Consider the following 72089-nt stretch of genomic DNA (forward strand, 5'->3'; position numbering starts at 1 on the left):
TGTTGTGGCACCACCTCTATCTAGTTCCCATTTCCATCACCCCAAGGGTCATCTGTTAAGCAATTATTCCCCATTACACCCTCCCTCAGGCCCTGTCAACCACCAATCTGCATTTTGTCTCTATGGATTCACCTGTTCACAATATTTTGTATAAATGGGAGGGATCCACAACCTGTGACCTTTTCTGTCTGGCTTCTTTCACCTTTTTGCATGTTTTCAAGGCTTGTCTGCTTCGAACTTAAATATTCGAACTTTATTTCTTTTGCCAAGTGATTTTCCATTATATGTTGTAGAGGCCAAGGGAAACCTTCCCCTTTGCCCTCTGAAGATTCACTGAAAGATCAACTGACAAAAGACAGACGAGGCTGGGCCTGGTGGCTCACTCCTATAATCCCAGCACTTTGCATCTGTAGAGAACTCTGCTCTGATACAGCCAGGTTCTCTCCAAAGGCCCTCCTTGGTCCAATTTAGGAGAGGATCACCCTGAGGCCAGGAGTTTGAGGTCAGCCTGGGCAACTTATTACGACCCTATCTGTACAATATATAAGAAAAATTAGCTGGGTGTGGTGGCAGGTGCCAATAGTCCAGCTACTCAGGAGGCTGAGGCAGGAGGATCCCTTGAGCCCATAGCAGAACTATGTTTCTGCTACTGCAGTCCCGCCTGAGCCATAGCACGAGACTGTTTCAGAAATAAACAAACCAAATACAAGGCAGTTTGGTAAGAGAAAAAGGCATGCAAATTTATTAATGTGCACATAGGGGACAACCATAGAGTGTTTACTTCCCAATAGGGTTCAGAAGCTGATATACCATCTTGAGGTTACAGAAAGAATGGGGGCTTGGATGGTGTCAAAACAGGTTATGGGAGAGGGAGATGAGGAGGCCTGGGCTTGTTATATATGTATGTAGATGAAACCTCATAGGTAGCAGCCCTTAGAAAGAATAGAATGGGGAATGTTTCTTTAAGACCTTTAAAAGTATCAGATTCTCAGTTAATCTTTCCTAAATTGGACCAAGGAAGGTCTTTGGAGAGAGCCTGGCTGTATCAATGCAAAGTTTCTCTACAGATGCAAATCTTCCCCACAGAAGACTGCTTTGCCGGGCTACTTCTATTTGCTGGCCCTCTGAACAGCCATCTTAAAATATGTCAAGGAACTAGATTTTGGGGTGAAATCTTTTGATTTCCTTCAGTGTACAGACCACAATTTGTCTATCCATTATCTGCTAATGACATTTGGGTTGTTTCTGCCTTTCGCTTATTGGGAGTATTGTTCCTAGGAACGTGCATGCATATGGATTCGTGTTGTCAGCAGAAAAGAAACCATGTTCTATAAAATAATTTAAAGGGGTTTAGACTTAGCCAAATTTGAGAACCATGACCTGAGGCCATGCCCAAGAAGTCTTGAGTAAGTGGACTCACTAGGTGGGGTTACTACTTGTTTTTATACATTTCAGGGAGACAGGAATTACAGGGAAAGTCATAAACGAAATATGTGGAAGGCACACATTGGTTTGGCGTGAAAAGGTGGAAAATCTCAAAGCAGGGGCTTAGAGGTTATAGGTTGGTTTAAAAAGTCTTCAGTAGACAATTGGCTGAAAGAGTTAGGCTCTGTCTAATAGAACAGGAGTCAGTGAAAAGGAAAGCTTGAATTAAGATAAGGGTCTGTTAATCGGAGACCAACTACTTGACAAAAGCCCAGATTCAAGTGGTTTGTTGTGTATACTGAGGACTTGCAGGTGTATCTTGCATAGCCTTAAGCCTCTTGCAGAGTCACAGAGGACATCTCTAAGAAGGGAGAGAGACATGATGAGGCATGTCTGATCTCCTTTCTCATGGCTGGCACCTCAGTTTTAGGGGACCTCCCTTGGCCAAAATTGGGTCTAGTCAGTCAGTCGCTGTGGGGGCTTTTGATTTTACTTTAGTTCACAGTTTTAGTATCTATTTTTAATTCTTTCAGCTATATACCTAGAGGTGGGATTGCTGGATCACATGGTAATTTTATGTTTAATTTCTTGAGGATCTGCCAAATTATTTCCCACAGGGGCTGGACCATTGTGCATTTGCATCTTCCTTTTTAAAAATAATCACATTTTTTGAGATATAAATCTGCATACCTTAAATGGGACAAATTGTACAACTCAGTTTTGTCAAGTAAACACGTTTGTGTAATCACAATTACAATCAAGCAAGAAAACATTTTTATCTTCTTAGAAAGCTTCCTCATGTCTATTTAGAGCCAGTTCTTCCTGTAGTAACCATTACAGGAAATGTAGATTAGTTCTGTTTGGTGTAGAACTTCATATAAATGGAATATATACTCTTTTTTTTTTTTTTGCTTTTTTTGTCTGGGGCTGGGTTTGAATCCACCACCTCTGGCATATGGGGGCTGGCACCCTATTCCTTTGTGCCACAGGCGCCGCCTGGAATATATACTCTTCTGGATCTTACTTCTTTTGTTCAGCATAAGGAATTTTTCAGATTCATCCATGTGGATGTGTGTATCATAGCATATCCTTTTCTCTGATGCGTAAAATACTATTTTTGATATACCACAATTTATGTATTCATTTGTTGCATGTGTAGGTCAGCTGTTTTCAGTTTGGGAGTATTTTAAATGAGGCCGTTATAAGCATTTATATACAAGTCTTTTTGTGGTCATGTTTTCATTTACCTTGGGTTAATACCTATGAGCACAACAGCTAGGCCAGAAGGTAGATGCACGTGTAACTTTATAAGAAATTGCTGGCATGTTTTAAAATCTTGGTTGTCCAGTTGGTTGATGATGTTGTCTATCTTCTGTGTCCTTAATGACTCTTTTTGTCTCCCTCTTCTATCACATTTTGAAAGAAGAGTGTTAAAATAGCTAACAGATATTTAAAATCGTGAATTTGCCTATTTTTTTCTATAGTTCTTTCACTGTTGCCTCATGATTTTTGAAGCTCTGTTATTAGCTTCATATACAATTAAGATCATTATATCCTCCTAAAGAATAGTCCCTTACAAATGATTTCTTTTGTAGTGAAACCATCCTTAAAAAGTTAATTGAAACCACAAGGTTAGAGCTTTGATAGAAGCCTACAGTTTGCAAGGAATAGCTTTTGCTAAGAATTAAGCAGCTATTGCCACACAGCCTGCTTCCCTATAATTGCTTCCTGCTTAGGAAGTCACGTAGCCAGTGGTCACAGATTTATAGCTTCCCTCAATTGATTCTATAGATAACACCTCTACTGTGAAACCTAGGACTGTCTTTTAAGATATTTTCCAGACTCAGCATTTCCCTGGGTCCACTGATGCCAACCGGGCCAGTCACTCATTTTGTGGCAATGACTCCACTGATTCTGTGACCTCTGCTGAGAAACCGACTCAGCACAAGAATGCAGTTCCTACAACCCCCGGATTTTATGCCTCTCCACCCAACCAATCAGCAATGCCAGTTCCCTAGCCCCTGCCCACGGAATTTCCCTTAAATCCCTCCCTGCCTGGAACTTTCCGGAGAGATGAACTTGAGGGGTTACTCTTATCTCCTCACTGAGCTGCCCAGTGATTATTAAACTCTTTCTCTGCTACAACCGCTGCTGTCTCAGTGTATTGGTCTTTTCTGCACGGTGGGCTAAATGAGCCCTGTCGGGCAGTCACAGTAGTCCTCTGTCTTGAAGTCTGCTTTGTGTGATAGTAATGTAGCCTCTCTAGAGTTCTGCTATTTGCATGGTAAGTCTTTTTCCATCCTTTTATTCTTAATCTGTTTGTGTCTTCATAACACGTATTTCTTATAGATAGCATATATTAGAGTCTTTCTTTTCTTTCTTCCTTTTTTTTTGGACACAAAATCTCATTCTGTCACCCTGGGTAGAGTGCTGTGGTGCCATAGGTCACAGCAACCTCAAACTCTTGGGCTCAAGAGATCTTCTTGCTTCAGGCTCCCAAGTAGCTGGGACTATAGGTACTTGCCACAATACCCAGCTAGTTTGTCTATTTTTAGTAGAGATGAGGTCTCACTCTTACTCAGGTTGGTCTCCTAAACTCTGACAATCCACCTACCTTGGCCTCCCAGAGTGCTAGGATTATGGAGGTGAGCCATCAAGACCAGCCTCAAGTCTTAACTTTTTTATTTTTTCTTCTTGTTAAAAATTTATTTATTTATTTATTTTTATTGTTAGAGATTCATTGAAGGTACAAAGAACCAGGTTACATTGATTACATGGGTCTTAACTTTGTAATCCACTTGAACAGTCTCTACTTTTTAATTGGGGTTTTTATATTTAAAGTAATTATCAATATGGCTGTGTTTTAAATGTACTATTTTGCTACTTGCTTTTAACTTGTTTATTCACTTTTTTCCCCCTTGTCTGCCTTCTTTTGGGTAAATCAAATACTTTTTTTTTTTTTTGCACAGTTTTTGACCAGGGCTGGGTTTGAACCCGCCACCTCCGGCATATGGGGCTGGCACCCTACTCGTTTGAGCCACAGGCCCTGCCCCTGTATTTTGATATTTTAAATTTCCTCTATTTGTTTTTTGCTGTTCATTTAAAATTTTAACTGGTTTCTCTAAGGGCTTACAGCATCCATCTTTAACTTATTAAAATCTGTTCAGAGTTCATTTTACCACTTCACACTTCATCCCTGATACTTCAGACTTCTGAGTTCCCACTTCACAAATATAACAACCTTACTACAGTATAATTCCCTCCATAGAAAAAGCTTTTTATTTTGTAGAAAAAGAATATATTAAGACATGTTGCCTTCCCTCTAGGAGCCCTGTTTAGAGAGGAAGATAGATATGTAAAGAAAGTTGTGCCATTGGTGGTAAAGAGAGAGAGAAGCCCTCAAGGAGGCAGAAGTCAACTCTAGAAGGGACTTACGAAATCTGATCAAGGAATCCAGGAGGGCTTCAGAGAAGAGGTGCTAGAAATGGAAGTGTAAAAATAAGTGTGACTTGCCAAATGCAAAAAGAGAAAGAAGACGCCATAGGCAGAAGGAATGGAAAGCACACATAGCTCAGTGTGACTGGAGCAGGCAATGGGCAGTGCAAGAAGAGTAAATAATTGAGACTGAAGTTCAGGGCATTGTCGCTGGATCATGGAAAGTGTCCTTCCAAGTTCTAACTTCAAGGCAAGGGTGATATAAAGCCACCAAACAGGGAGCTTTAATACATTCAGATATCTTTTAGGTAGTGGAGGCTGGATTGGAGTGGTCAAGGCAGGAAGGCAGAGAAAGGAGAAGTTGGTGGGAAAATTTGGTTGTCCCTGTGAGAAACAATGGAGAGGAGGACTGCAGAAGTGGGCACTGCTGGGGAGTGGAGCCATGGGACCCCAGGACCAACTGGAGGTGCAGAATGTGAGGGGAGCAGGTGTGGAGGAGGGAACAATCACCAGGATAGAGAATGCAGGTGACGGTCAGTGTTAGGAGAAGGAGGAAGGCGAAGAATTCAAGATGGGACATACTGAGCTGGGTGCCGTGGCTCATGCCTGCGATCCTAGCACTCTAGCACTCTGGGAGGCCGAGGTGGGTAGGCTGTCTGAGCTCAGAAGTGTGAGACCAGCCTGAGCAAGAGCAAGACTTCATCTCTAAAAGATAGCTGGGCATTGTGGCGGGCATCTGTAGTCCCAGCTACCAGGAAGGCTGAGGCAAGAAAATCACTTGGAGCCTGAGAGTTTGAGGTTGCTGTGAGCTATGATGCCATGGCACTCTACCGAGGGTGACAAAGTGAGACTATCTCAAAAAAAAAAAAAGAAGGACATAATGAGTGAGAGGGTGTCTGTTGAAAGCTCTGTTGGGAATGTTCAAAAGACAGCTGTAGATAAAATCTGGTTCTCAAAGCAGAGAAGAATGGAGTTGTTTTCATCAATGGATGGGATGGGGAAGTGTGTGGCAGTTGTGGTTATGGATGAAACTGACCAGGCTAAACATAGAACAACAGGCAAGAAGGGAGGCTTAGAAATGGACTAAGAAGAACCATCAGGAAGACAGCTCTGAGGGATCCCTACTGCTTTATCCCCTTATTAAATATTATGTTGGTCTTTTTTGCTTAAACTAAGAGTACATTTTGTGTTAACTGAGCATGTGGGCTTTTTACCCATGAATACACCAGCATCTGCTTCTCAAAGTCCTGAAGGAGGGGTCATGTGGCCCAACCCAATGGACCACAATCCCTGCTGCTATGCAAGGAGAGGAGGATGAGGCAGCCATTTCTGGTGTTCTCCCCCTCTGACCCTGGCACTGCTGGGCAGAGCCTCGACAAGGGTATAGGAAGCCACCACTGGCTGAAGACCTACTATGTGTTAAGCACGGTATAGGCTCTTTACTGACATTACTTGTCTTTTGAACCTCAATAGGGAAGCGTGAGAAAACTAACAGCTAATGCTAAAAACAAGCACCCCGAAACTCAGAATTCTGGAATGTGGCCTTGGCCTGAATTTTTTTCCATATTGACCTTTTCTCTTTCCTAGTATTTCTCTCCTCCTCTTTCTCTCATTCAGAGAGTTGCCTTGTGCTTCTGAGCTCAAGGTAAGTATGAGACAGACCTTCCCAGCTTTTTGTTTCCGAAAGCTTACAAACATTAACAATAGTATTAGAGGAGGGTGAAGAGGGAAGGATTTCATTCACACTAAAAAAAAAGCTTCCAGGGCTAGAGCCAGATGGTGAGGAAAGTAGAGAGAGCTCTCTTTCCCTCCAGAGTTGCAAAGGAAGGGCTTTGCGCCCACTGTCCAGTGTGTGTCCATGCTCCACGTAAAGGGGCAGAGAGAGGGGTTCCACAGCTGCTTCCCCAAGTGTCATCTAGGGGGTGATCTCTGTGGAGTCCCAGAAGAAGACTGGCGATCTGGGTCTCCAAAAAGCAAAACCAAAAATTTCTGATTTGTAGATTTGCTTACCTCCTCTTAGTGTGGCTGACTTCAACCTACCAACATGCGCTCACTGAGTACAGAACTGGGAAGGGAGCACACGGCACGCCCCTGTGAGCCACACCAGCTGGCTCTGGTACACCATCAAAATCCTCCTTGGAACCCCCTTAGAACAGACTATAATCGTCATTTCTTATCAGCAACATAGAAATGAAATGGAATTTTAAAGAACATACAAAATTTATCTTTCATGACCACTTAATTTATGGGCAGAGACTGTACACTATTTAATTCCAAACACCAAGAAAGTGGCCAACCTGGGATTTGAACCCATGGTTACCTGACTCCAAAGGCTTGCCAGCTTTCCAACTATTTTCTAGGCCAAGTCCCTAGGGGAGTGCTTGGCCTTGCTGCTGCCGGAGATTCTGTCCCCACTCCCCACTCTGACCTTCCACGGTCCTATGAGAAGAATGTCAGGCGGGGCACAGTGGTTCACACCCGTAATTCTAGTGCTTTGAAGGTGGGGGGTGGAGGAGAGAGGGCATTGCTCCTTCCCTGTGGTCCCCCTGGGTGTCACATGCTTGTCCATTTTCCCGCCCACCAATAGCAGTTTCCTCCTGTAGCAAAAGCTGAATCAGTTTGTAGTTTTCCCCAATTCATAAAACCAGCCTCCGTGTTTCCTCACAGAGACAGCAGCAGCAGCCTGCCAGCTCCTCCCCCAGAGAGCTGAGCTTTGCCCCTGTGGCCCCTCACCCAACATTCTGTGTTTTAATAATTCCCTTTGGGCCCCAGCTGGATGGGTGTAGGTACTGCCTGTAGTCATTGCCTTCTGGATACCCTAGAGTTCTCTGTTACCCTTGTGGATATCTAGTTAACAATTCTTTATATTAAATTCTGTCTGTTAAGATATCTGCTGTGATTCCGAACCCCTGACTGATGAAACTACAGCCGAGATAAAACCTATTTGCTGTCCCTGGACTAGGCTAAGATGATGGTGTCTATGCAGAAACTTCAGGTAGATAAAACTTGAGGCTCCTCTGGGATCTGAAGATAGCACAAACCTAACTCTACAAACTTGGGGAGTCAAGATTAAGCATAAAGGGTTTAAATAACATAGCCCTCTAGGTAAGACTCCTCCAGGAAAACTCTGTTTTGTGATACTCAGGCTGAGGTGTCCAGGTGGCAGGCTGCCCTTCCAGTGCACTTAAGCTTTAGAGCTGGGAGATGGAACCTGAGAAATCAGCCTCCTCATCTCAGAAGATGAACCCAAGGGCCAGGAAAGAGAAGGGACTTGACTGAGGTAATACAGCAAATGCGTATTAGGGTGGGGGTGAGCTCCAGGGCCCCTGAACCACTGGGCCTTTTGGGGTCATGGGCTGTTTCTCAATCAACTCTCCCTGCTTTAGAAACATCCAGGCTTGAGAAGGCAGTTTTGCCATTGGTTTCTCTACTACATCCAATAAAATAAAGATTTTCCCCAAATACATAAAAATAGATAAAACAGTTGTTCTTTATGCTTAAAATTACCAAGTCACTAAGTGTAAACCACCCTCAATTCTAAATTTAAACTATAAATTAAATGTACCAATGTAATATAAAAGGGCGGCATACTCTTGGGTATAACTAGCTGTGAAATTGTGGGCCAGTTTCGTAACCTTCGATTCCTATAAAATGGCAGTTATCATGGTATTTCCCACTTAAGGCAAATAATGGGGCAAAGTGTTCCCTTCATAAAGGGAAGCTGTTGTCAGTGAATGACTTTGATACTTATTTCAAATATCCTACTTCTTTTTCTCATTCGTCTTTTTGGTTCTGAAACAAAATCTATTCTTTTAATTTTTTTTTAGTAGCACTATTCTTGGCATAAAGCACACACTCAATAAATGTTAGAGATTACTGAGATCATTGAGTGGCCAGTATAGAGAAGATTGAGTAGGTCAGTTTTAGCATGTGGCATTTTCCTCTCATTCCCACCCAAAGAGAGGAGTGAGGCCATTTTGTTGGGGGAATTGAGGACTCCTCCCTTCACCTCTTTATAACCCTGAAGAGGTCTCTTCTGCCGACTGAGCAGGCCTGATGACCCATTGATGGGGTCACTGAGTGTGGGGCCTTCTGGGCTTGGCCTCTAGGAGAAAGGGCCCCCTAAGTCTGTCACCCAGCCCAGCTGGTTCACACCCAGTGATTTACTGAGCACTGGGGCCACTGACACCTTTTATGCCCCTTCCTCTAGGCCAAAGGGACAAAGCTAGGGGAGAGGTGGCCGGGAACCCATCCCTGGGTCACCTCCACAGAACTCTCCCATCATTGACGGTGTCCCTTTGCCCTGGAAAACAAAACCTAGGCCCCTTGACTTTGGGTTACCAACACTTTGGCACCACCTTTGAAGCAGTGATCTGAATTTACGACACCAGCATGAAAGACCGTTTAAGGCTCTGCCCTCTTTCCCGGCTGCTGAACTTCATGTGGTCCAGAGTAAATCACCGTAATAGCCACTGGGCCGGCATTGTTGAGGGATGTTTTATACCCGTGCTGTCAGTTATTTGGGGTGGTTAAGTTGAATTGCTGAGTGTCGAGTTACAGTGGTTGCTTTCCCTTGCCTTGTGCATAATTATGAAGAGACCTAAGAGCCAAAGGTAGGTTCAACACAGGACCTTTCAAGCCACTACATTCATAAAAGGAGAGGGAAGAAAAGGACAAGGCAACCTGGGTTTTAGCCCTACGTAGGGATTTCCTTTCTCCAATACTGGACAAAGAAGCTGCTTTCCCCAGGGAGGAGAGGTGTCTCTGATTGCCGTGTGGTCCCTAGACTTACCCCCCCTGATGAGAGCACAGTGTATTCTGGATCCTTCTGGTACCTAGAACTGAGCCTTTCTGGCTCTGGGTCCTTGGTGGGCCAAGGTAGGCCAAGTGCTGTTGTGGTCAGGATGAAAAATGCCTTTGCCTCTTCTCTGTTCTCATCTGTACACAGTAAGTCTGTTTATTATGGAAGAATTGCACTGGACGTGGATAGCTGTGAGGCCCATAAAGGCACATACTGCTCTCTTCACAGATAGATCCCAGGGATGGGGCCGGTCGCCAGAATCAAGTCCCCAGTACATGTTATTTATCGGCAAGTAAAAATGTTGGGAAGAATTGTGATTTGCCTCCAAGTCCTAGGCTGGCCAAATCAGCAGCCAGCTCCATGTCCAAGAGCAGAAGAGCTGCTGGTGTGAAAGCCCTTGAGAGGTAGGGGCGGAGCTTCCAGAAGGAAGTGGAGGGAGGGGTGTGACACCTGGAACAGTGTATTATTATTTCAGAAACCTGAAGAGGTATGGCGGTCCAGAGTAGAGGGATGGAGTCTCTCTCAAGTCTAGTAAGGGAGCTGTGCAGAGAATTTAAATTTACAGTGACGTACAGGTCCAGTAATATCACAGTTTAGAGGAAAGGGGGAGGATGACATGGTTGGGTTGGTAGAGGAGAGGCTTCCTGAAAGTAGTGATGTCTGAGCTGGGTTTTGAAGGATCAATAGGAGTCGACTGAGCTGACAGGATGGGCTGTATGCGGACCCAAGTGTGTGTAGGTTGCGTATCTGGGTAAGGATGAGGTTGGAGATGAAGCTTGAGTAGGACATAATGAAGGAACTGCTCTGACGGATGACTAGGGACAAAGTGTGCCTCCTTCACTTATTACTCATTGCACAAATATTTATTGAGCACCAGGGTGTGTCAGACATAGTGCTAGATGTTTGGAAGATGATGGACAATAAGACATCAGGGTCCTTGCCCTCATGGACTGATAGTTAAAGTGTACGTGTAGAGGGGGGAGGAGGCAGACAAAAAATAAGCAAATATGTGTTAATTGTCAGTGACAGAGAGAATAACAGGGGAGCTTGGGGAAGTCTGCTTGGAGGAGGCGATGTTTCAGCAGAGATCTAAAGGCCAGAAGGCTCTAGGCAGAGGGACAGCGGGAAGGCATGTTGAGCAGAGGGGAGCGTGACAGGCTGGCTATGCGGATGAGCAAGGCAGGTGGGGAGCCATGATGTCCCCAGGTGAGCAGAGGAGACCAAGCCAATGATGAGCTGGGAGTCAGAGGGAACCAGTTTAGGATGGGATCTAGGGAAGCAGAATATGGCTGCCAAGTCAAGGGTACATGAGAGCAGAGGAGGATGCAGAGAGGAAGACCAGCTTGAAGGCACCATAGGATTCAGACACAAGAGGCCAGTGCCTGGGACAGGGCCATGGCTCTGCTGCCCCGCTCTCTGGTCTGGCTCACTGTCCCTCCTAACATCTCATGAGTCCTTCCGTTTCCTTCCACAACCACTTCCCACTGGCATTCTGGATCAGGCCTCCCGACCGGACTGGTCTCTGTGGCTCCATTTTTACCCCCATGCAGTGCAGTCTGCACTTAGCAGCCTGAGCGAAGCTTTAAAATGGAAATAGGGGCTTAGCGCCTATAGCTCAGCAGCTAGGGTTCCAGCCACATACACCGGGGCTGGTGGGTCGGAACCCAGCCCGGGCCCGCCAAACAACGAGGATTGCAACCAAAAAACAGCCAGTTGTTATGGTGGGTGCCTGTAGTCCTAGCTACTTGGGAGGCTGAGACAAGAGAATTGCTTAAGCCCAGGAGTTTGAGATTGCTGAGGTGTGACACCATGCCACTCTACCAAGTGTGACATAGTGAAACTCTCTCTCAAAAATAAAATAAAATAAAATGGAAATAGGATCTCATTACTCCCCTGCACACTACCCGACCATTCGAGTGTTGCCTATTGTCCTCAGACTCCCTAACAGGATGCAGCCTTGCTGGGCTCCACACCCTCATCTTTCAGGACTTTTTGCCCCCTCCCCCCCGCAACTCCTTTTCCAGTCATAATAAGCTCTTTTGAATTCTCGGAGCTGGTCTTGCCATCTCTCTTCTTTGGGAGGTGAAGTAGGCAGCTTTATTCTTTTGGCAGACCCTCTCGGTCATTGTACTGCTGCAGCGTCAGTGCAGACTATATGCTTCTCTGCAAGCATTAAACAAAAATTCCAAGGATGAGACAGCTGAGGCCTCTGCTCCAGTATCTCCACATACATTGTCGTCCACTCCCTGACCTTTCTTGTGTTATTTCTTGGTTGTTTGTCCAGATCAAGCCATTCTCTGTTTGTGAGCTCCTGTGGTATAAGCTTTTTTGAGGGTCAGATTTCTTCAGAGCCAAATCCTGGGACCCACGTGTTCCACTGGCACTCTAAATGCTGCTGGGCAGTTTTTACCTCCAAGGTGCTGGGCTTGCGACCCAAAGCAAGCTGGCAGGCTGCTGTCACTACACTCTCGATAAAATCACCAGCAATTGCAGAAGCATTGCTTCCACATCTTCAGCCGGCTGCCGATGAGGACCCACTTCTCTTACTAAGTCCTGTAATTTCTTCTTGGTCAATACCTGGTGGTTTTCAGGACTAGGAGGACCTCCTGTCCCTGGAGTGCCTGGTAACCTCACCACTGTAGAGCCCTGAGGAGGGGTGCTGGCTGGCTCATCATTATGGATGAGAAGTTGGAGAGGTTGATTAGGGCAGAGGGGCCAAACTGGTTCACAACCTGCTGAGCTTTAGACTTCAGCTCATAGAACTTACCGAGATCCTGTTTCTTTGTGGAGCTGTGAGGACTGAGGCCAATCAAAGGCGATCGCCATATGGCCTCATGCTATGCGGAGACTGTGCCAATGAGGTGTTGTCTCAGCAGCTGGTCCAGCTGCGTCTCCCTTCCTGCGTCCTCGACATCGCTCTTGCCTCTGGGCCTTTCTATGTGCTCATCCCGGAATTTTCTTCATCCTTTTTCTCCTGCTGCCTTACTTCTGTTCACCTTCGGGTCTCTCTGCTCAGGAAGGCCCCTCTGGCCCCCACGCGGGGGTCAGGCGCCCCCTGCAGCTACGTCCTAACTCGCACACGGGGTTGGAACAGCCTCGGTTCCTGTCTGTCCCTTGTACTGGATTCCAGGAAGAAAGAACAAACGGTGTCCTGGGCTCTTAGCGCAGTGCCTGGCGCGAGGCTGCTGCTTCATAAGTCTGTGTTGTTGAATAACCAAAATCTGAAATGTGAGAAGGGAGTAGAGCAGGAGCCACAGTGGGGCAGGGGACAGAGGTGACGCGGTAAGGAAAGGAAGAGCAACCTCAGTGAATATCACTGGTCCCTGCCATGTGTGAGACACCACTGCAAGTGTTTTACACATATTAACATCAGCTCATCAAGGCTTCTAAACACAAGATGGGGTAGACACCATTAGGTCCATGCTTACAGATGAGGAGACTGAGGCACAGTGAGGTTAAGTAACGGACCCGGAGTCCTAGGAGAAAAGGGGAGGCTGGGAGTCAACCCCTGGTAGGTTGGTTCCTAAAAATACAGAGGGTACCAAAAAGTGTATACACATTTTAAGAAAGGGAAACGCTAAGTTAAATTGTCATCATCAACTCATGTTTGACTTCTGCCATTACAAGAGTTACAAAACTCTTGCAGAAAGGTTGGCCCGTCTGACAAGAGATGCAAGATGCAATAAACAGGATAATAAACATTATCAAGATACACAGTGGATTACAATTTAACACAGTTTTTTCCTGTCTCAAAATGCATATAATATTTTTGCACCCTCTGTGTATTATTTAATTTGGTCACTTCAAACTTAAAATGACTGAAAACCATTCTCTTGGTAGTTTGCCCTAGCTTCCTGGGGCTGTGACTAGCCCAGCAGGTCGAGATTGGACAGGCTAGTAGCCCATTAGAATCGGAATCCCAGAGGTGTCTCTGGGCCAAGGTGAGAGCCCTAAGCCGACTCTGAGTTCCAGACCAAGAGGACACTCGGTAGACAGCAGAGGAGCTGTTGCCTCGGACTGTGGGGCTCCTTACAGCAACTTTCTAAACAGGGAAGTTTGTGAATAACAGTGAATTTTGTTGACAAAATAGACTCTGCCAGTTAAGAAACTTCCTCTTGTGTGATGCCTGGGCATATTGTAAGTCACTTTTAAAAATTTACATCTGTTTATGGGACTCCAAAACAACTCTTGTACACTTGGGGGGCAGGTGCAGTCTAGGAAGATTTTGGAAGGACAGAGATGAATCATTCAATTATTCAACGAATATTTGCCAAGCACCTGCTCTGTGCGAGGCAGAGAGCCAGGGTTACAGTGAGGAATGAGGCAACGTGTCCCTCAGAAACTGCATCACTGTGGGGGAAACAGCCGAGAGGCAGCAAGGAAAAAGTGATCATTTGTGATTAATGTTATGAAGGTAACTCATGAGGGCTGAGTTAGGATTTCAGGGTGCTATGGTGCCTTTGGAATTTCAATGAAAAGATGGTGAAGAAATTTAGGGTAATGTCAACCCACAGGAGTTATGTGAGGTGTGGATGCCTCTGTAATTCCCCTGAGATTCTCTTGAAGAAAGCAAACAGCAGGAAGCAATGTCTATCCCTCTCAAGCGCTGGGGTAAGCAGCCCTTCACAACCTCTATTCAGAAACTGGAGGGGCTATGTCTCCAGACTAAAAGTGGACGTGTGGGGGTCTCTCAGACTTTGCTGATGAGATTGGAAAGTGGGCCAACCTTTCTGCAAGAGTTTTGTAACACGTATAAAACGTTTTAAGTCAAATACTCCTTTCTGACCCCAGCAGTACTCCTCCTGAAATTAATCCTGAAGAAGTACTCAGAATTGAGGACAAAAGATGTTGGACAAAAATATTTGTTTTAGAGTTGCTTCAGTTGGAAATGCTAGAAGAATATGGAAATAATTATGCATGGATGATGGTGCAATCAATTTTGGTGAATATTGAATGCTGGGAAATATTCACCATATAAGTTAAGTGAAAAAAGAAAAACATAAAAGTATAACAAAATCAAAACATGACAGCACTCTTTTTTTCAAAGCATAGAGATCCACGTATATGAAAAGGCTGTAAAATGTTATTGGTGGTTATCACTGAGATGAGGGATTTTAGACGAAAGTCGTCTTTGAACTTTCTGTGTTTTTCCAAATTCTCTGTAATAATCTTATCCTATTTATAATCAGAAGAAAGATATTTTCAAATGTACCTTTAGGTAAAAAATAAAAGTATGTTCAAAGGTGAAACTGTTTCTGCTAGTTCCTGAACTTAAGGAGTTGTCGAGGCTTAGAAAATAGGAAAGAAGAAAAGTAACTCTCCTTTAGGAAAAATCCCACAGCCTCCTTCACTCCATGAAGGCTGTTCACCCCTTCACTGCTGCTACTTTAACACCTTTTCTGGCAAGAGTGAAAATGAGTCTGGCAGGTGAGAACCAAGGAAGGAGTATTCATCCTAGTTTGCTGGGAAGTCTGTGCTAGCAAAGTGTGAGACGCATAGGAACTAAAAAAACAAAGGCTGACATTTATTGAGCACCTACTCTGTGCCAGCCATGATGCTAAGTACTGTGCACATACACATCAGACACACACGCCCACAGACACCTGTTCTTTCTTAAGGCTTTTGATCCTCACAGTGACGTTATGAAATTGATACTATCACTACTTCCATTTTAAAGATGGGAGTGCTGAGGCCTAGAAGGGCATCATGCCCCATATTGTATACCTAGTAAATGGTGCTGCCCGTGATGCCATGTTGGGGAAGTAGGAAAAGCAATGAATGTGGAGAGAGACAGACAAGAGAGGAGAAGAACCCAGCATGGCTATGAACCGGAGATCAGTAACCACTGAGTCCTCTGGGCACTGCAGAGCACAGCAGAGTAGAAGAGAAGATGCCAATTTGGAAAAGGGGGATTTGGCAGCCTTCACATATATGAAGTTCCAGCACTATGTCTTACAAAGGCCACTTCTATGACCTGGGCAAGGGTTTCTCCCCTTCCAGCAATCCAAAGACTAAAAAAGAACTTACTTGTATGTGATTACTGCTGGTATTTGAGAAAAAAGCTTTTCTTAAAGGTTAAGAAAGAGACACAAAGTTCTGAAGGGCTTCTGAAGAGAACTTCTGAATACCTTCCAGGACTCCCCAGGTTGGTAGTAATGCTTTTAATTCGAATCTCACTTTTGAACATGCGACTTTTCTGTTCTGTGCTACAGATAGGAGAGCCCCTCGAGCTCCCCTATGTCCATCAGCTTCCATTGAGGTTGCTTTTGGCACCTGGATGGAGAGTGAAATTGGGGGCAGGTAGGAGAAAGAGTTTTCAGAGATTTCTGAGCAAGAAAGAAAAAGAACAGAGGGGTTTTACTGTGAAAAACAAAGCCTGTTATCAGCCATGGAAGAGGAAGTGCAGCTTGGGCAGGAGCCTTTCCAGGAGAAAGGAGTGAAGGGAGGCTCAGTTCTTCATATCTGTCACCAGGGGGCAGCACTGGAAAAATACAGCTCGGTTGTGTCTAGCACTCCCAACAATTGGCGGGTTGCTTAGGGACTACATCACCTAATAATAGACAAGTTACAAAATTAGTATACCTTTGTCCCCCTCTACTCAGCCTGATGTCAACATCCACCTAAACAAATAACACATTAAAAAAAATCATAATAACTTTCAAAGATGTAGCATTTTATAAAATGTTCTGAAGTGTATGGAAATATCCTATAGTTTCTGACAAAGCTATTAACAGATATGGATCTGACTGAATTAGTCTGCCTAACAACTGAAGAGAGAAAATTGGCAGGATGCTTTAAAAGAGAATTATTTGAATATGAAATTAAGAAGGCCTTCAGGAAATGGATAAAGCCTGCTAATATTTTTGTAAGAATTACTATGTTTGTGATTATGCTGCAAAATAAAATCTGAAGTAAAGGATATTACTATTATACCATCACGTAATGTTGGAAGAGAATTTGCCCTGAAAAACCCCAAAACTAATTCATTTATTGTTTGTTCTAAGAATTAGAGCACATTTACCATTATTTCCCAAATTTTGTTCAATATAAGATTAAATGAACTTATTTTTATTTAGTTTCATTTTTAAAAGATTATTTCTAGACATTTTAATCATTTATTGTGTCACTTTTTACTACCAATTTTAAACTTTTAAGAGATTTCTCTGTGAGTATGAAGATTAAATAAGTTATTATACGTAAAGCACCTAGAATAGTTCTAGTCATATACTAAGCACTGTGCAATTTTAGTTAATATTGGTGTTAAAATGTAATTTTTCAGGAGCCAATTTTAGTTGGATGTGAGGGTAGCGTGTTTAACATTTGGTCATAATAATAACAATTACCAGAGTTGGGCATGGTGCTTATGCCTATAATCCTAGCACTCTGAGAGGCCGAGGCAGGTAGATTGTCTGAGATCACAGGTTCGAGACCAGCCTGAGCCAAAGCGAGACCTCATCTCCAAAAATAGCTGGGCATTGTGGCAGGTGCCTGTACTCTCAGCTACTCAGGAGGCTGAGGCAATAGGATCACTTGAGCCCAAGAGTTTAAGGTTGCTGTGAGCTAGAAGTCCATGGTATTCTACCAAGGGTGACAAAGTGAGACTCTGTTTCCAGAAGAAAAAAATTCTCACATACTATTTACCAGACACACTTTACATGTATGAGTTCATTTGATTCTCACAACCTCTCTAGAAGACAGGTGCTACTTTTGGTACCACCATAGTGAAAGAAATTAAAACTCTGTTTCATAGCTGATAAATGGAAGAACAAAGATCTGAATCCAAGTTTGACTCCAAATCCTGGTATCATCCTTTCTTTCCTTTCTTTTTCTTGTCCTCCTTCCCTTATTACAGAAAATCTCAAACATATACAAAAATAGCAAAATAGTAACATGAACTCCCACATAGTGTCTCCCCAGCTTCAAATAATAATCAACTTGAGGCCAATCTTCTTATCTCTACCTGCAGCTTTCCCTGTCACCCCCAGCTTATTTGCATACAATTCCCAACATCATATCATGTCAGCCATAATATTCATCATGTATATTATGGCTGACATGATATCTAGATCTAGATATCTAGAGATGGGGATTCTTCTCTTTTAAACATAACCACAATATCATTATTACACTTGTAAGAAAGCAATGATAATAGTATTACTCAACATTGATATGGTCTTTGAGGCCAGGCACAGTGGCTCACACCTGTAATCTTAGCACTCTAGGAGGATGAGGTGGGTGGATTGCCTGAGCTCAAGCATTGGAGACCAGCCGGAGGGAGGGTCAGACACTGTCTTTAGTAAAAATAGAAAAACCGAGGCAAGACAATTGCTTGAGCCCAAGAATTGGAAGTTGCTGTGAGCTATGACATCATGGCCCTCTACTCAGGGTGCCAAAGTGAGACTCTATCCCAAAAAAAGAAAAAATAGTCTTTGGAATTTTCTGAATTATCTCCGAAATTTAACAATTAGTTTGTTTGACTCAGATCCCCACATTGCATATGATGGATACATTCCTCAGATCTCTCTTCATCTGTAGATTTATTTTCCATTTTTACCCCTTGAGATTTTTTTTTAAAAGAAACTGGTGTTTGTCCTATGTTTTCTGTAATCTGGATTTTGATGCTTTCTCTCTCTCTCTCTTTGTCACACATACACACAGAGCTCCAACCCCACTTGGGAGACTGGGGTGTTACTCACCCAGGACTTTCATGGTGTGGTGATGCTCAGAAAAACATCAAACATTGTTTAATCCAGTGGTTTTCTGACTGTTCCATGGAGACCTAGGTTCTGAGGATGTGTCTCAGTGGTCAAGGGGTGGGCATGAAAGGTAGGGGCAGAGAGTGAGAGCAGGCCTGGCCCAAGAGTTGTTGCCTGCTCACCCAGGGCAGCTCCCTGTTACCTGTTTTATATTTTAGAATTCAGGACAAGAGTTCATGTAGGGGAGAACAAGGGTCCCATTGGATTGGAAAAGCACTCATTTGGTCAACAGCTGTCATTAAAGATAAGGATAGTCCAGAGACAGGAACATTCCCTCCTGCATGGTCACACGTAGCTGATATGACAGGGAAGACCTGAACCTTTCTGATTCTCTTTTATATGCCAGTGGCTTTTTTGGTATAATTTAAAAGAAGAAAAAAAAAACACTTTTACTTTACATGTTATGAGGACCAAATAGAGTTATCCTTACATCATAAGCAATAGATGTTTATGTAACAGTATAATATAAATACAATTTTATATGTTTATTTATTGCTTGGTGCCTGTGTCCTCCTTCATTTGCAAGTGACAGAACCCAACTCAAACTGGCTTGTTCATAACAGGTAAATTATTGATTGGTATGCTTAACTGGGAAGTCTATGAAGCAATCATTGTTCATTGTTTCTTAAAAAGTAGATAAATATTAATGAAAAGAAGAAAATAATCTGTAATCCTACCACTCTGAGATTACCACTGTCCACATTTTGATGAATTATAATTACAAATGTTTTGAAGCTTTTCACTTAATTACATATCAGATGTCTTTTCACATCATTAACTAGTCTTCAATATCATGTTTAATGGCAGCAGAGAATTCTATCCATGGTTGTCTCATTTATTTAAGTAATCCTTTATTATGGGCATCTAGGCCATTTCCAATTTTTCTACTATCAAATAACATCATTGCTCTAGGCTTACATCTGACCAGTCCAGAACCCTCACTGGAAAAAGAGGGCTTTTTTTTTTTTAATGGTTCCTACAAAAGTCCTGCACACCCACCTCATTGGCCATCTATGGACCACATGTTCATCTCTGAACCATTCATCATGCCTGGGGGAAGTCAGAATGTTAATTGGCCATCTTGAACACTCAGACAGTGTGGGGCAGGAGGATTCCCTAAAGAAGATCAAGTTGCCAATATCAAAAGAAGGAGAGAGATCCTCAGAAGGTGAACAGTGTACTTAAAATGACCATAGAACTTCTTGTCCAGACTGGAGCGCATTAGAGGATACAAGGGGTAGGTGCACCATTAACCATTACAGTGGACAACAGGTGTAAACTGGTACACTTCTGGCCAAATGGAACATATGGACAGAAGTACTCAGGGAGTTCTCCAGCTAAAGTGAGAACTGAGTATAGAACCCATTCTAATATTTTCTAGCAAAAGGTCATGACCAGTCACCAGAATATCTTCATGGTAGAGTTGTCCCTATAGAATAGGGTATAGTAGAGCCTGGCATGGTGGCTCATATCTGTAATTCCAACACTTTGAGAGTCCAAGGCAGGTGGATCACTTGAGCTTAGAAGTTTGAGACCAGCCTGAGCAAGACAGAGACCCCCGTGTCTCTCCTAAAAATAGAAAAATTAACCAGGTGTTGTGGTAGGCACCTCTAATCCCAGCTACTCAGGAGACTGAGGCAAGAGGATCACTTGAACCCAAGAGTTTGAGTTTAGATGATGCCATGACACTCTATCCAGGGTGATAGAGTGAGACTCTGTCTCCAAAAAAAAAAAATTAATAATAGGATAAATAGAGTAGATAGAAAAAATTACTGGAAAATGGACTTTTGGTGAAATTAGGCCAAATGAGAATCATGTGTAGGGTCACGCCAGTTGTTACCATCTGTAACAACTTCCGATCTTTGACATGTTCAGATAAGCTTCATTACATAATTTGAGTGCAAAGACATATACATCTCAAAATGGTATAGTGTAGTCAGTGGTTAAAGAATATGGGTCTGGATTCAGTTGTATTTGAGTTCAATTTTACCACTTTACGAGCTGTGTGACTTTGGGTAAATTACTCAACCTGTCTATCTATAAAACGGACTAAACATAGTGCCTACCTTAGGAGTTTATTACCAGGCTAAAATGAGAGATTGTTAAGTGCAGGGCTTGAATATGGTCAATTCTTGACAAGTGTGAGTCACTTTTGTCAATTCTATTGTTGGCATGCTTGCAGAGCCATGGGCAGCCCCTGGCTTGGCTCTGCACCAATCATTGCTAAACTTGGGACTTTGGTTGCTCTTTAGCAACGCGGTGGGAGGGTCATGGGACAGTGTGAGTGGTGTAAAGACCTGCTCTGTCTCCAGCTGCACACCTGCCCGGACATTTCCCAGTGACCCGCCCTTCTGTGGCCTGATCAGGTAGTTGCTGCCCTGACCCTACATCCAGTCAACTGGTGAGGGGTCAATTGGTATGTGTGGCCTCAGCACTATATTGAAAAGTGTTGGTAAGTAAACTGTGGGGATTTTATAATATCTCTAGGGAATGCTAAACTGTGGGGAGGAAAAGAACTGTGTGAAGGACAGTAAAAAATGTAATAAAAAAATCAAGTCACACCATCACCAAGTCTCAGTAGTCCACGGTGCTAAATTCCAAGCTGAAAAGAAAAAAAAATGAGCCAAATATTTTAGTGGATGTTTCTAGCCTCAGACACCTGGTTTGGAAACACACCACCACCTGTGCTGCATTAAACCTGTGAAAAACCCAGGAAGGAAATACAGTGTATGAGGCCAGAAAAGGGTGGGCTCCTGGATCCCTTAGGTCAAACAGCAGGCTGTAAATGACTCTTTTCAAAACAGACACATTACTCCCCAAGATTGCGGCCTGCCACAAAAGAAGGTACACACAGCGGTTGTTCCCAGCAAGGGTTATACTATATGGCTATTAGGGGAATAGAAGCAGCTTGATTCTCGCCAATGACAGGAAATAAGGTCACGTAAAGATAACAGGGCTTTGAATTAAAGAGGCTTTAAACACACATCCTGGCCTCATGGCTGGAGCCCCAAGTAAGAATTATGGAATGAAGCCTTGGGTTTTCCTTCTGCCTTTGAGCTGAACTCCTGAAACGCACTCTCTCCCTGGCTAACGTGAAGGAGTCCTGCATGCAGCAGGCACTGGCTTTCTCACGCGTTTGGTTTGTTTTAGGTTCTTTCTAAACAAGCCTCACTGTCGTGTTGCTAGAGAGATCTGGGCTGGGCAGTATATTTGCTAGTCTTGGTGGTAAATAGATTTAGAGGTCAAGATTGAATTACTTTTGCCTAGGTGATGGGAAAGGGAGCTCGCAGACCCCAGCAGTCACGGACCAGCATGTTTCTCTTTTGCCTTATTTTTCAAAGACAAGGTCTCCAAACAGGCTTGACTTAATTCAACAAAATAGAATATTAGCTCAGGGAGGAGGAAAACACAAACATCAAAAGGTTGTTTGTCATGTGTAGAAACACGTGGCTGTGAGTCTGGATTCCCTGCCCTTCCGTACGGATTGTATTTATTATATACTTATCTTGATTTCCCCCTCCTGGACTGGGGGGTACAGGATGGGAGTAGAAAGCAGAGGGGGCCACTTAAGTCAAGCAACCCATTACAACATCTAAAAGACTGGTCAATTCAGTTAGCCAGCTGGCTCTTCTACAAATAACCAACTGGTTGAGCAAATTCAACCTTTGTGAGATGCTTGCTGGCATTGATTCTGGTGCCCCTCACCGTAGACCTGGCTTAGCCAATTTCTCTCATAATCACGGAAGAAAGGGCACAGATTCTTCGTGCTTTTCAAGTTTTTCTTTTCTGATATTTAAAAGAGAAAAAAAAGACCTTGATTTTAATGCGAAGCCAGGTACAACCCCACTTCCTAGGGGTTGTTAAAAGATTATCCCTGTAAAGTACTTAGGTTGAAGTCCCGCAGAGTCAGAAAGAGCTCTGGGGCTACTGGCTCTTCATTTCATTGCCATATGTTCCCTTTAGCTCACATATGCCCTCACTGCATTCATGGTGAGTCTAGAAACTGTTAAATTTCAAAAACATGAATAATATTTCTATTATGTAGAGAATGATTAGAAGCCTTGCTGTGGTTTAGTTTTAAATAGACCTTTGGTTCCTTGGTGTTAACCCAAATTAAAAGCATAATTGTAGGTTTTTATGGTTCTGGAGTGTTTAAAGATGTTTAACATGTATAGAATAACGTTTTCTATGAAGCAATCTATGTTCATTGTTTTCTAAAAAGTAGATAAACATTAATGACAAGAAGGAAATCAGTAATCCTACCGTTCTAAGATTAGCACTGTCCACTTTGATGAATTATTATTATACATGTTTTGCAACTTTTCACCTAATTACATATCAGATGTCTTTTCACATCATTAACTAGTCTTCAATATCATGTTTAATGGCAGCAAAGCGTTCTATCCAGGGTTGTCTCATTTATTTAAGTAATCCTTTATTATGGGCAACTAGGCCATTTCCAATTTTTCTACTATCAAATAACATCATTGTTAAATAAACTCTAATCGCCGAATTCCAAGATGTGATTTCCAGTTTCCGGGTCTTCATGTCATATGGGCTGAAATTTGTAGGTTTTTCTGAAAATTAGAAATTTCCCTACATCCAAAACTAGCATTGAGAATACCCCTTGCAAAGGTTGGGATATTAAATTCCTCTCTCAGTCCCAGCAAGAAGAGGCAAAATTGGAGTCATTTTTATGACAGCTATTACCATGTGTGAGATGCTCTGATGAGGTACTCCCACCCTTTCACATGTTCCCCTAATTGTCAGCCATTTCCTCTCTGCAGTGACAACTCACCTTTCATGGGGATTTCAAAATGTGGCATCCAAATAGATTGTCCCTAAGACAAATGGAAATTCACACACATGTGTTCCAAGACACGCTCCAATGCCTTCAGATAATGTCTGACCTTCTGTTCTGGGGAAGAATCAACTGGGGAAGACCTTTTCCTGTTTAACTGGAACTCGGACTCATTTGGAAAATGTAGACATAACTTCAGTGGCAGTTGAAGACAGGTTATTTATCCAGAAGTGGTGTTTCAAAGGGATTTGAGAGTATGAGATGAACCATTCAAAAAAGAGAAATGGCTCAGGGGATCATGGGAGGGTTCCATGGGAGGTCTTACTTGGCTTCCCAGGGCTAGGCTAGCCCTAGACAAAATTGTCAGGTGGATCCTTCCTAACGAGTATCCCTTTTAATATTTAGCAGGCCTGGTTCGAACCTGCCACCCCTGGTGCACAGAGCTGGTAATGTAACCATTGAGCTACAAGCACACAGCCCTTGATAATTTTCTTCTCGGCCCCTCTTTCTCTTTTTGCTGCCCTCACACAATTAGGAGCATTGTGACCTCACAGGGACCTCTAGCTCCCATTGAACCAGCTGCTCAGGACAACTTTTAGGGATGCCCCCCAGGATAAGCTAGAAGTAGGCCCATCCCTTGTCCTAGAGGAGGAGAATGCTTTGCTTTCTGTTGGCAGAGGGAGGTCTGTAGGGATACAAAGGTCACTGTAGTGATAAAACACTTTCCTATGGGTGAAGCTGGTATCTGAGAGAGCTTTGGATAGGGAGTATCTGGAAGGGTCACCAGGAGGCTAGCCAGATGAAATACAGGACACCTAGTTAAATTTAAACTTCAGATAAATAACAGGTAACTTTTTAGTGTAAGTATATCCCATGTAAACAAAATGCCCTGGGTACACGATGTCTTGTATTTATGATTTCCTCTGATCTATTGAAGTTGCTTTTTACACATTAGGAACAAGCCCACCTTGCTTTTGAAGGACACAGAGCTTACTTATAAGGACAGGAGAATCAGTCTACTAGGGAGAAGCCAAGGAGGTGGGAGTGTTTGGCTCACTGTTGCCATTAGGTAGCACACTTTACGGAATGAATAATCAATGGTCGACCAGTGAGTTAGTTAAGTGGAGTCTATCAAGAGAATGGCTGTTTTGCCAAGTTCATGGTCAATGAACATTGGTGTGTTCATTCATACAAGTGTTCAATTAACATTAGTGTGGTTATTATTATTATTGACTAATCTATTGCTCCATGCTTAATTTATTTACAATAAATTGATTTAATGTGATAAATACACTTGTAGTTTAATCTTAGCACAAATCCTCAGTTATTTCTTTATAGGAAGGCCTAAAATTTTATAGATGACAAAAATGAGGTCCCTAGTGGCAGCGTTGTGCAGGAACTGGTTTGTGAGAGCTGATTGTTATGTATTCAGGAATCTTGCAATCATCTGGCTGTTCAACACTATTATTAAAAATTAAATTTTATGCATTTATTAAATAAGTTATATATGAATTAATTAACTGATTAAAGGTCATAAATACTCAAAACGCATCACTTCCTAATTATTTTACTACATTTTGCTCTTACCTAAGCTCTGGAAGTTATCTGTGTCTGTTGTGAGTGCTGGTGGCGATATTGGGAAGGACAGGCTACTGTGTTCTTCTAACCAGCGCTGTGTTCAGAGTGATGTTGATACGGGCGTCAGTGACAGAACAATGCATATCATTACCTGGAAATCGGCCTCGGTTGGGAGCACTTACGCCGTGGAAATCAGCAAGTGGTGCACGTGAGGGCTGTATTTTCCACGGCAGAGAGGTGAAACAGCTAAGGAGTAGGGACAGAACTGGAGTGGAAGCCATTCTTCCTGACTCCACCAGTGCTTTGGGGATCATGTTTTGGAAAGTTTTTTTTTTCAAAATCCTATCTTATTCAAATACTCCAATGCCTATTAAATATCTCCCACCAATCCTCACCCCAAAGTGTGAAACTGTTTATAGGCTATTGAGAAAATCACAGAACTTCACTCAACAACCATCTATTGAGGCCAGGCATGGTGATGCGCACTGATAGTCCCAGCTACTTGGGAGGCTGAGGAGGGAGGATTGCTTGAGCCCAGGCTGGGCAACATAGTGAGATCCTGTCTCTAAAAATAAATTCATTAATTTCAAAGCAAAAAGAAAACCCCAAACATCTATTGAGCATCCACTATGTGCTAAATACAAGGAAGACAAAGGTGACTAAGACATACAGTGGTCTCAGGTGGCAGAGACCCAAACTGTGTGTAGCAGAATTAATCAAAGTTCATAAAAGTCATTGCCTTACATGAAATTATTTATATTACACATATGTATACAGACACATAAATACTTTATGTTATTTATAAATTATATTTAAAAAATTATAGGGTTGTGCCTATGGCTCAAAGGAGTAGGGCGCTGGCCCCATATGCTGGAGGTGTCAGGTTCAAACCCAGCCCTGGCCAAAAACTGCAAAAAAAATTGTATAAGCTCTAAGGATAGTATAACTTAAATATATAAGCACAGTTGCTGCTTTACTATCACGTGATGATCTACACTTAAAAATATCTAAATAGGATCCTACAGTAGAAAAGATTAAAGGAGGCAAAAAAAAGTGTAGTAATTCAGAGGATGAGCTTTGAAGTCAAACTAACTTGGATTTAAGTCCTGACTTGATCCCTTGCTAGGACTGTAATCTTGGTCAAATTACTTAGCCTCTCTAAACTTTGATTCTTTTGTGAGAATAAAAATAATAATCCCCTCATAGGGTTTATGTGAGGATTAAATACAATGATCTACCCTGAGTGCTCTAATGTAGAGACAATACCCAGTAAATATAAACCTTGAAGAAATAAGCCCTACAAGGGAGAGATATTAATTTTTTGGAATTACAAACAACACATGTATTCCTGGAGTTTGTAATTCTGTTAAGTGGATCTTAATTTACTTTGGGAATGATACCTCTGAACTGCTGGGGGGGCTTTTACTGCCTCTTTGCAAACACAAGATGCTCTTAAACCTTAAACCGCTGTGCTCTTCTGCCCTGGTCCTCGGTGAACTGACCCTGCACCCCACATCTCACTTGCTCCTCTCTGGAATCTCGCTTCCAACCTGAGCAATCCACTGAAAGTGCTCTTACTCGGGTCAACAAAGATTTTCTGATTGATCTTTTAGGGCTTTTGATGGTGATGACTCCTCCCCTCGTTAGATAAGCTGTGACTCATTTAGTTTTTAACTTCAGGTACCCAAAGGTACGGTGGCAATCAGTTAATGGAGAAAGTGAAGGCTGGAAGGCTTCAGGAAGGAAATTGGGTGGGGAAAAACATTTCTGAAAGCTGTATTTTGATTTGAGTTTCTTTTAAGAATAAATATCATTCAGAGAAATTTTAGAATGAAGCATTGATAGATTTTTTTAGACAGTGAAGTGCTTCTTTGTCACAGCGTGTTGACTTACACAGTTGGAATTTATTTAGAGTTATTTACGAGTTTAGCATTTTCTTCATTCTCTCTTTTCATATCTCAGCTATTCCTTTGGGGTAATTTTCCTTCTTGACATATATTCTGTTTTTTGGTTTTTTTTTTTTTGCAGTTTTTTTGCTGGGGCTGGGTTTGAACCCACCACCCCCAGCATATGGGGCCAGCGCCCTATTCCTTGAGCAACAGGCACCACCCCTGGACACATACTCTTTAAGAAACACTGTTAGTGAGAGTCTGTTGATGGTAAATGTTCTCAGTTTTGTTTATATAAAAATATTTTTACCCTAATTCTTAAAAGATGGTTTATTTGGCTGTGCATGGTGGCTCATGCCAGTAACCCCTAGGACTTTGAGAGGTTGAGGTGGGAAGATTGCTTAAGGCCAGGACTTTGAGACCAGCCTAGGCAACATAGCAAGACTCTATTTCTTTTTTCTTTTTGAGACAGAGTCTCACTACATCACTCTCAGTAGAGTGCTGTAGCATCATAGCTCACAGCAAACTTAAACTCTTGGGCTTACGCGATTCTCTTGCCTCAGCCTCTAGCTGGGACTACAGGCACCCGCCAGGATGCCTGGCTATTTTTTTGTTGCAGTTGTTTAGCTGTCCCAGGCTGGGTTTGAACCTGCCACCCTTGGTGTATGTAGCTGGCACCATAACCACTGTGCTATGGGCACCAAGCCCAAGACCCTGTGAAAAGGTCAATGAAAAATGTAAAGAAAATTACCCAAGTGCTGTGGTGCACACCTCTAGTCCCAGCTACTCAGGAGGCTGAGGCAGGAGGATCACTGGAGCCCAGGAGTTTGAGATTGTAGTGAGCTATGATCACATCATTGTGCTCCAGCTTGGGTGACAGAGCAAGAATCTGCCTCAATAAAGATAGTTTCTCTGAGTGTATAATTTTAGGTTGAAAGTTATTTTTTATCAGCACTTTGATGATTGTATTCAGCTGTCTATTGATTTCTATCACTATTGCTGAGAAGTCTTCTATTAACCTAATTTCCATTCCTTTGAAGAATTCTGTCTTTGCTTTCTGACTACTTTTAAGATCTTTTCTTTGTCTAGAATGTGCTCTGCTTTGAATTTATTGAAACTCTTGAATAAACCATTGGAAATCTTTTATCAGTCTTTGAAAATTCTTAGCATTCTCTCATTTATGTCCTTCTGGAAGATCAATTAGATGCCTATGAGACCTTCTCACTATCCTCTTGTTTACTTGCCCTCTTTTTCATATTTCTGGTCTTCTTTCTGGGTTGTCCTCCGTGAAATTTCTTCAGATATGTTTGGTTTCTTTAGTTGTGATTTCCAGCCCTCCACACCCTGAGCTTTAGCCTTTTCTGTTGAATTTTTAATTTTAATTATTATGTTTTTAGTCTAGAAATGATAGTTGATTTGTTTTCAGCTCTGCTTTTTATGTGGTTTTGATTCTTTATTTTAAAAATATTAAACATTAAACATTTTAAACATGTAAAATGTATTAGATATTCTTATTGTATATTTCATAGCCATAATTCTAATGTCTGAAATCTTTGTGAATCAGGTTCTGTTTGTCGCTTCTGCTGACTTTCACTCTTGGTGGGTGTTTTATTGCATGTAATTTTTTTGTGTGAAGTCATTTGCTCAAACTATTTTGAATAAAATTTTCCTTGTGCTTTAAAAAAAAATCTATCTGGGTATTATAATTTGGGGCCCCAAATCTCTTTGTGTGGCAAAATTTGTGGTTATAAAATCTCAGGGAAATTTTATTGTTTTTGCTATTTTTACCTCTGTAATTTTCTTTGTTGTCTGCAATGACTGGGTGAGTTCACCTTCTAGTTCACCTTCTTCTCAGGGCAGAGAATCAACCTACATGAATCTTGGCTTTATACAGAGTGGGCTGGCTCTCCACCCTATGAGTTACCTGAAGATCCATTTATGTCCCGGGGTAGGCAGTGGTGGCAAAACTTAACTCTGGTCTCCTACTTCAATCCTGGTCTCAGGAGGTGAAGTATTCTTATTTTCTTGGAAGCTTGCCTGTTATTTTAAAGAAGGCTTTCTACATTTTGTCTAGCATTTTTAACTTTCCTTGTAGCCATGGGATGTGGGCTAGGTAGGATTAGCTGAGCTCAGGGCTTTTACTCTGGCCCCATTTCCCAAGAAAGGAAACAAATCAATGAAAATCAGACATTGGAATGTATTGGAGTCTGAACATTGCCACACGCTAGCTTTTAGGCTAGATTTGAGCCTCAGTTTCCTCTTCTGTAGAATCAGAGTTACTACTACTGAGTGCTAATTACTCGAGAGACACTGTTCTTACTTTTAAGAACATACATGAAAAAAGAGCAAAAATAGGGATTTCCACGGTGCGTAAGTAACAAGAAAACATTTATCCTTAATCCATAACGTGAGTCCATGTGGATCTGTTTACTAAAGTGTGTGTTTCTATAGCCTGGCTTATACTAGGAAAGATGGACCAGACCTTCCTGCGAGTCCACTTCTACTTTTCTTTTTTTTAAAAGGAAAGTTTTAGCAGGGAATAGTAATGGACGCTTGCAGTCCCAGCTACTTGGGAGGCTGAGGGAAGAAGATTGCTTCAGTTCAAGAGTTTGAGTTTGCAGTGATAACACACCTAGACTCTAGCCTGGGCAACAGAACAAGACCTTGTCACTGTCTCAAAAAAAAGAAAAGAAAGGAAAGAAAACTTGCTAAGTTTTCTCTTTAGCTTTCATTGCTCAAAGGGACGCTGCCGTCATGTAGATCTATGGTCCCCAACCTTTCTGGCTCCAGGGACTGATTTTATAGAAGACAACTTTTCCACAGACTTTGGAGGAGGGATGGTTTGGGGTTGATTCAACCATATTACACTTACTGTGCATTTTATTTCTATTATTATTACATTGTGATACATAATAAAATAATGATACAACTCCTCACAATGCAGAATCAGTGGGAGACCTGAGTTTGTTTGCTTGCAGCTAGATGGTCCCATGTGGGATGATGGGAGGATGGTCCCATGTGGGATGATGGGAGGCAGTGCCAGATGGACTTTGCTCCCTTGCCTGCAGCTCATCTGCTCCGTGCAGCCCAGTTCCTCACAGGCTGTGGACCAGTACTGATCCAGGCTGGGACCTGGGGGGTTGAGGATGGCAGACAGAGATTACTCAGCTATCAGGAGGCCAGATTCATTCATAAAAGGCTTCACTTTGGCATAAAATCATAAACATCTTAAAATATATTAAAAGCAGTTAGGGAAACTGCTTTTTTGAAATCCAAATCTATTTGAATGCAGAAGCCAAAAAACCCCCAAAAAACAAAAAAGGAAAACAAAGGAAACATTTTGACACCCCAGGAAAAAGCCATCGCTCGTTGTTTGATGAACAAATGGACCCAACTCTGCTCCCAAAGACAACTCTTACTCACTTAAAAACTGTCCAGAGTAATTTTTCATGACTTCAAAGTTAAGTTCCAAACTCCTTTCCAATTCCCACCATGGCAGCTGGATTCCTGGATAGGTCAATCTGAAATAGCCCGTGCATGAAGTTAGCCGCTGATGCGGGTGGGGAGCTGGCCGGCTGGGAGGAGCACATGGTAGGAATTTGGACACCCATGGGCGATATGAGAATATGGAAAATGCTGCTGAGCAGAGGGGAATGGTTCTCTTGCAATGAGAATTTGTTCTCATGTATGGAAGGTGGCACCCCAGAAGGACCTCTGCTGGGTCAGAGCCTATGAAAGGGCTCTGTCTCACCCTGCCCCTCTCTGAGGGTAAGAAGTTTTGCTTACTTAGGAGAGTGAATTGGACACGATGCTGAAGGCCGCGGGCTTGCCCTGGCTTGCCTGTCTTCCTGGCAAGACAAGTAGTTATTAGAGGCTGGTGATGACTCCCTGTGTCTGGGGACAAGCTGTCTGCATTTCTAGCAGACAGCTCCTTCCTAAGGGGGAAGAAAAAGTGCCAGGGTGGAAGGGTCCAATTATTGGAGGCTCTGTTTTGCAGAATGATTGTCTTTGAGTGAAGTATGTGCTACAGAATCAAAGTTGGCATTTTTAATTAACACAAAAGAATGTCAATTCTTACATGCTGTGTATATGTATTAAAAAGGAAAATTCTTTACACACGTCTCAGGAAATGGTTTCAGAGCAGTTCTGCCACTCTAAGAATCTCCTTGGACATTGAAAATATCTTTCAGTAAATTGGTTTTTCTATTTCACTTGTCTTTTGAACAATACCTTTCTTCAACTATCTCAAGTTTTTTTTAAAAAAGCTCTAGATACTATCAAAGGTAGCCATTTCTGCTAACACCATTGTAATCAGATTTTAGGGGTTGAAAGGGCTGTGGGCATCTTACTAGGACTAAGTAACTATGACAAAAGAATTTTCCAAGAGGTTTTGAGATATATGTGACCCAGCATTACAAGCTGGAAGACTGGCAACCACATATATTCTGGGGTTTGTGAGTGGGTCTGTGTTTGGCAGCTAATGATTCAGAGGACCTTTCTAACCTTGACCTTAGAGCTTATGTCAATGCCCTGCACTGCACCTGCAACAGCAAGTGACTCTGGATTTTGGAATGCCATTTGACTTATAATCCTAATTCTGCTAGGTAAATATTGTGTGACCTTATGAAATCTAATCAAACTCTTTGAGCCTTAGAAAATGAGAAAGAACTCCTTCCTCACAAGACTGTGGGGGAGAGAATAAAATGAGATAATGCATTTGAAGTGCCAAATTCAAAATCTGTCAGATGGATTGATAGTGTTCCAGACACTTCCATCCCAGTTTGTAAAGTCTATCCCACTTTTAAAAAAAGTCACAGATCTGGGCATGGTTGCTCACCCCTTAATCCTAACACTCTGGGATGCTGAGGCAGGAGGATAACTTGAGGTCAGGAGTTCAAGACCAGCCTGAGCATGAGCAAGATCCTGTCTCTACTGAAAAATAAGAAAAAATTAGCTGGGTGTGGTGGCACATACCTGTAGACCCAGCTACTCAGGAGGCTGAAGCAGGAGGGTCTCTTGAACCCAGGGGTTTGAGGTTACAGTGAACTGTGATGATGCCACTGCACTCTTGCTCAGGCAACAAAGCAAGAACTTGTCTCTATAAAACAAACAAAAAAAAAAAAAAAGAAAGAAAAAGAAAGAAAGAAAGAAAAGAAAATAAAGAAAAAGTCATAACCAGAAATGCTTTAGGTTCTGTCTTTTTTCCTTTTTCCTTAGGCATAGAGAACCACTTGATCCTCTTGAAGTAAATGATTCCCAAACATACATTCTTAAGTTGGTAGATCTTCCAAACTTCAGGCTTATGTGGAATACTCACAAATGGTAGTTTTATCTTTTTAAACTTAAAGCATCCAAGAACAAAACACTCTCTCTGTCACCCTACTCCAAGGAACACTCACAAACCTGGTCTTCCTATCTGAGTTCTGTTCCGTTAACGACGCCATTGTTCACCATGCCCAGACTTAGAGTCAGTTATCTCAGTCTCCTCTTTGACTCCCATCCTCATCCAATCAGCCTCCAAATCCAGCTATAGTCTCCTTCTTTCCTCCTCTTTCCTCAGCCCTCTTTGCTCACTCGCCTCCCCTCTGCCCAGGTCACTCATTCAGATGCAGTGGGAAATGTCTGTGGATACTGTTTAGATCTCATCACCCAATTCCACATTTTAAATTCAAACTCTCCTCTGACTCTGGAATTGGCATTGGCCTCTCCATTCACCCTACCATTGTGCTGCCTGCACGATTTCTTATATGCCTCTACTCAACCTCCTGCATGATTTCTTGTATGCCATTTTGGGCTCAGGCTCTACATGAATTATGAGAAAGATTCCTTAGCTCAGTCTGATACAATCTCTCCTTTCTTTGTCCCAGGCTTATGTGCCCATTTAGCCTAACTGTCTTGCCCTTCCCCAGCCAGGCTCTTCTGTCTACCCATCTACTTACTTCATCCTGTACTTCCCACATTGCCCTTGAGGCCTTCTAAGCCCTGTTCTACTCGATTAGTTGTAACCACAATAATTTTTTGACAATCTAATACTTTCATCAAATTGCATTTTCTCATGCCATTATTGGAGCTACAATACTAGAATCAAATGAGACATGATTTGTGAGATGCCCCCAGTAACCACTATCCTGCCCTGAGAGGTGATAGCTTAGCAGTTAATTTACTGCTTTGATGTCAGATGAATTGGGGTCCAAATTCCCATTCTACCATTTACTGGTTGCATGTTCTGAATTTGGCTTCTCACACCCTCTGTTCCCTTGTCTGTACAGCAGAGTGACAGTAGTCCCTACTTTGGATGGCAGTTGTGCACTAAGGGGATAATATGTGGTAAAGACCTTAGCATAGCACAGGTACCCAGTCAGTGTTCAATACTACTATCTTTTAATTCTTGTTTTGTTTAAATATTTATAACTAGCTCATCAGTAATAAAGATTGGCTGTGATACCAAACTTTCCTGTTCGAAGGCTGTGTGACCTCTCAGATGTGAGTGCATTTGTTAAATGACTACAAATGGAAGTCAGAAGAAAGGAAGTGATAGGTGCCTGGGACGTAAGGCTGAGAGTAAAGTTACTTTCATCTCTGTATCTCCAGTCCTGATCTGTGAAATAGTAAGCACTTAAAACTTTATGTTGAAGTCAACTAAGTGTTGAGTTGCAAAAACTTCATTGCAATGACTTCTGGTTAATTTTCATTTCTGTCTGTGTATTTCTTATAGTTGTCTAAGCAAAATTCCAGAATGCTGGGATTCACTCACTCCTTGGCTTTAAAAAAGCATGTAAGCCTGTATGTGTGTGAGTGCGTGCGTATGTTTGTATGTATATGTATAGGTACACAAACATTTACATTAACCCTGTTCTAGTCTAGCTTCACTGGATTCAGAATGTGTTCCCTTCCCTCTTTTCCCACCATAGGCTTTGAGGTTTGGGTCTGTCCCTAGGTTTGTCCTTGGATTACGACCATACCACAAAAGCCTTCTTGGAAGGAGAGCTAGCCATATCTGACATATCTGGGTTTGGCCGTGGGGTTAAATTCTTAGGAATCCAGCTTTCAAGGTGAGCTAGAAGAGATCATGAAGGAGAGGCCCATTAGCTCTTCAGATTTCTGATGAGTTTTGCCATTTTCTTGAGAAATCTACTGCCTTTATTTCTGGGCCATTATATAAGTTTTATCACAATACCGTGCATGCAGTATATAACTTCCTAGTGTGGATGTTTAGATGGGCATTCAGAGTGGGGACTCCTAAGACTCTGAGAGCTTTAAAGATAGAAATTTAATTTTAATTCAATTCAACACATTGAGTGTTTATTTTGTGTCAGGTACTGTGTTAGGCACCTTTCCTAGGAGGACTGAGACATTTAACACATAATTACAAGTGAGTTGAATGAATGGCAGGCTGGGGTTTTCTTTCCCTTTATCTCTTTCTTTTCTTTACCTCTCCACTCTTTCTAGTATAGAAAAAGAGACTTTCTGGAAAAAAAAATGATGCATAAGTTATGGCCACTCTGAGCAATGTCAATGTGGCCTCTATTGTAGATATCTACTGTAGGAGCAGGAATGATCTGGTGCCCTCTAGGGGTCTGGAGGACCTCAAGGATCTGTCCTGCCCCTCCTATGGAACTGAGACCCTGAGGGGAGGATGGGGCTAGAAAAAAATCCAGGTGTTCATGAGGTGGAGAGAAAAGAGAGGAAGCAAAGGAATCCAGGTAGGACCTTCAAGGCTCCCTCAGTCATCCTGGTTGGAGGGCTGGTCTTTTTGAGAGCTTGGGAAGGGGTGGAGAGGTATTTGTTGGCCTCTGTACAACATGGCTGGTGTACTGTGCTCACAGTGGGTTGGAAGGTAGCCCTACTTTGTGACTTCAGATAATACTTCACCAAAGTCTGACCATGTTATTCCTTCCTGAGCCTTTGGCATCCCTCCAGTGGTGAGTTAACATCACTCTGGCTCTGTGGCTTTGGCTTATCTGATATGGGCAGGTCCCATGAAGCTCTTTGTACTCCCACATTCAAATCTGGAATCTGCAGATTGGCTGCTGACCTGGATTGTGGGGTCCTTAAAAGTTGCCTTTCACTGCTCCAGCCTTGGTGACTATTTCTGTCCCGCAGAGAGGGCAAGGGGAATGTGGTGAACCCACAGCCTCTCCTGGCTCTATCTATGGAAAGCAGAACCATCTTTCCTGAGACATCTCTGGTGGGGATCATACTTTCTTGCTTTTATGTATGTGTGTGTGTGTGTGTGTTGAGACATAGTCTCGCTCTGTCACCCTTGGTAGGGTGCCATGGTGTCACAGCTCACAGCAACCTCAAACTCTTGGGCTTAAGAGATTCTCTTGCCTGAGCCTCATGAGTAGCTAGGACTACAGGCGCCCACCACAACACCTGTCTATTTTTTGTTGCAGTTGTCATTATTGTTTTTAGCTGGCCCAGGGCGGGCCTGAACCTGCCACCATCCATGTATATGGCTGGCATTATAACCACTGTGCTACGGGTGCCGAGGTGATACTTTCTTTCTTGGTGGTGAGCTTTGCAGTGAGAGTGCTCTGGGCCCTTATTCAGGCTCTGCCAGTCATTGGCTTTATGGTTTGAAACCTCTGCTGTAGGGAAGTTTCTGGTGGTGCAATTTGAAACAAATGATTTGCTCTTTCTAAGCCTTTAATTTGCTCATTGAAAAGTGGATAAAATAGGGTGGCACCTGTGGCTCAAGGAGTAGGGTGCCAGCCCCATATACCAGAGGTGGCAAGTTCAAACCCAGCCCTGGCCAAAAAAACTGCAAAGAAAAAGTGGATAAAATAATAGCACCAACCTATTTTTGTTGTTAGAAGAATTAATGGGATAGACTAAGCTCCTGGGCATGGAAAATGCCCAAAGAATGGTAAATATTGTTCTATTCAGAACATTAACATTTTAATATAGTCATGCAGCTATTAGCAAACATCTGCTGATTGAGTCACATCTTATTAATAATAATTCCTGATCATACTGGGCCTTCTTGTCCTGTTTCTAGAGCAAACACTGCATTGTGTATGAGCAGGTGAGAGAGGTAGGTATATTTTGTGCTCTGGGGTAAGGCAGAGCTTTCTTTGTGGAGACCCTGTCACAGGCATCATCATAGACCTAGGCCTCTGGAGAGACCTGAGGATGATCGGGCCTGTGGCTGTTTCCTTGTGGGATAGGGTGTTTGGCCCTGGAGTGGAGATAGCCATAGGGGTTATCTGGGAGATACTCTGGGCATAGGGGTCTCTGTTAGGATGTATTGCAAATGTCTTTTCCTTCGTGGACCATTTAGGAACACTGAACTAGGGGCCCAACCTCATCTTATTAACGTGGAACCTGGAGAGGAGACTTGAACTTGGCTTACAGTTTAGGTTTGGCATGTTAAAAATTGTCTGATAGCTCAGGAAAGGGGCTTCCAAAGGGGGCCAGACTGGAAGGAGGGCCATAGAGTCCTTGGAGAGGAAGTCACCTGCAGTGGACAAGTTTGGCAGAGACAGATTAGGCAGTGGGGCTAAGAGGAATCCCAGGTTTCCAGGTAATTGCTGGCTCCATTTCCATGCTCATTTGCTCCCTGGCCCTCTCCTCAAAAGGGTGCTCTGGAAACAGACTGGGGTACTAAGAACTGCCACTGCTGTGGACACCCCCAGAAACAGGGGGAGATCCTTGGAGGTAAATGGTCAGAAGAGGATGATGGCTGCTCGGGGACACAATCAGCAGTCAGAACAGTTGCAGGGCAGGGCCTGTGTGATACTAGCTTTTACCTCTGCAGAAAGGGCATAACAATAGTACCCACTTCCTAGATTACTAACGCATAGTAGGTACTCAGTAATTGCTAGCTATCATTGTTTGAGAGCAGTCCAGGGGGACATGATACCTGCAGGGAACAGTGGGAAATGAAATCCTGGGAGAAGGCTGGGTAGTTTGGGGATGGCTGTCATTGTGACTATTGTGCTCACAGATGGGCAAAAACAGAGGACATCCAAATGACACATACACAGGATCTATTTCCCTGCCAGCTCTCTCACCAACTCCTCTGATTCTGGGCCTGGGCCCAGAGAATACACTAGTTTGTACAAAACTCAAGGTGACTCATCTGCATCAAACTGATACCTTGTTGAGACAGCCTATTCTGGATGATCAGTGTGGAGCAGAGTTTGTAAAAGTCCTGGATACTCCCCGTGCTTGGCATTTGGTGCAAAGCTGTATAATAGGACAAACCCTGTTCGGTTTCATTCACGGTGATCTTTCAGCAGGGAGATGCTCTCCATACTTTTCATTACAGCAGTTAGTCTCTACCTGCTGAAATCTACTGGCTGAGATGCTATTCATTTTCCAAGACCCAGCTCACGTTGCGACAAGTCATTCTTTGCTCTCAGAATTCTTTATTTACACATTACCCTTGGTCGTTATCTCACTTGTATTCTGCAATAGCTCACACATCTCTGCATCCCTCATTCTCAGGTTAGTTCTTCCAGAGAGTACACACGTGCACATGTATCTCTGTCATCATTTTGTTCTCTACAGGGTCATGTCATGCTTAGTAAAACCACAGTGAAGTCCCATTAAGTAAGCAATATTATCATTCCCATTTAGCAGATGAGGGGACTGAGGCCACACAGCCAGTAGGCAAAAGAGCCATGATCTAGTCATCCCCACTACGCTCTGCTGACTTTCATGCTAGAAATATTTCGTGAGTCAAGTATGCTCACTTCAGGGGCTTTGTTCTGAGTGTTACCCACAATACCAATTCCTGCCATTTGGGGATGATAGATCATTTTCTTTTCTGAAAAGACTGTGTGTCCATCCAAAAGACTGCCAAAATCAGCATCTTCTTGAATTGCCTGTCATTGCTTAAAAAAAAAAAAAAAAAAAGGCCACAAAAATGAAAGCGCCACATAGTGACAATGCTGCTTTTTCTTTGGCACAGACTAGCCTCTTTGGGACTGCTAGATACATGAGTAATATCTTAAGTCATAAGCCCTTCAGTTTGAAAAATGTTTGAATAAGGCTGCTATGACCAGCATGTGGAAGGTGTTTCTTCTGCTTTCCCCCAGCTAACACTGCAGTCCTTCTGAGCAATTTATCCTGGAGCATTCATATACAGGGTCTATTCATGTCTTACGGAACTGTTCTAGTCACTTGTTTTCCTTTTTCTGTGAAAGTCATTGCATTGAATCATGGTCTCAATGAAACTCTTTTAAAAATCCATTAATACAAATGTTAGTATCTTAGCAGAGTACTGTGATATCCACTTAGATCTAAATATTTATTGGGCAAACAAGAGAAATGATTAAACTCCCTTAAGAAAATCAATCAAAACTTCCCCAAAGCCTTGTCCTGTAGAGTGTCACATACCAGCCACCCTCGCCATCTCATCTGCTTTTTTGGCACTAAATTCAGTCAGTTAAGACCAAGCTACCGTGTAAGGAACAGATTAAACTAACATCCATCAAGGTGAAGGATAATTATTACTTGTGTCAGACAACACCTGTTTTTGCAGCATTCCTCAACTTAGTTAAACTGGAGACAGGCTAAACTTTCCACTGAATTTTCCATTTGACAGTTGCTCCAGGCGGTGAGTGCGTCTGCAGAACACTCTTGCTATGTTTACATTTTTGAGGCAGATTAAAAATGTCATCTGTGAAATATAACCTGAAAATCTCCAACTGTAATATATTCACATATATAAATATAGGGACTGAATGGGAGTCAAAGTGAAGGGAAAGGCAAACCTTCAGCTGCTTCCCAAGCAGAAATCTTTCATCAGACATCTTTTCTGATGTTGAACATGCAGATCGTCCACAGATAATCTTCATACTTCAAACCATGGTGTTGTCGATCACTCTACACTTCACAGTTTTAGGGCTATTCGGCATTTCTTAATGGCTTGTGGTATTTTCTTACCAATGGCGAGCCAGGTGCCATTTGGAAGATGTAAGCTTGGGTCTCCCTTTTCACAGTCCTGACTCCATGACTGTGATGAAATTTTTACCTAAGAAAGGAATCCCTGACCTGGGGCAAAAATCTGAAATGACGTGTTGTTGTTTTTTAATTGAAAAGTGACACTGGTGTGGCTACTGCAGAAGTCCTAATGTCATTGCCAAGTACACTCCCTAAATTGTCCCTGGATGGAAAATAGGAGAACAAAAAGCAGAGGAAAGGCCTGGGTGCACTTCCAGATATTTCATTTGGGGCACATTTTTGTACACATCCAAGAGACAAAAAAGGAGAACACGTTAGCTCTCCTCTCTGGGGGGGATGTTACGGACTCTGCAGTTTTTCTTGGTGTTAATCTTACTTTTAACATCTGTGTTGACTTCAGTCACTTTTTAAACATACCATAAATACAGGCTCCAGCACAGCTGAAGGAGGGGAAGCTTCCCTTTATTATAGGTATAGACATTAAAAGGTATTTAAGATACTTAATTCTTGGGATTACTGTAATGAGTATATTTCTTGGAATTCTTTAGTCATCATCAACTTCTCATGCTCCACATTAAATCAAGTTCTAAGCCTTCTGGTGGTACTTGAATTTCGTCCCCACTTTTTCTCTCAAGCTCTAGGCCACCCCTTGGTTTGTCACTTGGTAACATGAACTGTTGTGGAGCCTTCTGTTCCTTCTCCTCAATCCAGTCTGTCCCCAGTCCCAGTCTATCTTCTGTGCACTAAAAGTCATTTGTCCCGAATACAAATTAGGTCACTCCCCTGTTAAAAATGGCTAACCCCCTGATGACAGGTGTTCATTGCTCACTTCTCATCAAAGCCTTCCAAGCCTTTTGTAATCTTGTCTCTACCTTTTGAATCAGCTGTATCAGTTAGGATGCTTTTGGTTGCAAGTAACAGAAACTGTGATTTAAACAGTAAGAAAATTCATTATCTTGCACCCCCAGATGACAGCAGGTGTTCGTTGCTCATTCCTCATCAAAGCCTTCAAAGCCTTTTGAAATCTTATCTCCACCTTTTGAATCAGCTGTATCAGTTAGGAAGCTTTTGGCTGCAAGTAACAGAAACTTTTCTGCTTTTTGTTCTGTTCTCTTTATGTGCTGATTTCTTCATCAAGCTGGGTATAAGATGTTGGAGGGGTTTCATGCAGCCCAGACAGACCTCACAATATTCAGATGAAGAGGAGAGGAGGAAAGTTTCCTCAGATGTCCCTTCCCACCTTGCTGGCCAGAGCTGGTGAGGGGCTGTCATCACTCCCTGGCCAATTGGTCTCCTTCTGCCCCAGAGTAGGAAGTGGCATCAGCTTTCCTGAGACACATGGCCTCATGGGATGGGAGGAGGGACCAGAGAAAAACTGGGATTTGTTAAGAAGACAGAAGGGGAACTGAGCTGGATGGGCCGCCAACGGTGTCTGTCACATTTGCTGGTACATGGGGAAGTTTGCTGTTTCCCCACCTCTGTGTTCTGCCTATCATGGCCTTTGTAATTATTCACAAGAATGTCTGCTTCGCCATATTTTTTTTCCTGTAATACTCTTGTTTATCCTTAATGGAGGTTTTCTACTGGTGCTATAATAAATCACCACACACTTAGTGGCTTAAGCAACACAAATTTATTATCGTACAGTTCTGGAGGGTTTCATGGGGCTAAAATCAAAACTTTGGTAGAACTATGTTCCTTTTGGAGGCTCCAGGAGAAAATCCGCTCCCTGCCCTTTTCCAGGTTCTAGAGGGCACCTGCATTCCTTGGCTCATGACCATATCATCTGACCACAGCTTCGTTGTCCTATCTTCTCTTTCTCTGATCCTCCTGCTTCTCTCTTACAAGGACCTTTGCGATTACATTGGGTCCACCTTCACAACCCAGAATAATTCCCCAATAAGAAGACCCTTAACTTAATCACATGTGCAAAGTTCCTTTTGCAATATATGATAACATATTCATAGGTTCTAAGGATTAGGACATAGATGTCTTTTGGGGGGGCATCATCATCATTATCATTATTATTATTGAGACACAGTCTTGCTTTGTTGCCCTTGGTAGAGCGCCATGGTGTCATAGCTCACAACAGCCTCAAACTCTTGGGCTCAGGTGATCTCTTGCCTCAGCCTCCCAAGTAGCTAGGACTATAGGCACCTGCCACAACACCTGGCTATTTTTATTTATTTTTTTATATATGGGGTCTCACTCTTGCTCAGGCTTGTCTTGAACACTTGAGCTCAGGCAATCCACCCTCCTTGGCCTCTAAGAGTGCTAGGATTATAGGCAAGAGGGGGCCTTTTTTTTTTTTTTACCTACCATAATGACCTAGCACAATACTACCTTCTCTCTGATACTTTCCCTGATTTAATTCCAGAAATGTCACTCTAGAGTAAATATAAAGAAGAGATTTGGGAGGGAAAGACATTTGCCAACCTTGAGGCACTGGTCTCAGCACCACCTCTCTTGGCCATCCAGGGAAGGCTGGATGAAGATGTCTGCAGCCACCACCTCTCCCTGACCCACTCTAGGGGCATATTCTCTCATTTCCCTATCCCTGTTTTTCGACCTGACATTGAACTTCCTCCAGGTCTGAGTCAAACAGTCTTTATACCCAACCCATTGTGGTTTGTGGAGGCGTTCACTGAAGGAAATGAAGAGGAAATTCTACCCACAGTACAAAGTGTCTTTATTTGCCCCTAGGTTATAGCAATTTTCTAGAGTGAGCCATTTTTTTCCTGACCGTATGCTGTTCTGGCCAGGCCTGGGTTCTCATCTATAGGTGAAAGTGGTTCAGGTTATGCCAGAGATATCTTTCTAAATATTTATCATGCACCTGTGAAAGGCATAGTGGTCAGCACCATTGCTATGAAGTACACAGTTCCCCAGACACAAATCCTGAGACATGGAAGATTCTTTTCAAGTGTGTTCATAAGTATTTCATGGAAAAACCATAGGGCAGTGGGGAAGGGGGCAGTCCTGGGAGAAAGAAAAGCAGAGGTATTCTACCAAGCACAGTCCCACAAAGGGTAACTTTGGCTCAATCTCCCATGGGAGTGCTGAGACAGGTAGGTCACACTTCAGATTGTCCTAATCAGGGACAATTGTCATTCATTGACGGATGCCCCCAAAGAGACATATATTCCCAGGGAAGGGGATTCTGACAGCTTGAGGGGAACCCTCCATTAAAAGAGGTGCAGGTGCTGAAGGGATAAAAGGCCACTGGGAGCTGGGATGCTCAGAGATGGTGCAGCGGTCCAAGCAGACATGGATAGAGCACTGAAGCCCTCCACCCTAGGAAAGCCCTGCATTCAGGCATTTCCTCTTCTTATGTGGCCTAATCATCCCACCTTAGCCCATCACTATTAGTTTCACTCTTAGCCAGAGCTCTGAAAGACACGTGGCTTCTGCAGAAAGCTGATTTTCCAAGCTCGGGCACTTCACATAAACTTGCAGTCATGCTATGCTTCTTCTTAGGTTGTCTAGGTTTCAGAATCCTTTTACGGCTTGAAAATTTCCTGCCTACTTCCTATAACCAACTTCCATTAAAAAACATTTAATAGCCTAAGGATGATGGAGGTATGTATTTTGAAGGGAGGCCAGGGCCCCTGCCCTCTGTCTATTGCTATGAGCTGGCAGTTGGACCTGGACAGCAAGGAGGCAGGACCTGGACACTCTCGAGCACCCAGACAGTGAGGAGCCATTTGTTTTCTTACCTGGTCACCTTGTCTCCCTTGAGGTTCTCCTCCTTCCCCATCCTTGGAGTTCCACTCAACTCTTGGTGCTGCTCAGTTGGTCTATGCAGCCCTCCCAGAGGCTGGTTCTGCATTCAAGGCAAATGGTTTCACCTGAGACTTGTAACTCTATCTCTGTGGCTCCATAGTCATTAGGTACCGCAATTACTCCCTTGGGCATTAATAAATAATGCTTCTCACTTAAGTAATTTTTGCCAAAAACACATTCTCGTCTGGCTTGGCACCCATACCTCAGTGGTTAGGATGCTGACCACATACACCAGAGCTGCTAAACAACAATGACAACTTCAACAACATCAACAAAATAGCCAGGCATTGTGGTGGGCACCTGTAATCCCAGCTACTTGGGAGGCTGAGGCAAGAGAATTGCTTAAGGCCAAGAGTTTGAAGTTGCTATGAGCTGTGATGCCACAGCATTCTACTGAGGATGACATAGGGAGACTCTGTCTGGCGGGGAGAGTCTCATTTTACATTTACATTCTCATTTAAAAAATGCAGTAGTGCGCTGGTAGAGTGGCTTATGCCTATAATTCCAGCACTTTGGGAGGCTGAGATGGGAGGATTGCATGACAAGGCCAGGACTTTGAGACCATCTTGGGCAACATAATGAGATACCATCTCTACAAAAAGTAGAAAAATTAGCTGGATGTGGTGGTAGCCCCAGATACTTGGGAAGCTGAAGCCCAGGAATTTGAGATTGTAGGGAGGTATGATGATGCCACTATACTCTAGCCTGGGCAATAGAGTGAGTTCCTATTTCAACAACAACAAAACTCAATGCAACAGATACTTTAGTCTGCTTAAAGTGAAACATAAGTCATAATAATAATGACAATAGCTAATATTTGAGTCCTGTGCATATACTTTACATGTATTACTTTAATTCATACACCCCCCACACACAATCCTGCAAGGTAGGAACTGTTATTATCACCAATTTACTGGTGGGAAAAAGAGACTCAGAGAGGTTAAATAATTCTATAGAGATTGCAGAGCTGAGACTTGAAACCAGGTCTGTCTGAGTCCATAAAACCCACCCTCTTCCTTATCATCTTAGATTACCCTCCACTTCACAGTGAGAGAAGGGACTCCTATTCAGAGTGGAGGGCAAGGATAGGGAGGGATGGATCTGGCAAATAAGAGTGTTTTGCCAGAACTTTGAATTCCAGTGGTGTTTAGTCACTCCATTTATTAGATTCCTTACCAAGAATTAAGTAGAAAATGGGCTCTTTCTACCAAATCTCTTTCAGATGTGTTGGCCAGCAAAGCAGCCTTCATCACCCCAAAGTGAGTCACTGTGCAAACCAGATGCATTTCAACTGTGCTTTTCTGGGAGAGGGGCTTAGACCCTTTTCATTAGCTCTTTTTTGAAAGAGTTTATCTGGAAACCCTACCCAGTAACTGTGGCTTTTGTTTTGTTGGTCTGACTGTGTCAAGTAACTACTCACCCTTAGCTAGCTGCAAGGCATGCTGAGAAAGTTTATGGTTAGACTTTTTTTTTTTAAGCTTGGCTTTCTCTATTCTGTCCCTCCTCTCTATTCAGCAATCTATGAAAAGCATAATATGTCATGATCGAGTAAGGTTTATACCAGGGTTGCAAGGATGGTTCAATTTTAGGAAATCTATCAATGTAATTCACAATATTAGCAAATTAAAGAAAATGACAATAGGATTATAGATTGAGAAAAGCAGAACAAAAGAAGAACAAAGTTGAAGGATTCATGCTTCTCAATTCCAAAACTCACTACAAAGCTACAGTAATTAAAATAGTGTGGTTCTTATATAAGGACGGAAATACAAATCCATGGAGGAGAACCAAGATCTGTCTCAGCTTGGGCTGCCATAACAAAATACTATAGACTGGGCAGCTTGAATTTCTCACAATTCAGGAGGCTGCAGTCCAAGACTAAGGTGCCAACTGATTCAGTTCCTGGTGAAGGTTCTCTTCTTGGCTTGCAGATGGCTACCTTTTGGCTATGTTCTCACATGGCCTTTTCTTAGAGTGTGCCATTGTGACACTTACAATGCCTCTAAATCCCATTACAAGTCTTAACCTCATGGCCTCCTCTAATTCTAATTACCTCCTGCTATGGTTTGAACGTGTTCCCCTCAAAGCGTGTGCTGGGAACTTAATCCCAAGGCAATAGTGTGGGAGGTGGAGCCTAAGGGGAGGTGTTAAAGTCATGAGGGTGCCACCCTTATGAAAAGATTAATGCTAATTATAAAAGGCCTTGAGGCTGCACTTTTTATTTTTTTTTTGAGACAGAGTCTCACTTTGTCACCCTGGCAAGTAGAGTGCTGTGATGTCACAGCTCACAGCAACCTCAAACCCTTGGGCTTAAGTGATTCTCTCGTCTCAGCCTTCCAAGTAGCTGGGACTACAGGCACCCACCACAATGCTTGGCTATTTTTTGTTGCAGTTGTCATTGTTTAGCTGGCCCAGGCCAGGTTTGAACCTGCCACCCTTGGTGTCTGTGGCTGGTGCCATAACCACTGTGTTACAGGCGAGGCTGCATGTTTTCTGTCTTGCTCTCTCTTGCCCTCCACCTTCTGCCATGGGATGATGTAGCAGGAAGGCCCTTTCCAGATGCAGGCTCCTTAGTCTTAGACTTCTCAGCCTCCAGAATTATGAGCCAATAAACTTCTATGTTTTTTATAGATTACCTAGTCTCAAGTATTCTGTTACAGTAGCACAAAACAGACTGAGACATCTCCCAAAGGCCTACCTCCAAATAGCATTACACTGGGGCGTAGGAATTGTCCTATAAATTTTGGGGGCCACAAATTTTTAGTTCATAATGAGATTCCAGAAATAAACCCAACAGCTGTGGTCAACTTGTTTTTGACAAGGGAGACAAAACCATGGGAAAGAATGGTCTCTACAACAAATAGCACTGAGACAACTGGGTATCTAAAATACATGCAAAAGAATAAAGTTGGAGCCTTACTTCACATCATTTAGAAAACTTAACTTAATTTTAATAAAACAACTTAAATATTATAAAAACAAAAGCTCTAAATCTTTTAGAAGCAAACATATGAATAAATCTTCCTGACCTCAATTTGGCAATGGTTTCTTAGATATAATACCAGAAGCATAAAAAGCAAAAGAAAAAATTGATAAATTAGACTTCATTAAAATTAAAAAATTTTTGGCTTGACCTGGTGGCCTGTAATCATAGTACTTTGGGAGGCTGAAGCAGGTAGATTACTTGAGTTCAGGAGTTTGAGACCAGCCTGAGCAAGAGCAAGACCCATCTCTATTAAAAATAGAAAAATTAGATGAGTATTGTAGTGGACACCTGTAGTCCCAGCTACTCGGGAGGCTGAGGAAGGAGGATCACTTAAACCCTGGAGTTTGAGGTTGCTATCAACTATGCTGAGGCCATGGTCTGGGACTATAGAGTGAGATTCTATTTCAAAAAACTAAAAAAATAAAAAACTCTTGTGCATAAGAGAACACTCTTAACAAAGTAAAAATACAACCCACAGAATGGAAAAAAGAAGTGCAAATCTCATATCTAACAAGGGTCTAGTTCCAATATATTTGGAACTGAATGACAAAAAAGGCAAACAACTTAAAAAATGGACAAAATGCTTGAACAGACATTTTTACAAAGAAGATGCGCAAATGGCCAAAAAGTATATAAATGATATACAACATCATTAGTCATAAAGGAAATTCAAATCTGTAAGATACCACTTCATGCCCATTAGGATAGCTATCATTTAAAAAAAAGAAAGCAAGTTTTGGCAAGTATGTGGAGAAATGGGAGTGCTGTAGCACTCTTAGTGGGAAAGCAAAACGGTGTAGATTCTGTGGAACACAGTTTGGCGGGTCTTCAATAAAGGAAACAGAGAGTTAGCATATGATTCAGCAGTTACTTCCCTGGGTATGTACCTTAAAGAGCTAAAAACAGATGTTCAAACAAAAATTTGTACATTATTCTTCACAGCAACAATATTCACAATAGCCAAAAGATGGAAACAATATCCATCAACTGCCCAACAGATAAAAAACTGGCCTATCCAGATAATAGAATATTAATTGACTATAAAAAGAAATAAAGGACTGACCTTGACGACCTTTTGTTATATGAAAGAAGCCAGACACAAAAGGCCACATATTGTATGATTTCCAGAGTATAAAAATCCATAGAGACATAGAGTGTATTAAGGATTAAAGGGGCTGGGATTAGGGGGAAATGTTGGTGAGAAATGGGGAGGACTGCTTAATAGGTATAGGGTTTCCTTTGGGGGTAATGAAAATGTCTGGAACTAGACAGTGGTGATGGTTGCACACGATTATCAATATATTAAATGTCACCAGTGGTAAATTTTCTGTTTTGTATACTACACATACACACCCCAAAGTAAACAAACATTAAACTTCTAGCAAAATAGGAATAGCGGATAACTTCCTCAACCTGATAAAAAGCATCCACTAGAAATCTACTAAAAAGCCCAGAAGGTAAAGCATTAGAAGTCTTACTATAGTTAGGAAGAAGCAAGGATACCTTTATCATCCCTATTACCAACATTGACTTCAAGTCCTAGATAATGAAATATGCCAACAAATAGGAAAAAAGTTCTTTGGGGTCTTTGAAACCCTGAAGTTTTCAGCGTCCTCTGTGTGAAGGTGATAGTCGAAGACCATTCCTTTGGAAAGCTGGGTGGTGATTGACAGCAGTGGAGGTGCCAGATGAAGCTGCTGGGCAGGATCACATGGGGCTTTAGCTTCCCCATCAGCTGTATTAACCTTCGCAGAAACACTATGGCAGAAAAACAATCGAAGTAAAAATAGTGCTCTTCAGAAAAGCCCCCAGCTTATCCTTCTAATTAGAGTATCAAAATCCTACGGCCACTACTGATGAGAAACCATTTTTTTTTTTTTTTTTTTGAGACAGAGCCTCAAGCTGTCCCCCTGGGTAGAGTGCCGTGGCATTACAGCTCACAGCAACCTCCAACTCCTGGGCTCAAGCGAGTCTCCTGCCTCCGCCTCCCAAGTAGCTGGGACCACAGGCGCCCGCCACAACGCCCGGCTATTTTTTGGTTGCAGCCGTCATTGTTGTTTGGCGGGTCCAGGCTGGGGATTCGAACCCGCCACCTTAGGTGTACGTGGCTGGCGCCTTAGCCGGTTGAGCTATAGGCGCCGAGCCGAGAAACCATTTTAATCTACTTGTTTAAACATGTTCCCTTGACACCTCCATCAGGGCACAGGCTGAGCCTCCTTCTGGCTCTGAATCATTCTCTGTGCTCAGTGATGAATCCCCAACAACACAGGTCTGCAGCTGCAGGAGTAGCAAAGTGTGACATCAGTGGGAGGCAAGGTGCAGCTTCCAAAATGGCTCACTTTCATCTTTCCGTGTAATCTGAGGAAACTGTCTGCTAGTTGCCTCTTCTCTTACTAAGATATAAACTTATTTTTCCGATTGATCCATGTTGCTCATAAAGAGCCACATCGACATCCTCTCCAGGTGCTTTCCTGAATTCTGATCTCTGTGTCTGCCCCAATACTGTGTTCTGATTTATAGATTTCATTTGTCATGCTGTCGTGCTTTTGTTCCAAATTTTAGTTGTAATACATGGTCACAGAAAACAGATTATGATAACCTCTCCTTTGGTGAAGACATATCATGGCCTGTTTTATATTTTACCTACTAAGCTTTGATTCCATTTATTCTTGGTTATACGTGTAAATGTGGCACAGAATTCTGTAATGGAATCGCTAGTTGAAACAACCCCAATCTCATTTCTCCTCAAGAAATGCTAAGAAATACATGCATGTTGACATTGTTGACTTTGTGCAAGAATACGTTTATGAAATGTGCCCTCTTTACCCCATTCATCAACAGATTCACACTTGGCCAGATTTTGCTTAAGCCGCTACCTTCCCAATGGCTTCCCACTCTTCCCCATACCGGGTTGACCTTTCCTTTCTTTGTGCATTTTACTTTTCTGCAAATTGTATTTTACCTTTTTGACATATGGAAAGTATTGGACTAGGAGGCTTCTGAGAATAGGAACTCTGGCTGGCTCATGGTTATGACCCAAAGCCTGGCTCTTCGCCTACCTCTCAAGGTTGCTCCTTGAACATTGTTGAATTGAAAGGCAATGAACCACTGATACAGGGTTATCTGGAAAAAGCCACTGGAGCAGAGAGGAAAGACTGACCAGGCTTCGAATTCTGCAGGCCGAGAGAAGGAGTTTTCTTGGCAGAGAAAACAAGTGCAAGTGCCTGAAGATATGAAAGACCACACTTACTTGCAGAGAGGTAGGAAATTCAGCGTGATGGAGACACAAAGATGAAACTGGAGAATATGGTTTGACCCTGATGATCTATACTCTGAGAAAAGTGGGCTTAAGTTACAAGGTTCAGAAGAGGTTTCTAAGCAAGAGAATGACATAATAATGCTTGTTTTTCAAACAAACGCTAGATTCGTAATGTAAACTATGGACTTTGGGTGATAATGATCTTTCCAAATGTACATTATAGTGGGGATGCTCATGACGAGAGAAGGGTGGGTAAAGGAAGATACGTGGGAAACCTCTGTGTTCTTCCCAATTTTGCTGAACCTAAAACTGCTTGAAAGAATAAGGTCTATTAAAAAAAAAAAAAAGAGGGTAACTCCAGTAGTAGCAGGCTTTTTTTTTTTTTTTTTTGAGACAGAGCCTCAAGCTTTCCCCCTGGGTAGAGTGCCATGGCATTACAGCTCACAGCAACCTCCAACTCCTGGGCTCAAGCGAGTCTCTTGCCTCCGCCTCCCAAGTAGCTGGGACCACAGGCGCCCGCCACAACGCCCGGCTATTTTTTGGTTGCAGCCGTCATTGTTGTTTGGCGGGTCCGGGCTGGGGATCCGAACCCGCCACCTTAGGTGTACGTGGCTGGCGCCTTAGCCGGTTGAGCTATAGGCGCCGAGCCAGTAGCAGGCTTTTAATGAGTGGTCTTGGTAAGAGCATTTTGTTTGTGTGCTCCAGAGGTGGAAAGGGCTAAATTTGTCATCAGGCATTATAACTGTCAGTTGTCACAATCCTACAAATCACGCTGGATCTAGGCATGTTCTTCTAACCAGAAGCCAGAAGTGAAAAGAAAGACCGTAACAAGGTATCAGAAGTTTGAGCCTAGAAAAATAGATCTCATGTTTTTCAGCAGGAAGTATTAAAATGGAAAGAGGGCCAAAAGGACAAAGTTATGTCCAGAAGCCACCTGGCCAAAAAACAGCAGAAAATTAGATGAGATGAGAGATGGGCAAGATTGCCTGTGAAGTTGGGAGGTTCTCTCAGGATTATAGAATGTAGCTGTTTAATGAAGGTCTTTGTTGCTTCTAGGGGAATCCTTTTTTATTTTTTTATTTGAGACAGAGTCTCAAGCTGTCAGAGTGCTGTGGTGTCACAGCTCACAGCAACCTCAAACTCTTGGGCTTAAGCAATTCTCTTGCCTCAGCCTCCCCTACTCAGCTGGGACTACAGGCACCTGCCACAATGCCTGGCTATTTTTGTTGCAGTTGCCACTGCTGTTTTAGCTGGCCGGGGCCGGGTTCAAACCCACCACCCTCGGTAGATGGGGCCGGCGCCCTACCTACTGAGCCACAGGCACCACCCTCTAGGGAGTTCTTGAAAAAGCAGTGTGATAGAATAAATTAGAACAAATAATCTTTTACTTTAATCCTTTCTCTGCCGTGCCTCAAAGTGTGTTCTTTGGGTGAGATTCTTAATTTTTCTAATCCTTAATCTCCTTCCCTGTGAAAAGAGAATAATGACACCTCCCTTACAGGAGTATTGTAAGAATTAGAATACTTGGTGAAATACCTGATAAATAATATGAGAATTACTATTATTCTTAGCCTGTATTCAAAAAACTAGACTTTCCAGGGGAGGAAGGAAGATATGTCAAAATCACTTGTCATCATATGATTGGCGTGTTGTTCATTAGGAAAGGCTATTTCTTTGCCAATCTGAGCTTCCTAGTGTGGGTGGGTCCTGGCTCTCATGCTATATCTTATGTGCAGAAGATCCTGACCGGGGCTGTGCTCCCCACATGGGCTGCCCTGTGTGAGGAGGCCCCCACACATGGTGTGTCTGTGGGCGGCCTGGCCTGTGGTTTTGTGGATGCCCAGTGTCTGTTGAGGCTACTCCTGTTTGTGGCTTGGCCTCTGTACTTCCCACTCCGCCTGTGAGGAGCCATGCTGTCTGTTCTACAAGCCAAGCCTGTCTGCTACTGCTGGTTCCTGGGAATCAGCCACTTCCCTCTTCTAGGGAAGCAAATCGTCACAGCATGGATGACTGCCACTGGGAAACTCACTCCTGCCTGAAATAAGGCAATGGCTTTCAAGGGAGGAATGAGAGAAAGCAAATTATGAGCCGAATGTACTCTAGTGAGTCTACTGGGTGTTTCTTCCCAGGTCAGCCATGGTGGATACCCACAGGAGGGCAGAGAGAGCCAGAGAACCTCAAATTACCATGTAGTCCTCCAAAGAGGCAGATTTGGTCAGCGCTTTTGCCATAGGGGAACAATCTGCCCATAACATTTAGTTGAAAGTTGGGGACAACTTTATTTTTTAACCACAGGAAACAAAAATCTACCTCAGGGAGTTAAGAAAGTAGCTCAATAAGCCTCTCTAGGCAGAAGATGAGATCCCATGAGTTAGCAAAGTTCAAGGGCACAAATATGACAAGTAAATTGATTATCATCATAAAAGAATAGGAAGAGAGAAAAGAGGATGGAAAAGAGAAGGAGTGGCAATTGCAGAACAACTGGAAGAAGCAATGGGGCCTGGTGGTAGGAGGCGTTAGGAACAGGAAATGTCCACTACTTGATTTAAAGTTTGGGTCACAGCATTTGATCTGTGTTTGGTGAATGTTTTATGTGCACTTGAGAGGAATGTGTGTTCTGCAGTTGTTCAATGCTCTACAGATGTTAATTAGGCCAATGTTAAATTGTTGTTTTAAACAATACCCTTATTGATAGTGTGTCTTCTTGTTCTGACCATTACTGAGAGAGGAGTGTTACAGTCTCTAATTGTAGGTTTATCTATTTCTTTCTTTAATTCTGTCAATTTTTGCTTTGTGTATTTTGAAGCCATATTACTAAGTGCATGTAAAGTTATGATTGTTATATTTCCCCCAATAGTTATCGTGAAATGTTCCTCCTGATCTCAGGTAATTCTTGTTATTTCTGGTAATTATCTTCATTAATTTGTTTCAAAAGTCTCAAAGTAGACTGGGTGCCATGACTCATGCCTATAATCCCAGCACTCTGGGAGGCCAAGATGGAGGATCTCTTGAGCTCAGGAGTTCAAGACCAGCCTGAGCAAGAGCAAGACCCCAGCTCTACTAAAAATAGAAAAACTAGCTGGGTGTGATGGTGGGCTCCATAAGTCCCAGCTACTGGGGAGGCTGAGGCAAGAGTGTCACTTGAGCCCTAGAGTTTGAGGTTGCTGTGAGCTATGATGACACCATGGCACTCTGCCCAGAGCAACAGAGTGAGACTCCATCTCACAAATAAAAAGGTCTTGAAGTATCCTTTAATCTGATGTTAACATGCTTAGTATTTACATGACATAATTTTTTCCTCCTTTTTTTTCTTTCAACTTGTTGGTGTATTCCTATTTAATGTATATTTCTTATCATCAGTACACAGTTGAGTCTGTCTTTTAATTGCAGTATTTATTAGTCCACTTAAATTATTGATATGCTTGAGTCCAAGTCTATAGTCTTGCTATTTGTTTCCCATTCATCACCTCTCTTCTTTGTTTCTAATTTTCTTTCTTCTTTGGGACTAAAAAAACCTTGGGGTTCCATTCTATTTCTTATATGAAATTTTTAACTTTTTTTTTGTTTCCTCGTTTTCATTGTTGTTCTAGAGGCTATAATATGCATCTTCATCTTAATCAGAGTCTACCTCAAATTAATAGCCTACCACTTAGCATATACAGTGGTGTAAGAAACTTGGCAACAGAGCTTGATTTCATTTACTTCCATCTTTTGTGCAATTGTTTGTTCTAGTTTTCTTACACACGTTATAAACAATGCAAAAAATTATTTTTGCTGTAAATGAGCAATTGTCTTTTACGGGATTCAAGGAAATGAAGAAAATAGTCTTTTAAATTTACTTTCAAATTTGCCATTCCCAGTGCTTTTTATTCTGTCATATAGATTCATATTTCTATTTCATATACTTTCCTTTACCCGCCCCCCCCCAAATTCCTGTAGTATAGCTCAAAGTGCAGTTCTGCTGGTGACACATTTTCTCAGTTTGCCTTTATCTTAAAATGTCTTGATTTTACCTTAATTTTTTAAAGGAGATTTTCTCTAAATATAGAATTTGAGATTGACAGATTTTGAATATTTTCCCAGCACTTTAAAAATAATGTTCCATTGTTTTTTCCCACTGAAATCCATTGTTTTCATGGAATAGTCTATTCTCATTCGTATGGAAGTTCCTCTTTATGTGACAATTCCTTTTCTCTGGTCACCTTTCAGATATTATTATTATTACCTTTGTTTTTTTTTTTTTTTGCAATTTTACTATGATGTGCCATGGTGGGGTTTTCTTTATTTTTATTCTTCCTGGAGTTCCTTTGTTGTCTTGGGTCTGTGGGTTGATGTTTTTAATCAAATAAGAAAACATTTTAGCCAATATTCCTTTAAATATTTTTTTTTCTACGCAGTCCCTTGTTTTCTCACTTTTTGGGAATCCAATTACCTGTATGTTAGGTCAACTGATGCTTTCCCATGAGTCACCATGCCTCTATTCTTTCTTTTTCAATCTTTTCTCTCTTATTCAGTTTGTTTAGTTTCTATTAACCTGTCATCTAGCTCACAAATCCTTTTTTCTGTATTGCCAAATTTGCTGTGAATCTTAAATGAATTTTTAAAATTTCAAATATCATATTTTTTTTTTTTAGTTTGGGAAGCTCCATTAGATTCATTTTTAAAGTTTTCATGTCTTTCCTGAAATTCCCTCATTTTTTTTCACCCCTCATTTCCCTCATTTTATTCCTTTTCCCCCCATACATTCTGTATCACTTTTCAGTTATTTTAGAATTGTCATCTACCAATTCCAACATTGGTCACCTTTGGATCTGTTTTTATTGGCTACTTTTGTTTCTCTTCATGTCTTAATCACATTTTCCTACCTTTTTTTGTACATCTAGTAAATATTCTTTGACAGTCATAAATCATAGAGATTCTGGGTTCTGTTTTCTTTCTCTAAAAGTGTATTGAATTTAGTTTCAGCAGGCAAGTCACCTTGATCCTGTGAAGGCATGGTTTATGCTTTGTTAGAATAGGTTTGTTTAGACTTTGCCCTTAGGTCTAGAGCAAAGATTAGAGTTACTCCCTAAGTGTGGTCCTTCTGGGTTTTAATGGAAGGCTTGACGTGTTTACCTAGCCTTCTGCAACTTGCTGGGACTTGAACTTCAAATCCAGATCCCCAGCCTTGGGTAGATGCTTAGTTATTTCAGTGTCTCAATTGTTGCTTTCTACTGGTTCATACAGTCTTTCCCAGGCATGTATAGCTGAGGGGTTAGTCAGAGATGTGAAGAGAATTTATATGGAAAATTTGAGTCTCCTCTTCTGTGACTCACTATTTCTGCAATTTGTCCTTTGAATTTCCAGCTGCTGTGACATCTCTGAATTCCAAACTCTGATTCTTTGGCCTGATAAACTTGACGTTTCCTGCCTCTGTCCTGCACCACCCAGACTGAAGAGTGTCCTCAGGTAACAATTTATATGAAAGTAGATTTTATCCATTTCAGTCCCATTCTTCAAGTGTCCATCTCCTCCAGTTTCTGCTGGGTTTTGATTGCTTTCTAGTGACTTCTGTTGTTTTATTTTATCCAGTATTTATAATTATTGATAGGAAAGTCAGTCCAATATAAGTGACTCCACCATTAACAGAAGCCAGAAGTTCCTGAGTGATTCTTTAAAAATACAACTGTATTTCCTTGAATGGCTCCCATTTTTCTTGTTTGAGTTCCCTCAGAAGTAGGTTCTCAGATAAGGATTTTTACTTCAAATAGTTTATTTGGGAAGTGATCCCAGGAAGCATAAAGTGGAGAAAGGAGACCTGGAAGGTGTGCTGAGTTATGATTTACAACAGGAGCTCAACCCTGCTGAGGAACTCAGTGAGAAAGTGAGGCCGTGTCTCAGAGCTATCCCAAACAAGGCGCAAGGTGGGGTATTTATCCAGCAGTGCTGGTGGTATTTAGCCACAAATGCCTTGCCAGAGAGTGGCTTCCAGGGACATCAGTCCTCAGGACTTTTGGCTTGCTTTGCATGCAGTGTGCAAGCAGATAGTCACAAGTGTTTGGGGTAAACAAAACTTTAATGTTTAGATGTCAATGCTGAGAAGATATAGGTAAGGATTCTATGTGTCTACTACTCCATCCTGTTAAGAAAAAAATCAAAACTCCCTATTGCTAGGCTGGGCTGGTGCAGGCCGGTAGTCTCAACTACCTGGACAACCTAGTGAGAGCCACCTCAAAGAAAAAAAAAAAGCATAGCATTTCTACTTGATCCCTCATCATTCTCCCTCTTACCCACCAGGACCCAGCACAGGCATTTGTTTATTTATTTATTTTTTAACACATAACTTGTTTCCCCTTTAGGGCTTGGTCTTTTCATGTTGGCTCCATTTTTTACACTCAAATTTTACTTACATGTTACCTCTTCAGAGATGTCTTCTCTGAGCAACCTGTCCAAAGTAGCCTCCAACTTGCTACCATTTTACCCTAAGTAGATTCTATGCATATTACTTGTCATACTGCATGCTTTTTTTGGTAATTTATATGCTTGCTTTTGTCTAACATCTGCTTCTCCTACCAGTATAACATATGTGTAAGAGCAAGAACCTTGTTTATCTTGTCACAACTGTAAACCCCTGAGCTTACACTAGGAACTAAAAAATACTTATTGAATGAATGAATAAATGAATACTTTAATAGATAAACGAACATACTAAAGTTTGCAAATAAGTTGCAAATAAAAAAGTTTAAGTGGAAGTAACTTAGGTATCCATCAACTGATGAATGGATAAACAAAAGATGGAATATACATAGAATGGAATATTATTCAGCCTTAAAAAGAAAGAAGTTCTGGCACATGCTATGAAATGGATGAAACTTGAAAATACTATGTCGGGTAAAATAAGCTTGTCAACAAAGAACAAATTACTGTATGAGTCCACTTACACGAGGTACCTAGAGTATTCAAATTTATAGAGACAGAAAGATGAATGGTGATTGCCATGGGTTGGAGGGAGGTGAGAATGAGAAATTAGGGTTTCCTGAATATAGAATTTAGGACCTAGAAAAGTTGTTTGATCACCACTCCCACGACTGTTGGCTTGAGATCTTGAACGGCTACACCTGAAGAGTAAGGGCAAATTTTAGGCTTTCTTGGCCCCGTTTTGAATATTATTAGTCCAAGAATTAGACTAGGATTAGGATTGGCCTGGATTTCTAGTGCCACTAAGCACCTGAAAAAGCAAATGTAGACCCTCTCTAGAGGAAGGTAACATCCTAGGCCTCATAGTAATCTTACAAATAGTTTTATAAGCACAACATGTGGCACACAATAAAAAATTACCAGGCACACATGGAGACGAGACAACATAAAATATATCACAAGAAACATCAGGTAATAGTACAGTCCCATACAGATTCTGGATTTGGAATTCTCAAACATAGACTGTAAAATAACTGTGCTTAATGTTCAAAGGAAAAAGGAGGAGATTGAGCATTATGGTAGAGATCTGGAAATTATAATAAAAGACATGGTAGGTTAGAAAAGACTCATAAAAAATGTAGAACTGAAAAGTACAATAACCTAAATTATTAATATTGTTGATAGGTTTATGAGAGATTAGATATCATTGAAGAGAGAATTAGTGAAACAAAAGATGTATCAGTGGAAGAGATAAGGAATAAAATATAAAAAAAGTAGAAAGGATAGAAAATACAGAAGAGAAAGTAAGAGACATAAAAAGTGAATAGATTGGCTTGGCACCTGTGGCTCAAGTGGCTAAGGCACCAGCCACATACACCTAAGGTGGCGAGTTCAAATCTAGCCCAGGCCCGCCAAACAACAATGACAGCTGCAACCAAAAAATAGCTGGGCATTGTGGTGGGCACCTGTGATCCCAGCTACTTGGGAGGCTGAGGCAGGAGACTTGCTTGAGCCCAGGAGTTGGAGGTTGCTGTGAGGGGGACAGCTTGAGGCTCTGTCTCAAAAAAAAAAAGTGAATAGATTTAACATACCTGTATTTGGAATCTCAGAAATAGAGGGGAGAAATGAAGCAGAAGTAGTATTTGAAGAAATGAAGGCTGAGAATTTTTCTAAACTGATAAATTCGTCAAGCCACAGAGTCAAAATCACACAGGTAAATATAAGAAAAAACTCATAGCTGAATACAACTGCTAAAAACCAAACATAAGGTGTCTTTTTTTTGAGACAGAGTCTCATTTTTGTCGCCCTTGGTAGAGTGCTGTGGTATCATAGCTCATAGCAACCTCGAACCCTTGGTTTTAAGTAATTCTCTTGCCTCAGCTTCCCAAGTAGCTGGCACTACAGGTGCCCACCACAATGCCTGGCTATTTTTAGAGACGAGGGTCTTGGTCTAGCTCAGGCTGGTCTCGAACCTGTGAGCTCAAGGCAATCCACCCACCTCGGCCTCCCAGAGTGCTAGAATTCCAGGCGTGAGCCACCATGCCTGGCCTAAGATAAGATGTTTTAGTTGGTTTTGTGCTGCTGTAACAATACCTGAGAATGGGTGATTAATAAAGAAAAGAATTGTATTTCTTACAGTTTTGGAGGCTGAGAAGTCCAAGATCAAGGGGCCCACACCCGACAAGGGCCCTTGGGCTGTGTCATCTCAAGGTGGAAAGGAGAAGGGCAAGAGAGTGTGTGAGAGAGCCAATCTCATTTTTTTCTAACTTTTTTTTCTTTTTGAGACAGGGTCTTGCTTTGCTGCATGAGCTAGAGTACAATAGCATCATTATATTTCATAGCAGCCTCAAACTTCTGGGCTCAAGTGAACCTCCTGCCTCAGCCTCCTGAGTAGCTGGGTCAACAAGTGTGTACTACCATGCCTGGCAAATTTCTTAATTTTTTGTAGAGACAGAGTCTTGCTATGTTGTTCAGGCTGGTCTTACACTCTTAGCTGCAAGTGTACCCCATATCAACTTTGAGGTATACATTTACCCCCTAAACTCATGTCCTTTTCACCTGCAAAAACACATTTTGTCTGTCTCCAATAGCTTTAGTAGTCTTTCTTTTTTTTTCTTTTTTTTTTTTTTTGGCAGTTTTTGGCTGGGGCTGGGTTTGAACCCACTATCTCCAGCATATGGGGCCAGCACCCTACTCCTTTGAGCCACAGGCACTGCCCAACTTTAAAAGTCTTAACTCATTCCAGCACCAACTCAAAATTCCAAAGTCCAGAGTCCCATCTAACTCAGATATGGGTGAGACTCAACACATGATTCATCATGAGGCAAACTCCTCTCTAGCTGTGAGCCTACAAAATCAAACCAAGTTATTTACTTCCACAATACAATGATGGACAAGCATAGATAGACATTCCCAGTCCAAAAGGGAGAAAAGGGCAAGAAGAAAGAAATAACAGGCCTCAAGTAAGTCCAATATTCAGCAGGCAGTGTTGCAGAAGGAATAGCCAGGGGAAAAAGTGGCAAAAATATTGTCTGTCTCCCCTACTTTTTGGTAACTGAAACCTGTATCCCTGCCTCAGGCCAGTGGTTGGGAGGGGTAGGGAATATCTTGTTCTTTGAGCCATAGGAGATGGCTCAAGAGTAAAGGTCACAAAATCTTAGCTGAAGATGGGATTAATCCAGGTGGAGGTCACAAGATTGTCTTAGCCTAAAATAGGATGAATCTGGGCAGAGGCCACAAAATCATCTTGGCCCAAGGTAGGATTACAAGATTATAACCTTTAAAAGCTCTGTGCTTCTGCTCAGAAGCAAGATCTTGGATTTTGAGACCATTGTCTGCCATTTTCCTCCTTTGCCAGCAAAGTAATAAGCTTCCTTTTCCTTCTTCTCAAACTGCTTATCCCTCTTTCTCTGATGTGGCTTTAGGGGGATAAGAGCTGAACTTTTGGTAACAGCAGACAACATTAAATCTTAAAGCTCCAGAATTATCTTTTACTCCATATGCCTCTTTCTGGACGCACCATGGGATTTGGGCTCCTAAGGCCTTGGGCAGCCCTGCCCCTGTGGCTTTGCGGGGCTCAAACTTTGAAACTCACACAGGTTAGAGTCTCCTGTGCCTATAATTCTCCCATGCTGTGGTCTCTAAGGTGGCACCATTCTGGTGGTATTGCCTAATTGGGGCTTTCTGTGCTGTCTCCATGACGACTTTCTGCCTGGGCCCTCAATTTTTTTTTTGCAGTTTTTGGCCGGGGCTGGGCTTGAACCCGCCACCGCCAGCATATGGGGTCAGCGCCCTACTCCCTTTGAGCCACAGATGCTGCACTCAATCTTTTTGATACATCCTTTGAAATCTAGGTTAACCTCAGAGTCAGCACCGTGTGAACACTGCCAAAGCTGGTTGCTTGCACCCTCCAGAGCTGCAGCACCAGCTGCACCAGCTGGGCCTGCTAGAGCCACAGAAGGGGCAGCCATGGGACAGAGTGCCAGAATGGGGGGAGCAGAGTCCCGAGGCTGCCCTGGGCAGTGAGCCCATAAAGGGCACCCAGGGCGCGCCCTCTAAACCATGGGCCCCTGCTAGGAGGAATAGCCCTGAAGACATTCTTCTCTTGTCTTGACAATTAGAACCTGGCTTTCTCCTAGCCTTATAAATCTCCTCAGAAAACAGTCAATTGGCCCCACCCTTAGTTTACTCTCCTAAACATGTCTTTTCTTTCCTTACACAGCCAACCTAAAAAATTTTCAAAGTTCTACTTTCTGCTTCTTTTTAATTCTAAATTCCATCTTTAAAAAGTTTCTTTCTTCTTTCATTTTACTCTTAGCAGTCAGAAGAAGCCATGCAGAACCTTGAACATTTTGCTTAGACATTTCTTCTGCCAGATATCCTAGTTCATTGTTCTTACAGGGTCTGCCTTCCGGAAGCCGTAGGACACAGACACAATTCTGCCAAGTTCTTTGTAACTGTAGATCAAGGACGGCCTTTACTCCAGTTTCTATAATAATACCTTGTTCATCAGGTTCACCTGAGGCCTCATCGGAATGGCCTTTCAGACTTTCCTTCTGTTTTCTTTTGAGCCCTCACCAGAATCTACCCCTAACTCTCTGCTCACAGAAATGTAGGCTTTTTCTAACCTGTCCCTCTAAATTCTTCCAGCTTCTAATCATTAGCCAGTTCTAAAGATGCATCCCCATTTCCAGGTATTTATTATGGCAAGAGCTCCACCTCCCAGGACCAGTTTTCTGTCTTAATCCATTTTGTCTTACCATAATAGAATGCCTGAGACTGTTTTTTTTTTTTTTTTTTTTAAATAAAGATCAGAGATTTATTTCTTAGAGTTCTGGAGACAGGTCCAAGGCCAAGTACCCCACATCTAGCAAGGGCCTTCCTGCTACATCATCCCATGACAGAGATAGAAGGGCAAGAGAGAAAGAGAGGGGCAAATTCACATTTCACTTTTATACCAAACTCACACTCACAACAACAACATTAATCCATTTGTGAAGGCAGAGTCTTCATGACCTAATTTCTCTCTCTCTCTTTTTTTATGAGTCAAAATCTCACTCTGTTGCCCTGACTCGAGTGCCTTGGCATCAGCTTAGTTCACATCAACCTAAAACTCCTGGTATCAAATGATCTTCCTGCCTCAGGCTTTCAAGCAGCTGGGCCTAAGGGTGCCCACCACAATGCCCAGATAATTTTTCCTATTTTTAATAGAGATGGGGTCTCACTCTTGCTAAGGCTGGTCTTGAACTCCTGAGTTCAAGGAATCCTCCTGCCTCTGCCTCACAGAGTGCTAGGATTATAGGCATGAACTTCTGTCCTAAATAATTTCTTAAATGTTTCATCTCTCAATACTGTTGCATCGAGGATTAAGTTTCTACCACATGAACTCTGGGGTACACATTCAAACTCTAGCATAAGACAAAATCTTAAAAACAGCCAGAGAAAGTAGATACCTTCAGAGGAACAATAATTAGACTGATACCTAACTTCTCAGAAACAAACAATGAATGACTTTTCAACAAAAACAGGCAGAAAACAATGGGATTATTCCTTTAATAAAAGAAAATAATTGCAACCTACTATTCTAACCCAGAAACATTATCATTCATGAATAATAACCAAAATTAAAAATTATATCCTCAGGAGACTACAGAAAAGGAAATCTCAAAGAGTGTTCTCCAAGCAGAAGAAACATAATCCTCTTGGAAGATCAAAAATGCAGGAAGAGGCTCAGTGCCTATAGCTCAACCGGCTAAGGCACCAGCCACGTACACCTAAGGTGGCGGGTTCGAATCCCCAGCCCGGACCCGCCAAACAACAATGACGGCTGCAACCAAAAAAATGCCGGGCGTTGTGGCGGGCGCCTGTAGTCCCAGCTACTTGGGAGGCAGAGGCAGGAGACTCGCTTGAGCCCAAGAGTTGGAGGTTGCTGTGAGCTGTAATGCCATGGCACTCTACCCAGGGGGACAGCTTGAGGCTCTGTCTCAAAAAAAAAAAAAAAAAAATGCAGGAAGAAACAAGAAAATATAGAGTTAAAATACATAGTATTATGGAGGTAGGCTTCGTAGGAAATGGGTAAAAGTACCCAATAACACTAGAACTTGATAAATCAAGGACCCATATTATAATCTCTTGGTGTTATGGTCTCAATGTTTGGGTCCTCTCAAAATTCAGGTTGAAACCTAATCACCCATGTGGTGCTATGAGGAGGTAGCGCCTTTGGGAGGTTTCAGATCATAAAGTTGGAGCTGTCCTAAATAGGTTTAGCACCCTTACGAAAGTAGCCTGAGAGAGACTCCTTACCCCTTGTATCACGTGAAGACACGGCGAGAAGGTGCTGTCTCTGAACCAGAAATCAGGTCCTCACCAGTCACCGAATCTGTTAGTGCCTTGGACTCCCCAGCCTCTAGAAGTGTAAGGAATAGATTTAGCTATAAGCCATCCCGTTTCTGATCTTTTGTTATAGCAGTCCAAACAGACTAAGACACTAAGGTAGCCTCTAAAACGTAGTATATGTAACTTCCAAGCTAATGGTGGGTGGCTGGTATAATAGAACAATATTAATTAATCTAAAAGAAAACAAAAGAGGAGACAGGTAGCACAACTCAGAATGCAAATTATAAGATGGTAGTTTTAAACCCATATAAACCAGTCGTGAAGTTAAACATAAATAAATAAAGTGTCCAATTAAAAGACAAACTGTCCAAATAAGAAACCAAAATCTATATATTGTTTACAGGAGGCATACATAAAATACAATGGAACACAGTGGGAACGCCTGTGTCCTTGTTTTCAAAGCAAGAATAAAAAAATATAATAGGTAACTTTATTAAACACTTACTAAAGGACTAGAATTGTTTTAGGCACTTTATCTCAATTATTAGTGCTCTTTCTTCTTTGGCTTTTCCAAGGCTATCATACCACTCTGGTGGACAAAGAGATAGCAGAGGTCACATCACACCACAGGAGAGCTTTCTGGGCATGGTGATGATTTAGTTTTTAAATCCAGGAGGTGATGATTTTGTTTTTAAAATAGAAACACTTGGGCCGCTCCTGTGGCTCAAAGGAGTAGGGCGCTGGCCCCATATGCTGGAGGTGGTGGGTTCAAACCCAGCCCTAGCCAAAAACTGCCAAAAAAAAAAAAAAAATAGAAACACCTGAAGAAATCAATTTAATATATAGTCAAAACACAAACCTTCCTCCCTACCCTCAGCCTGCCAATCTTCATTCTAAAACTCAATCAAAATTTGGTGCCCAGGACACCCAGAAGACAACACATTGTGACTTTGCAGCCAAGCCATGAAAGGGGCATGGGTTTTGAAGTCAGAGATTTCATCCTAACTCTGCTCCTGTGGGGTGTGTGACCTTGGGCAAGTCAATTAACTCACCTACACTGGATTTCGTCAGTAAAGCAAGTAGGCTAAGCCTACTTGTATCCTAGGTCATGCTAAGGTTACCTCGAAGGAAACTCTTCTAATGTCTACGTGGGACATTCCCTCTCTAAATGCTGCATGTACATAAGCCAGTACTTAAAGCCTCAACTCTGAGATCACCTGGACCAATATTTTTGTTTTCCAGATGAGGAAACTGAAGTACAGAGAAGCCAAATACTTGCTGTGTTATCTTGAGCAAATTGCTTGATCTCTCTGGTCTCAGTTTTCTTGTCTATAAAATGGAGATGGTAATATCAGCCTCACACAGTTTTTGTGAAGCTTGCATAAAGAAATCTATGTATGTAAAAGATCTAGTACTTGATAGCTGTTTGATGCATTGTGGCAGCTACTATTTTTTAGGTGAATATTATTATTATTTTGCATGTTTTGTGTATTATGTGTAGCATTTGAGAATTCATTCCCTCTGTGAGGTTGTAAGAGCTGGCAGGCTGCAGCCATTTGGTCACAAATCCTAGGGTTGGTGGGTTGTCCTGGGGAGACCTTCCTCTTGGGGTCAGGTAGAGTTCAGTGAACTCGCAAAGAAGCGTGATTTTAGACGCTCCAAGGTACATCCACTCATCTCCTCTCCACTCCCTCTGCCTGTTATTAAACTGGTAGTTTTTACAACATCAATAAAGAACTTTCCTACCCAATTACCCCAGACAATAGGCTGAAAAGCAGTTTCGACTATGAAAACTTCGTGTTGGGTTCATTTAGATTGTTTTGCTGTGTCAAATCCTCACTTGAGTTCAAAAGTTCAGCTGAACCATGAACTTTGTAATTTCACAGCAGGCAGTTCTACAAATATAGTGGAAAGTGAAAAAACACACCATATTTAAGGTAGGCTTGTCACGTTGTATATAACACAGTTCGGAATGAGTGTATGTAAAACAGCCCTTAATTTCCAGAGCACAATGACATATCAAAAGGAAAGGGGGAAACAAAGCTAAAGCAAACTGTTCCTTGAGTTACCTGACCTCTGAGGCTTCCGAGGGAATGCACATCGAGTGACTAATCATTAGCGGACAAACTAAAGCCAGCTAATCTTCTTAATAAATTGTGAAGTCTTGTATACCTCTCGGTGTTAGTGGTGGCTTTTCTGCCTGTCTGGACCAGGCAGCATATCAAAACAAAAGGGTCATGACTTTATGTATTTGTTAAAGTTAGAATCCACGTTCTCATATAACTCAGGCTTGATTTGACCTGGTTACACAAGTGTAGGTGGAGTGAAAGTTTCACAGGAATGAGAGTAATGCTGGGGTTTCACTGGTCTATTAATAAATATACACACAAATTAAGTTCAAGAACCTCTCATTTTGTAAGCCTTTCATGCTTGCGCAGCTGTAGGTTCAGGGGTAAAGCAAACAAGATAACAAACCCACTTGGGTGAAGGTGCCTTTCAGCTTGAACCTAGCGAAATCCTCAGTATTGTGGAATGAGATTTCCTATTGCATCAACGTGGTCTTCATCTGCTTTGAGGAAATGTGTTTCTCGTTGCTTTTTTAATGTCGCAGCATGTAATAGCGAAGGGGCAGCTCCAGGCAGACAATCTGGGGGCAAGGGGCTTAGTTCAAGCAAGGTGTTTTTACACGGCAGCTGTTTATTGCCCTTTGTTTACCAAGAGGTTGATCTGCAGGGTCAGAGAGGAAAGCTGGGCTTGGTCGTTTGTGGCAGCAGAGAGGAAGGCGCGGGGTGAGAAGGTCAAGTCCTTTGAAGGATGGTTCCTCAGGAGTTAAATGGGACTGGTTTTTCAAAAGCGGTTTCCCCTTTTTCTTCACTGTTGCCTCAAAGTTGCCAGGATTTTCGCTCCAGCCAGCTCAGGACTCTTTTTAGAAAGATCTCCCCGTGGAGATGGTCCGAGGCTATCCCGTGGCCCTTAACAGGATGCTTTTTCCATGCGGGAAGGTCTTGCTGAGTTCTGTCAGGAATTGATGACATTTTCCATTTTTTTCCAGATATAAATCATCACAATAAATGTAGCACCCTCCAACCGAGAACGGAGAACCGTGGCAGTAAACGGAGAGTGGCCGTGAAGACTGTGAAATTTGGTTGACCTAGTTAAAGGTGGTCCGTCCTCCTGGTGGGGTTGTGAGGCTGGAAGGAAAAACAAGGTTCACTGCTTTTGTGGCTCGATGAACTGGGCTGCCCAGATTTTACAGCTCTGTTTCTGGTTGACCTGCCCTGTATAGTGGGGCTGCGTGTCTCTTGATGAGGCCAGGACAGGAGGGGAGTTGGTGGCATTCTTTTAAAGGGCTTGTAAGATAGTGAATAATGACAGCAGGTTTTGTTCATTCAGAAAGCATTTACAGAGAACCCACTTCAGGGGAACGATGGCTGGGGACCCGGCGGGAGGGGGTCGGTGGGAAGTGAAAGAGACTTCTGTGGGGAGATGTCAGGAGAGGAAAGCACGGAGAAAAGTGGGAGCTGCAGCCAGTCTGCAGCCTGTGGACAGTGAGAAGGGGATATGGATTCCCAGGGAACAACAGTGCACATAGCAGAATAAAAGGGAGATGTGTGGGAAAATAGGACAAAAACAAGTCTTCTGGGGGCGGGGGGCAAGCCGAGAAGGTCTATCCTGGCTGGCAAAGGGCTAAATGTGGAGTGCGCTTATGTGGCGTGGATGGTAGCGACAGGCAGGAGAGGAAAGCATTTCAAATGCAAAACAAAAGTCCCACTTTCTGCTCACCATGGATCTATGCTGTGTCCCTGTGACTTCCCTGTCTCTGTGGATTTCACTCTGCATTCGTTTTTAGAAATCACAACAGCTGTCCAGAGGGTACTATAGCTAGCAGTTACTTGTCATTTTCTCTGCATCAGTATTTTTTTTTTAAAAAAAAACAGTCTCACTCTGTCACCCCGGGTAGGGTGCCGTGGTGACATGATAGCTGACAGCAACCTCAAACTCTTGGGCTGAAGTGATCCTCTTGCTTCAGCCTCCCAAGTAACTGGGACTACAGGTGTGCACCACCATGCCTATCTAGTTTTTCTATTTTTAGTAGAGATGAGGTCTCAATTTGCACAGGCTGATCTCAAACTCCTGAGCTCAAGCAATCCACTTGCCTTGGCCTCCCAGAGCGCTAGGATTATAGGTGTGAGCCACCTCACCCAGCCTGTTATCAGTATCTTTAGATGTATATTAGCTCCTCTTCTAAGGTATGTGCTGGATCTGCAGCTTATGATTGAGGCATTGACACCTAGAGGTGAAATGACTTAAATAAATGCATCTATCTAGGGGTGTTCTGGAAACCAACTCCTCTGATGTTAGGCTTTACTTCACCTTAAGGGGAGAGGGATCTTATTTGAGTCCTTGATGGTGGGAACAGAAATGGCTGCCTTTGGGGTTAGCCTTGAGCCATCGGGAGGAATGATTGGGTCTGTACTTCCATGTTCTGGTATAGATTTGAGAAACCCCAGTCTGTCCCCATTGACAACCTTGGCTGAGGGGCGGATCTCAGCATCCCTCCTTCAGCCACAGGACAAGGTTTCGAAGCTGGGTTCCTGTCCAAAAGGACTTTGTAAGAAAAAAATAAAGCTCTTTTAGAACTGATGAATTAAACACAGGATAGTTTGTGAGACCTGTCAGTGATGAGGAAAAAGTAAAAAGCAGGCTCATTTTGATATGAACGTTTCAACTTCCGTTCCATTCTCAGGGACATCAGCCTGTCCATGGTGGTGCTGGAGGACAGTGGCCCCAGGTAGCTATGTTTGGATCATGTCATCCAGCCTCCAAATCAGAGCTAAATTGGATGTAAGGGCTGCCCGCTTATAGTTCTGAACACAGCTAAAAAATTAAAATATGACATTTGAAAGGATTTGGCGTTGGGCAATTGAGCAACTGAATGAGTGTCTAGGAGAAATTGAAGCTTGAAAAGACAGGCTTTGGAAGAGTGGAAAGGATGAGACATTTTAGATGATGGAAACAGCATGATCACATTCACAAAGGTGACAGGGCCTCTCCTTTATGGGCTTTGTCCACAGTGGAGGGAGACTCTCAGGGGGCAGGCTAAGGAGTGTGGGTTATAGATTAGGGGAGGCTATTGAAAGTTAAGGGTGGGGGAGGAAGGCAGGAAATGTATTTTCAGAATATTAACCTTGCAGCAGAATGGATTGAAGCACATAAATTTGGCAAGTAATTAATGTCAGACAATAGTCAAATATCATAATCACAGCTTTAGGGCCAGCTTCTAAGCTAACACAAAGATGATCATTATATGAATTAACTTGTGTCTCTGCTGCCTCCTCTATTCTCAAACTGATTGCTGGTTTCTATTCATTCGCCACGTATTATTTAGCACTTCTTCTCTTCTGGCAGTGTGCTTCTCCCTCTGTTTAGCACTGACAACCTTCTGCTTCCCATATAGCTATTTATGTCTGTCTCCACCACTCTAGCACCTCCCTGAGGAATCCAAATGTTCAATTTGAGTCTGTTTCCTAGAGTTTGTCTGCACTAAGATTCCTGGAGCCAAGGAGATCTCTATCAAAGAAATAGCAACCCTGCCTCCTAAGATCCTGAACTTGGCTTCCAGGGTGGAATCTATTATTAAATAAATAAGGCATTAACCAAATTAAACAACTTTTAATGACCCAGAAAAAATAACTCAATTCACAGAAAAAAGTAAAAAGACGAGCAGTCTTCCCAGCAGCACAGCTCTCAATGAAGAAGCCTGAGAGTGCTGGTAGGGATGTGATTTCACAGTTAATCTTCCCAGACTCCTGTGTGCTTCCTGGAGAAGACAGACTCCTGCCCCGGGGACTGTGTTGACACGCTCTCAGAGGCAAGAAGAATAGCTGGAGGTCATCACTCCTTCCCCCATTCACTATGCACCCAGCCTCAGTGGGTACCAGCCCTGTGGTAGGCCCTGAGGGTGCAAAGAGGAGGAGGACCACTCTCATCTCTTGAGGGTAGGGGAGGCAGTTGTGTCTCACAGAGGCCAGTTCAGAGGTGTGTTTAGGAACCAAACGTCAGCTCTGCCTCTGGGGGAGTGGATGGGTCCGGGAAGGCTTCCCAGGCAGATCAGTGAAGGGCTAGCATTTGAGGAAGAAAAAATTGGCTGGGATGAAGTCAAGGCCAGAGCTGGGGATGCAACAGGAACAAGGACCAGAGACATGAACCTTAGAGGGGCTTGGGGTTCTTCAGCAGGGCTACCATTGGCATTTTATCCAAGACTGTTATAAACGCCCATACCCCAACCACACCACACACAGTTTACACATTGGCCTCAGCACTGCCATAGGGACAAGCAGAGGCTTCTAAACATTTCCAAAGCATATCCCTACCCCAACCAGGCACGCCTTGCAGGAGACCACTGGAGGCAGTGCTTGAGACCCGAGGGGCAGGCCTGGGCCATGTTGTATAAGACCGTGGGACCAGGTGGGTGGTTCATGCCTGTGATCCTAGCACTCTGGGAGGCTGAGGCAGGTGGATCACTTGAGCTCAGGAGTTTGAGACCAGCCTGAGCAAGAATGAGACTTCATCTCTACTAAAAATAGAAAAACCAGCCAGGTGGTGTGGCAGGTGTAGCCCTAGCTACTGGGGAGGTTGAGGCAAGAGGATCACTTGAGCCTAGGAGTTTGAGGTTGCTGTGAGCTATGATGCCCTAGCACTCTAGCCTGGGGTGACAAAGTGAAGCAGTCTTGAAATAAAAGAAAAGAAAAAGACCTTTCCTCGGATAGTGAGGAACCAGTCCAAATTTTGGACTAGAGAAAGATCTGCTCAGAAGGATCTGGGTTCACAAAGGTCACTCTAGCCCCAGGGAAAGGGATAGATTAGAAGAGACAGAGGCTAAGTACAAAGTGGATTCTTTCTTTTTCCCTTTTTTTGATGTGGATCAATTTTTACCAACGTGCAATTAGTAAGTTAATTGTTCTCTGCTTTCCCCCTTGGCCATTCACTTAGGAATTTGGAAGAATGGAGCCTCCTTCCCTTGAACTGCCAGATTTCTGGTTAAGTGGTTGCAAATGATCTTGGCTACCACACCCAGGTCCTATGGGGCCTCTAATCCTTGCATTATGGGGCAGGAGTTATTGCAACTATTATATGGACAAGGAAACTGAGGCTCAGAGGTCTGAATCTAAGCCCAGGGCTTTTAGCCTCTCTATTATAGCAATGGTGGGGCTTTTGTAGGCATTTTACTATTAATTAAAAAAAAAAAATCAGTGGTGTAGTACCCACGGAAACACCCCAGAGAGACGGGAATTAATTTTCCCCCTCCTTTTTTGCATCAGCTTTTGGGGTTTATTAAAAATCATTTCTAGTGAACCTCAGCTCCCATCCCCCCACCCCCCACCATGCTTTAGTTACTGTCTGTGTCTGATATGAGAGGCCTCAGGTCTTTGGTTCCTCTTCGGGTGTAGAATTTTTACTGAAAAAATCACTCGCTACCCCCAACATCTTTAGCCAAGATGTTCTCATTTTCTCGGAGCCAGAATAAGCTGGCAGGGTGCTAGAGTCAACGCTGCTGCGACCCACGTGTGCTCCACTGGCCGGAGTGTTAGACCAGGCGCAGCCTCCTCCAACTCAGACTTCTTGCGGCCTGATTTATTGCTCTGGTCTCTTGCTCTGGCTTTTTGCTAAGATTTCCTTCCAAATCTTCGCTGCTGATCCAGGATTGTCCATGTGCGTTTTCACTTTGCCACTGTTGACGGAGAGCTTTGGGTAAATGCCCTGACACCACCCACTCCTGCCCTATCGGCAGGAGCCATCCTTAATCTGCCCAAACCCGGCCTGTTCACATTGCTGCAGGGGTGGCGCCTGTCCAAAGCCACTTCCGTGCCTTCCTCTGCTCCAGCACCGCGAAGGCTGAGCAACCAGCTTCAGAGGCTTCCGGCTGGGCCCATCCTCTCGGTATCCTGAACCAGGCCTCCTAGGACTCTCTCTGGTCAATTGCATCAGAGATCTCTTTTGTGAAAGAAAAAAGAAAGTAATAATGTTTTCTCAAGAGAACAAGAGTAGCCCTTTATTTTGGCTCCACCATATCAATTCAAGGAAATCTCTTCCCTCATCTTAAATCCCCTGGAGTCGGGGTGTTTGTGTTCACCCATTTGCCCTGGGCAACCCCCCTTAGAGCCAACTCCTCCAGATCAGGTTTGCCAAAGTGCAAAATGCCTTCCCCAGAATTAGTGAAAGACTCCTTTTGAGGATGGTTAATAAAAATCAGGCATTCCTGTTGGTGTAATTTTTCATTTCAGAAGCCAAAGTATAGACTGGCTTTTTAGACATGCAAACAGCACCAGGCCTTTGCTGGGTGGGCTGTAGACGCCCCTGGCTCTGGAGTTCACACCTTCAGAAGAGCTGGTCTGTGTGCCTGTCAGGCTGGCCTTCCCTCACATAGGTCACATTTTCCTGTCACTGCAGTGTCACTCCAGCTTCATTGTAAAAAACTAGTAGATAAAACTGTGACCTTTGAAAAACTTTTTCTCCTCGCACCTACAGACAGTAAAGCTGGACCATGAGTCTTCATGTAAAAAAAAAGAAGAAGAAATTCTTTTGTGTTTTCCCAAAGTGCAAGACATCCAAGACTGGTCTCCAGATCTGCTAGTATCAGCAGCTGCCACTCAGTCCCTTCTCTTTGTGGTGGAGGGGAGGGCAGGTATGTGTGGTTTGTAAGGATTCTCAAGATGATTCTGATAAACATCATTTGCAACCACCGAGACTCAGGGGTCTAAACAGAGGCACAGCTATTTGGAACTTTAAGGATTCTAGGTCAAGTTTTCAGTTCTGAAACCTCAATCAAACCATTTAATAGTTTTGATTTGGTCAAAATGGTTAAACTGATTATGTGTGGGTGTCTAAATAAGGCTGTATTTCAAATCCTTTAGTTTTTCTGAGAATTCTCTAAACTTCTGCACAATTCCTTTTGCATAGTTTCTGGTCCATTAGGCTCAAATTAGTTGCAAAAACTTTGGCAAGTTGTTAACCATTTCGAGTGTCTTATTCTTTATCTGCAAAAACAGGAGGGATATGTACCTTGCAGTGTTGTGAAGGATTCGAGACAGGGTATGGCAGATCCAGTGCCCAGCACATAGTAGGGCACTCCATAAATGACAGCCATCATCAAGATGATGATACTGATGTTTACAACTGTGGGTGAGATGGCTTGATTTTCTTCTCTTCAGCGTACTCTGGAATCTACGGGCAAGGCCACCTGAGATGCTCAAAACTGAAAATGATATCGACAGTTCACCAAATATTGAGCTTCTGCTCTATACCATGGTGTGGGGTTAGGTTCCTTCATGAGCTCTTCATCAGTTCTCAACTCAGTGCTCTGAGCAGCACCAACAGTCCCATGGTGTAGATGAGCATACTGAGTCTGAAGAGGCTATAAACACATATCAGGCTTGGTTCTTGGTTGGAAGCCACAGATTGATAGAAGAAGAAAAAGAATTTAATGAAAAGATATCACTGGTAAAGTAGGGGACAGGCTCGGTAAACAGAGCAGGGACAAGGCTAGAAGAAATGCTCTAAGGACTGTAGCCAAACCCACACTGCAGAACCGTTCAGCACCTGGGTCTTGCTGCCATTGTTGTGGCTACAGAAAAAATTATTTGTGTCTTGCCTCATGAGTCACTAGCTCCCAATTCTAAGTCTGGCGTGAGCCAAATGCTTATCCCAGTTTGGATCACGTGCACCTGCCCTTACTGAAAGGGGTGCTGGGGAAAGAAGTATTCGGCTTTTGGGAGAAGGGGAAACACTTTGGTCCAGGGTACATATATGTGATGGGTAATTCCCCACACGTAGAAAGGGAAATCAAATAGTAGGGTAGCCCCCAAACCATCCAATGTTCATCCCATTAAAAAATTTAGATTTGTCACCTGACCTGGGTACACCTGAAGTCTCTGTGATCTTTCCTGAGGCATGTGAAGTCCTTTCTGTCTTCTTTGAGTTGGGTACTTTATTGTTGCCAGACCAAACACCAAATCTTTTTCCTTTTTTCTTTGAGACGGAGTCTCACTCTATCACTCAAGCTAGAGTGCTGTGGCATCATAGGTCACAGCAACCTCAGACTCTTGGGCTCAAGCGATCCTCTTGCCTCAGTCTCCTGAGTAGTTGGGACTACAGGTGCCTGTCACAATGCCTAACTACTTTTTTCCTATTATTTAGTAGAGTAAAGGCCTATGCCACCACACCCAGCTCATTTTTTCTACTTTTAGTAAAGACAAGGTCTCACTCTTGCTCTGGCTGGTCTTGAACTCCTGAGCTCAAGCAATCCATCAGCCTCAGCCTCCCAAAGAGCTAGGATTATAGGTGTGAGCCACCACACCTGGCCAAATCCTTTTCTTCACCAAATTTTTTTGGTTCTAATAAATACTAGAGCTTATGATAAGCAGAATACATGTTAATCACACCAACACCCCCCGCACACACACACACAAACCCTTGATACCCAAATGAGTGAGAGGACTGGAGGTTGAGGACCCCTGAGAACACAGTGTCTGACTCAAGGATGGAGTGGTGGAATGTTTGGATGAAAAGCATACCTGAATGCTCCAACCTGCCTCTTCACCTGGAGAGGAGCAAAGTGCATGTAGAACTTCACCACCTGTCACAGACAGATTGCATCACTAGCCTTTCTTTGCCCTTGAATTTCAACTCATAAAACACTCTGAGGGGAGGGAGCAAACTTCCTTCAAAAAT

At 42.7% G+C, this 72089-nt stretch overlaps 1 pseudogene; it reads right to left on the bottom strand.

Annotated features, from left to right (window-relative positions):
- Positions 1-11922: 11922 nt before the first annotated feature.
- LOC100962941 lies at positions 11923-42355 on the bottom strand (annotated as a pseudogene).
- Between the last annotated feature and the right edge of the window lie 29734 nt (positions 42356-72089).

The sequence above is a fragment of the Otolemur garnettii genome, unplaced genomic scaffold, assembly GCF_000181295.1.
Source record: "Otolemur garnettii isolate 467f Iridium unplaced genomic scaffold, OtoGar3 scaffold00008, whole genome shotgun sequence".
Taxonomy (NCBI): Eukaryota; Metazoa; Chordata; class Mammalia; order Primates; family Galagidae; genus Otolemur; species Otolemur garnettii.